The sequence below is a fragment of the Bufo gargarizans genome, chromosome 5 (genome assembly GCF_014858855.1).
Source record: "Bufo gargarizans isolate SCDJY-AF-19 chromosome 5, ASM1485885v1, whole genome shotgun sequence".
NCBI classification, from domain to species: Eukaryota; Metazoa; Chordata; class Amphibia; order Anura; family Bufonidae; genus Bufo; species Bufo gargarizans.
In genome coordinates, this window is record NC_058084.1 from 259,184,733 (window position 1) to 259,256,821 (window position 72,089).

At 44.1% G+C, this 72,089-nt stretch overlaps 1 protein-coding gene and 1 long non-coding RNA gene across 2 annotated transcripts; both read right to left on the reverse strand.

Annotated features, from left to right (window-relative positions):
• Window positions 1-21,836: 21,836 nt before the first annotated feature.
• LOC122939605 lies at window positions 21,837-35,969 on the reverse strand. Its single transcript, XM_044295714.1, has 4 exons — window positions 35,589-35,969; window positions 33,457-33,649; window positions 32,253-32,525; window positions 21,837-21,973 (listed from the first exon to the last, which is right to left on the reverse strand). Exons 1-4 carry the CDS (start codon window positions 35,634-35,636, stop codon window positions 21,885-21,887), a joined length of 603 nt encoding a protein of 200 aa, XP_044151649.1. The 5' UTR covers window positions 35,637-35,969; the 3' UTR covers window positions 21,837-21,884.
• Window positions 35,970-38,557: 2,588 nt separating this feature from the next.
• LOC122938444 lies at window positions 38,558-44,784 on the reverse strand. The gene is made up of 4 exons (XR_006390024.1): window positions 44,724-44,784; window positions 43,708-43,798; window positions 40,754-41,586; window positions 38,558-39,005 (listed from the first exon to the last, which is right to left on the reverse strand). It is a non-coding gene; the product is annotated as an uncharacterized LOC122938444 (long non-coding RNA).
• Between the last annotated feature and the right edge of the window lie 27,305 nt (window positions 44,785-72,089).

Here is a 72,089-nt window from a genome sequence, read left to right on the forward strand (position 1 = left end):
CGCTCCTGCTCTCAGCAGAAATCCAGCCCGTGCATAGCAACCAATGTGCTCCTGCTCTCAGCAGAAATCCAGCCTGTGGTTCCACGGACCGCTCACGGCTGTGAAAAACGGCCGTGTGCATTCCGCCTAAGGCTACTTTCACACCTGCGTTAGGTGCGGATCCATCTGGTATCTGCACAGACGGATCTGCACCTATAATGCAAACGCTTGTATCCGTTCAGAACGGATCCATTTGCATTATTCTTTTTTTTTTTTAAGTCTAACTCAAAACGGATCCGCCCTGACTTACATTGAAAGTCAATGGGGGACGGATCCGTTTTCAACTGCACCATATGGTGTCAGTGAAAATGGATCCGTCCCCATTGACTTACATTGTAAGTCAGGACAGATCTGTTTGGCTCCGCGTCGCCAGGTGGACACCAAAATGCTACAAGCAGGTTTTGGTGTCCGCATCCAGAGTGGAATGGAGGCGGAACGGAGCCAAACTGATGCATTCTGAACGGATCCATTCAGAATACATTGGGGCTGAACTCAGGGCCGGCCTTTGGGGTGTGCGGGCTGTGCGGCCGCACAGGGCGCCATAGCAACAGGGGCGCCGGGCGGCTGACAGCTCGCAGTGTAATATGCGGCAGGCGAGCGAGCTGGCGGCAGCGGCTGGGCACAGAGAGATGAGCGCTTCCATTGTGCAAGCACTCATCTCCAGTCATCTGTATCGCCGTCCTCAGGACAGCAATACAGATGCCTGCCTCTGCTGCGGTAGGGGAGGGAGAGGCGTGTCCCTTTCCCTTCCTCTGATAGGCTGCCGGCCTAGTAGCCTAAACAAACAAGTGCAATTTTATTATGTGCTGCGCTACAGTAAGATATTGTTTATTTATTTTTAGTGCACAAAGGTATACATAGTCTTTAAATGATGAATGACCCCCGTATTGTACATACTGCTACACCAGACCTTTATAAACTATTTTACATACTCTAGGGAATTAGAGAAGCATTGGAACTGGATATGAAGCAATACTGTTTATGCTGCTTCAATAGACATGTATTCTACACAGATTAAGGAAAATACCGTATATTCCGGCGTATAAGACAACTGGGCGTATAAGACGACCCCCAACTTTTCCAGTTGAAATATAGGGTTTGGGCTATACTCGCCGTATAAGACTACCCCTCCAACAACATTTACTTTGGCATCAAGATCTATAGGTAATTGTTGTGCAATTTTCGTCTTTTGCCTCAGTACCATACTATGCCTTTCCAAGAATCTAGTACACCAGGATGCAGTGGCCTTAAATCTGTTGCTGTGATCTGGGTTAGATTTGGCTCACTGAAGTGCAAACAAACGTATTTTATTTTGTGTCACTACATAACCGTTTTGGCTATGCTCATTCACCATGTCTGCTACATGTTTTTCGAGTTCTGGCCAATGTGGGGTGCCTCTCCTTAATGCACACTTACCCCTTGGCATACTCTTTAATGCTTTTAATTTGCTTTCCAGTCGCAAACCATCTTTTCTGTTACTCCATATTGTCTTGCAGCAGCGCAGTTTTTATGTTCCATGGCTAAGTTTACAACTTTAAATTTGAAACTGGCTTCATATTTCTTTCTTCTTGCTGGTAGAGCCATGATGGGGTCTTGAATGTTAGCCATTTGTATACTGTACTGTATGTACTGGTGCTATACTGTATGGACCGATGCAGATACTGGTGCTGTATTGTATGTACAGGTACAGATACTGGTGTTGTACTGTATTCACCACCACATGTATCTGCTCCCCAGATAGACTCTGTTTTTTCACCACAGATAAGATGCACACCAAACTTCATTAGAGATCCGCCAACATTACAATTGGCTGAAGTGCAGATGCTCCTGCTCCCCCCCTGCCTTCCCTCAGAATCGCCAATTCAACCCAGTATACAACAACCAGCCAATCACAGCAAGCGATGTACCAGTATTTTCTGTGCACACTGCATACAAAGCCTGCTTGGATTGGGTGGGTCAGCTCTCCCTGCCTGCCCAGCCCTCCCTGTCTTCAAGACAATCTGAGCGGTAGTACGCAATGTGATACTGCCGGCATGAGAAAACCACTGAGAGCAGGAAGAGGGGGCTGCTTCAGGAGCGGCTGGCTGGGATGCAGCACACGGTGGCTCAGCTAGAGGGTGCCTGTCCCTGAAGCTGGAGAAGGACAGCTTCTCCAGTCTTGCTAGGAAGTAAGTTTCAGCACGCTGTATACCGGCATGTGAGACGACACCTGGCGTATAAGACGACTTTTGAGAAGATTTTCATGTGTTAAAAAATAGTCTTATACACAGGAATATACAGTACTTGCAAAGCACACCAGACTATTTTGGATTACATATGATTAGATTACCAAAGTGTCTCTTATCAGCTTGGATGTATCAGAAAAAAAGCAGCATGTGTAGTGTCCCACTAGGTAAATGTGGGCACTAAACAAGGGTCAATTGGGCCACATTGTCCTCCTAAGGGACAGTGGCAGTGTATTTTACAGTCCATTTTAATGTATTTTCATATGTATTTATGTGTATTCTCCCCTGTTAGCTGTGCAGCAGGCCTATTAGGGTGCAGTTATTCATCCTAGACACTAGAGGGACATAGGGAGCCCCTAGTATATATATTCAGGCCCAGACAGGGAGGAGTTAGTCTGTGTAGCCAGGAGTCTGTGGAGAGACAGAAATGAGAGGTCACCAGCCAGAGACAAGCTGAGGGCCTCCTCCTGACATGCAGCTAGACAGCCCAGGCTTCTAGTTGCCACCAGGAGGCTAGTGGAAGAATCATAGCCTCCCTGCAGTTCCTGAGCCTCAGTTAGCTCAGATTCACCCCAAGAGAAGAGTTTGCCTCCTGGGAGAAACCTGCAGATCCTACAAGCAGAGCAGAGCCAGTGTTCCAGCTAGTCAAGTAAGCTGAAGGGCAGAAGTACTAATAACCTAAAACAAGGGATATATACCTGAGGAAGATTGTTACCAAGGATAAAAGCCAGCATAAGGGTGTCCGGGCCTTGGGATAAGAACAGACAGGAGTTCTTAGGAACAGTGCACAGTATTTCCGAGGAGAAGGTACAACCTGATCTGTGAGTGTTGTTGTTACCCTCTGAGTATCTTGCAAAGAACATTATACCTGACGTTGATGTGAAAGCCTGCTTGTAATGTGAACCTGCTATATGGATCTGAACTTACAAAGAACTGTATAAAGTTTAACGGTTTCCAGTAAAGAAAAGTTTGGTTCACCACAACCTGTGTTCCTCACTTATTACAACTATAAATCGGTGTGCCACCGTCACAGGCACTGGTGTCACGAATCTTAAAGGGACCTTGCCCTAGGCACATTAAACATCTACAACATCCAGGGCACCTCACCCAACATCAGGCCTGGTCCCTACATATAGAGAGTGCCCCAGAGGACTTCTGTGCCAGCCTCTCCATCACTGCTCTACGCCTGCCCAGGTCTCCCTACAAACTGTGAGTAACCCTCGTTTGCCCATTAACCGTGACTTCAAATTGCAATACTCTGCAGGTTGGCGTACTGCACATGCCTTCAGTGTCTCCAGCCCTCTCTTCACCACGGCAGCAATGTTGGACAGGAGTTCCAGTCCGAAATTCATTTTGGTGGGCCACTGTACAGCTACATGCAAATGCCAACTGTTTTCACAGTGGCTGAGTGCAGCATTATGCTCAAAATGATTGATTATGGGTGTCCCTACAGCAATTTTGAGAAGCTGGACATGGAGAAAAAGTATTCTGGCTGGCATGCCTTTGTGCCTACAAGTCATCAAAGCCAGCTGATGTATCTTTAACCAGCTCAGCTCCCCTAGTTTAAACCCCCTTAATGACCAGACCACTTTTTACAATTCTGCACTACACTACTTTCACGGTTTATTGCTCGGTCATACAACATACCACCCAAATGAATTTTACCTCCTTTTCTTCTCACTAATAGAGCTTTCATTTGGTGGTATTTCATTGCTGCTGACATTTTTAATTTTTGATATTAATCAAAATTGACTGACATTTTTGCAAAAAAAACTTTTTTACTTTCTGTTGCAAAATTTTTCAATTAAAACTACATTTCAATATAAATTTTTCTCTAAATTTATTGTTCTACATGTCTTTGATAAAAAAAAAAATGCAATAAGTGTATATTTATTGGTTTGGGTAAAAGTTATAGCGTTTACAAACTATGGTGCAAAAATGTGAATTTATGCACTTTGACTTTCTGAGCACCTGTCATGTTTCTTGAGGTTCTACAATGCCCAGACAGTAGAAATACCCCACAAATGAACCTATTTCGGAAAGTAGACATCCTAAGGTATTCGCTGATGGGCATAGTGAGTTTATTGAAGTTTATATTTTTTGGCACAAGCGGAAAATGATATATTTTTTTTCTTACAAAGTCTCATATTCCACTAACTTGTGACAAAAAATTAAATTTTACATGAACTCACCATACCCCTCACAGAATACCTTGGGGTGTCTTCTTTCCAAAATAGGGTCACTTGTGGGGTATTTATACTGCCCTGGCATTTTAGGGGACCTAAAGCGTGAGAAGTAGTTTGGAATCCAAATGCGTAAAAAATGCCCTGTGAAATCCTAAAGGTGCTCTTAAGAATTTGGGCCCCTTGGCACACCTAGGCTGCAAAAAAGTGTCACACATGTGGTATCACCATACTCAGAAGAAGTAGGGCAATGTGTTTTGGGGTGTATTCTTACATATACCCATGCTGGTTGAGAGAAATATCTCTCTAAAAGACAACTTTTCCAATTTTTTTATTTTATACAAAGTTGTCATCTTACAGAGATATTTATCTCACCCAGCATGGGTATATGTAAAAATACACCCCAAAACACATTGCCCTACTTCTCCTGAGTATGGCAATAGCACATGTGTGACACTTTTGCAGCCTAGGTGCGCAAAGAGGCCCAAATTCCAATGAGTATCTTTTAGGAGGGCATTTTTAGGCATTTGGATTCTAGACTTCTTCTCACGCTTTAGGGCCCCTAAAATGCCAGGGCAGTATAAGTACCCCACAAGTGACCCCATTTTGGAAAGAAGACACCCCAAGGTATTCCGTGAGGGGCATGGCAAGTTCCTAGGTTATATATTTTTTTTGCACTAGTTAACGGAAATTTTTTATTTTATTTTTTTCTCTTACAAAAACATTTTCCGCTAACTTGTGCCGAAAAAAAATAATAATTCTAGGAACTCACCATGCCCCTCACGGAATAACTTGGGGTGTCTTCTTTCCAAAATGGGGTCACTTATGGGGTATTTATACTGCCCTGGCATTTTAGGGGCCCTAAAGAGTGAGAAGAAGTCTGTAATATAAATGTCTAAAAAATGTTACGCATTTGGATTCCGTGAGGGGTATGGTGAGTTCATGTGAGATTTTATTTTTTGTTACAAGTTAGTGGAATATGAGACTTTGTAAGAAAAAACTAAGAAATAATAATAATAATTTCCGCTAACTTGTGCCCAAAAAAAATATTATTCTATGAACTCGCCATGCCTCTCAAAAGTGATCTTTATAGTGGCTTATGGTGTTTTTGCAGTGATCAGAAAAAAAAATGCAGGTGTCCGTGTTTTGCGGATCCGTGGAACCACGGATCCGCAAAACACATACGGATGTCTCTTACAGGGGGGTGATCAGGGGTTAATAAGCAGTTAATAAGTGATGGAGGGGGTGTAGTGTAGTGTGGCGCTTGGTGCTACTTATTACAGAGCTGCCTGTGTCCTCTGGTGGTCTATCTAAGCAAAAGGGACCACCAGAGGACCAGGTAGCAGGTATATCAGACGTTGTTAACAAAACGGCGTCTGATATACCTTTCAAGGGTTAAAATAAAATGCATCTACAGCCTGCCAGCGGATGACATCTGTTCACCTGTGCCGGATATAAAAGATTGCTGAGGGTCTCTGTGCCCCAGTAGAGCTCACCACAAGATTTAGCTGCTGCCTTGAGAAGGAGAAAAATGATAGGTGAGATTTATCAAAGCTGGTCTACAGGAAAACTAGCTTAGTTGCCCATATGAACCAATCAGATTCCACCTTTCATTTTCCAAAGGAGCTCTGAAAAATGAAAGGTGGAATCTGATTGGTTGCTATGAGTAACTAAGCCAGTTTTCCTTTATGCAAGTTTTGATAAATGTCCCCTGATCTGTTTTTTAGCACATTAAGGGAAGAGAGGGGTGGTGCCTGCACTCCCTATTCAGTCAGACAGCAATCTAGTCCTGCAAACAGTCTTAGTGTGCACACAGCATGGCCAGGTTAAGCAGACACTTTTCTGGAGAACAGTATGCTCCATTTATGAGGGCAGAGCTACAAGAGGATTGAGTCACATACAGGGGCGGACTGACCGGTCGGGCACTTCGGACATCGTCTGAGGGCCCGGCCGGGATGGGGGCCCGCCGCAGAATAACATAACACCGGGGCCCCGCTCACTGTAATACTAATATTCATATGTGAACAACTTGAAATCCTCTGTGATCCTCTCCCTCTGAGCTCTCTGTACTCACAAACTCAGTAGCAGGCCGGGCGGCAGCGCATCAGTAGCAGGCCAGGCGGCAGCGCAACTCACTGATGTCACGTGCCTGCTCCTCCTACTTCATTCATAAAGTGGGAGGAGCAGGCGCATGATGTCAGTGAGTTGTGCTGCCGCCCGGCCTGCTACTGAGTTTGTGAGTACAGAGAGCTCAGAGGGAGAGGATCATAGAGGATTTCAAGTTGTTCACATATGAATATTAGTATTGCAGTGAGCAGGGCCCGGTGTAATAGAATACAGTGACTGCACCGAGCCCCGCTGCCATTACAACACCAGATGCCGGCCTCCAGTCCCTGTATAGGGATCATTTACTCACAGGGACACTGTTATGGGGGGGATCTGTGGATGACACATATATAGCATAAGGTGCTATATAGGTGTCACCCACATATCCCCCCACAACAGTGTCACCCACATATCCCCCCACAACAGTGTCACCCACATATCCCCCCACAACAGTGCCATCCACAGATCTCCCCCATAACAGTGCCATCCACAGATCCCCCCTTAACAGTGCCATCCACAGATCCCCCCACAACAGTGCCATCCACAGATCCCCCCACAACAGTGCCATCCACAGATCCCCCCCACAACAGTGCCATCCACAGATCCCCCCCACAACAGTGTCATCCACAGAGCCCCCATAACAGTGCCATCCACAGAGCCCCCATAACAGTGCCATCCACAGAGCCCCCATAACACCTTTTGGTTCAAAATATTTTTTAATTTGACCATTCCCCACCCCTCTTGTAAGTGTTCCGCTACTTGTGGGCTGCGCGGGAATGAGTTCAGTCACTTCGGTGGGCAATCCCGTCCTGCAGCGCGTGATCCCGCAAGACCTGCCGCTGTAGGTCACGGGTCTCGCGGGATCACGCGCCACAGGATGGAATTGCGCACCGAAGTGACTGAATTCATGCCCATGTAGCCCGCAAGTAGTGGATCAGTGGAACAAGTACAAGGTGGGTGGGGGGGATGATCTGTGGGGTTTCCCAGACGGCTAGGCCCTTTACAGTAGTTATTAACCCCTTTCAGCAGTCCCCCATTCACTGAAGGGGGGACTGCTGAAAGGGATTAATAACTACTGTGAAGGGCCTCCCCCCCCCTTCACAGTAGTTATGCCCAGATATGTGCCCCCTTCACAGTAGTTATGCCCAGATATGTGCCCCCTTCACAGTGTCCCTTGCAATTTGACCCTGGAGGTCATCATGCAGGGTGTGAGGACGTCCAGCGTCAGATACCAGACCAAAGGTCTGTTTTAATCCAGGAAGCCCTCAGGTGGCTGCCAGCCACTTGAGGCTGACTTATTGCTGGAACGTAAGTAAATATAACATTACAGCTCGATTTGCAAAAGGGACACTGTACCCAGACCACTTCAATGAGCTGAAGTGGTCTGGGTGACTTTTGTGTCACTTTAACTTTGAAATCTTATTAAAGATTGTGTAGGGTGTGGCTAGAGGCGGGGCACGGAGGCGGTACAAGGGTGGGGCTTGTAGCAGAACATGGGTGGGGCCTGTAAGGGGGCCCTTGATTTATTTTGCCCGGGGGCGCTGAGGGTTCTCAGTCCGCCCCTGGTCACATGATAAACAGGCGAGAGTTATGCTGCATCACTGAATGGTTAGGAGGTCAGTGCCACGTGACTGCAGGATGAAGGAGGACAAGGAGCCCAAACCTGAAACAAGTTATTATTAAGCAACTTGTTTTATGCAGATATATTCATAGTTATGTATTTTACCAGACTGCACAAATCCTTTAAGATGCATTTGCATATTTGTAAAAATAATGTGTTACATTAACAATTCTGTCGGTCTTTTTTTTTTTTTTTTTGGTTGAGTTGTGCAGCTATATAAAACTACATAGACAATTATATTTCCCAATTTATTTACTAATAATAAAGTAGTTCCTGTTTGGGCTCTAACTCCCCTTTTTCACCCCCAGTTACGTTACCATAGTGATCCAGAGTACACACATGCAGCATGACACTGGGTCTGCCAATCATGTGACTTCCTCCACTTGTAGCCACACCCTGTTAGATGGAGCGTGCCTATCCTTTGAGGTCAGCTAAGCACCTATTAGGTGCAGTGCACAGACAGTAGCATGCAACATCCTAGAAGCCTCACCCTCGTAGATTTATCATATCATCACTAGATGCCCCGCACTGCTTTTAACATGTCTCAAGTGGTTCTGTCCCAATCACTTGAGACATGCTGATAGTAATGCAGCAGCACTCAATGACCTCTGTGTGCCTACACTGCTAAAACTAGCAGGCACTTGCTGCAAACAATGATACAAATCATCTCATAGGGGAACATTCTGGCAATGATATTGTAGCATACCAAACCACAAGGGGAAACATGTGAGGCTCACGGTGGGCCGATGGGTGCAATAGTTCATGTACTCACGGTTAGCAGATGCCTCCCTGGGCCGGCTTACAGTGGTTGGGAAGACAGCACAAAATCCTCTGGGGCACTCTTGTTTGCAATGAACATCAGCCAGATGTTGATTCAGGTGCCCTTGATGGTAATTAGTGATAGGTGCTTTTGCGGCTGGGCCCCTGGTTCGTGACGCCAGCACCATAAGGTGCAAATGCTGAGAGTAGCAGTAGTAAGGAGTTGTTTGTTATAAACCAGTTGAATATTTATTTAAGAATCAATAGTCTCTGGACAGTTGGTACAATTCATCAATGGAAAGAGTTTTGTATAGCAGAAATAATAATAAGTTCACTGGTAATCCTATTATCAGGTAGTGGCAGTTGTCAATGGAGGGATTCTTCTAATGCTGATACTTTACAGGCAAACTGAAGATTTACTTTAAATTAGTGTTGAGCGCGAATATTCGAAAAGCGAATTTTTTTCGCGAATATCGCAACTTCGCGATTTCGCAAATATTTCGAATACAGTGCTATATATTCGTAAAAACTAATTATTATTTTTTTTTTTTCACAAAATTACAGTACACATATAATTGATTGTTTCCCAAAGGTCCAAAAGCTCAGATGTTACTCACATTGCCTAGAAAGTGATTGAGGCGCGAATCTTCGTAAGGCGATTTTATTAGCACACATGCGAATATCTACACTTGTCCCAGAACAGAGGCAAAGGGCTTTGCATTCATACATTAGTGATTGAATTGAGTTGCAAATCTTCGTAAGGCGATTTTATTAACGCAAATGCGAATATCTACACTTGTCCCCAGAACAGAGAGGCAAAGGCCTGTGCATTCATATAGTATAGCACCATATTCGCGAATACTTAGAACTTCATAAAATTCGATTTACGAATATTCATATTTTTTATTTTACTTTCCACCTTACAGATTACATTGATCTGTACTCTGTCAACTACTGTCATCACCCCCCACTGTATCTCGATTGATTCCCAAAAGTCTCACATTGCCTAGAAAGTGATTGAGGCGCGAATCTTCGGAAGGCGATTTTATTAGCGCACATGCGAATATCGGCACTTGTCCCAGAACAGAGGCAAAGGGCTTTGCATTCATACATTAGTGATTGTATTGAGTTGCAAATCTTCGTAAGGCGATTTTATTAACGCAAATGCGAATATCTACACTTGTCCCCAGAACAGAGAGGCAAAGGTCTGTGCATTCATATAGTATAGCACCATATTCGCGAATACTTAGAACTTCGTAAAATTCGATTTACGAATATTCGTATTTTTTATTTTACTTTCCACCTTACAGATTACATTGATCTGTACTCTGTCAACTACTGTCATCACCCCCCACTGTGTCTCGATTGATTCCCAAAAGTCCAAAAGCTCAGATCTTACTCACATTGCCTAGAAAGTGATTGAGGCGCGAATCTTCGTAAGGCGATTTTATTAGCGCACATGCGAATAGCGGCACTTTGTGAGGACACTAATCCCTCCCTCATTTTAGATTGTGGGCCAATGAGAAGGAGTCCAACAGGTTAGCAACATCCCTAGCAACCAATCTGAAAGTTGCCCACCCCATTACTATATAAGATTTTGTCACGGCAGCCATTTTGTGCAGTTTCATGTGGTGGTGATTGAGAGAGGATCTTGGAACTGTGCAGTGCTTTGCTTTTTTAAAAGCAAATTGTAAATCGAATTAATCTGATAGTTTTAGATAGGGTAGGTTAGTGTAGCTGATAGGATAAAGATTAGGGTACAGAGTTAGGAGAAAAATAATCATTTATATAGATTAGTGTAGCCGATAGTTTCTAGTGCAGGGTGCAGTGTAGGGCCTAGTTAGAGAAAAATAATCATTTATTTAAGTTAGGTAATAGTGTAGCTGTTTGGGCTTACTTCACCCTGGCAGTAGATGATGCCACAATTGGCATTTGTAATCTGTGCCATGCCAGGGTGAGGAGAGGGAGGTCTGCGGCTTGGCTGGGTACCACTGCCCTCACCCAGCACTTACGAGTCAACCACTGGCGGGAGTGGGAACAGATGCGGGGTGGTCATAGCAGTGGCGCCACCAGCAGTGTGCAGGGGACAGCAGCTCCTGCCACTGTTCTGCAGCCACCCCAACCACTTCCAACAAGGCGTTCCCACTCCCCCGCTCCCTCTCCTAGAGGTACTGGTACCGGCAGCCAGACCTCTGCCTCCACCGCACCCTCCTCTATGTCCTCCACTGCCGTCCGGCGCCAGCCCACGGATGCTGACCTTTTCGAACGCACCGCACCCTATGCCCCCGGGGACCGACAAGTGCGTTCACTCAATGGGCTCCTGGCAAGGGTTATCGCCCAACATCTGCTGCCCTTCAATCTTGTAGACAGCAATCCATTCCGGCAGATGTTGGAGCAGGCACAACCCAGATGGCGTGTCCCCAGCCGCCATTTCTTTGCCAGGACTGGCGTCCCTGCCCTACACCAGCACATTGTGCAGAAGGTATCCCTGTCGCTGGATCATGCTGTCAGTGACAGGGTGCATCTGACAATGGATGCTTGGACCAGCAGGCATGGGCAGGGACGCTATATCAGTTTTACTGCCCATTGGGTTTCCCTCCGAGGCGCCGGGGAGGGAACGGCGGCATCTGAGTTTGTGGTGCCACCCCGGGGTGTCCAGGGGAGAACTGCTGCTCTCCCCCCACAAGCCACTGTCTCCACCGCTGCTGAGCCCCCCAGCAAGCGTCCCCGTAGCTACGAGAGTGTGGTGCACGTCCGCTGCCAGGCCGTGCTCCAGCTTGTGAGCTTAGGGGAACGGAGACACACTGGACCTGACATTCTGGCCGCACTACAGGATCAGGTCCAGAAGTGGCTGACACCCCGAAGGCTCCAGGCAGGTATGGTTGTCTGTGACAACGGCAGCAACCTCCTCGCCGCCCTCCAAGCTGGCAGTCTGACACACGTGCCCTGCATGGCACATGTCCTCAACCTAGTTGTGCAGAAATTCCTCCGAACATACGAAGGGTTGAGTGACATTGTGCCAAGGGTACGGAGGATTGCCAGCAACTTTAGACGCTCCCCAACTGCTGCCGCGTCCCTGTCCAAACTACAGCAGGACAACAGCCTGCCACCTCACAGGCTGATTGTGGACAGTGTGACGCGGTGGAACTTCACCCTCCACATGCTGGAGAGGTTGTGGGAGCAGCGAAGGGCGGTGAGGGAATACCTGCTGGACCAAGGCACTCCAGGGCCAGCACAACCACTCCCATACATCACTAATGCGGAGTGGGGGCAGATACAGCAGGTCTGCCACGTGTTGGCCCCATTCGAGCAGGCGACCAAGATGGTCAGCGGGGAGCATGTCGGCCTCAACAACGTGCTCCCCTTAGTGTTCCTGCTGGACAGGACACTAGATCGCCTGCTCGAGGCTGGGGAGAGTGCCTTGTTGGAGCAAGAGGAGGCAGCAATGCTCCAACAAGACCAGGCCCAAGACGAGGAGGAGGAGGAAGAATTTGTAGACGTCCAGCAGTCTGGGCCTGGTCAGGAGGGAGAGACGGTGTTGGGGGCACCGTTAGTCCGGGGGTGGGGCAGCTCCGAACGGGAGCAGCAGCAACAGCAGCAGGAGGACCAAGAAGTCATGGTCCTGGGCAGCCATGAACAGTCACAGCGGGCTGTCCTCTTCCCTATGGCTGCCCACATGCTGCGATGCCTCCAGAGGGACCCCCGGATCAAGAGAATCAAGGAGAGGGAAGATTATTGGTTGGCCACCCTTTTAGACCCTTGCTGCAAGGGGAAACTGGAGCAGTTCATCCCAGCCAGCCGTAGACTGGCCCGGATGGATCAACTGTGGGCCTGTCTGATCAAGCGTCTGGAGCAGGCCAACCCTCGGCCTCACGCTCTAGTTCTCCCCGCCCATCTCACCCAGCAGGTGGCTGGCCCCAGCAGCACCAGCCGAGCAGGTGACCTTATGGGTGAGATGCGGTCGTTCTACCAGTCTGCGCGACCCAGTAGCAGCAGCAGCAGCAGCAGTCACCACCAGCGGCTGGCCCGCATGGTGGCAGACTACATGGGGTCCGTTGGTGCTTCCGACAGCATGAGCACCGACGACCCCATGGAGTACTGGGTTGCCAGGCTGGACACCTGCCGCAAGCTCGCTCAGTATGCGCTGGAGTTACTATCTTGCCCCCCCTCCAGCGTACTGTCTGAGCGGACATTTAGCGCGGCAGGTGGGGTGGTCACGGACAAGCGGACCCGTCTGTCCACAGACTCAGTGGACAGACTTACATTCATTAAAATGAACGAGTCCTGGATCGGCAGTGACTTCTTGGCCCCCGCTGTCGGTTCAGGCCGTTGAAGGGTCCCTTGTCCATCCCTCTCCTTGTCTCTCCCTCCAAAACTACGTTGGTTTTTAATTTTTTTTTTTATATTTATTTATATATTTACTTATTTATATATTATAAATTTTTATTTATGAAGCAAAATCTTAATATAATCAAAATAATCATTCTAGAATGCCAAATTTTTAAATTATCATGCATGTCATCAAATTTCCGCAGCACACTGAATTCCTGCTGCTGTCAGAGTTGCATTTTTTTTAAATTATGGGCTAACCATGGCCTGTTGGTTTCCCATTCAGCAGTACACATTGCTGCTGCCAACTTTGAACGTGCTGCTGACTGACATGTCATATTTCATTTATGGACTTCCCATGGCCTGTTGGTTTGCCATTCGGCATTACACATTGCTGCTGCCAACTTTGATCGTGCTGCTGACTGACATGTCATATTTAATTTATGGGCTTCCCATGGCCTGTTGGTTTCCCATTCAGCAGTACTCATTGCTGCTGCCAACTTTGAACGTGCTGCTGACTGTCCTGATATGTTATTCGGAGCTATGTTTAGGCCTTTTACTAGACATTTTCCATCTTCCATCCTGTTGATGCTGCTATTGAATTTGCTGATCAGGCTGATTTTTGTTTAGTCCTTACACTACATCATTATATTTAAATGTTGATTATGCATTTCCTACTGAGTTGTGCCAAGTTATGTGTAGACCTTATGCTCAACCATTTCAAAATTCCATCTAGTTGATGCTGCATCTGTCTGTCCTGAACATGTATTTCTAATTACTCTTTATTCTCCAATTTTAACATTAAATTATGATGCTGCCTATCCTGCAGGGTTAGGCGAACTTGGTGTAGACCTTTTACTATGGTGTTTACATTTACCTGCTTTTGTCTGCCCTGTTCCTGCAGAGTTTAGTTTAGCTATGTGTGGCCTTTAGATAACAGATTTTTCTGTTTTAATGGTAGTTTCAGTAGTTATCCTTAATTGTTTGGCCCTTTGATTTGTATAACTTCTACTGTTGCGTTACTATTTTACTGCTACTGTCGCGCCTAATGCTGCCAAGTAATGTGTCTGAAATATACTAAATTATTAAAATCTAACTGTGGAATTTTTTTTTTTCAAGATCATGCAAAGGAGAACCAGCATGGACCACTTATTAGCCCTTGTAATATGACAAGTATTGAGTATTATTATTTTCATAAAATGGTGTTCATGTTTAATATTTGCGAATGTGCACTATTCATCGTATATTGTCAAGAATTTGATTGGAATATAGATAGAATAAAAATGTTTTCGTTTAATACATTCATGCGGTTTTACGCTTCATTCACCAAAATAATTTATTTTGTTTTATTTTATTTTAAAAATTTTAATTTTGCTTTAATTGGGTTGTTGGCGTCCATGTTGTGGTTCTTACTTTAGCAAGGTGGGAACCGCATGTGGCCTTCCATTTTCAAAAGGTTTTGTGCACTTAACATTGTACAAGACTGATTGATAAACCTAATGAAAGTTTTTTGTTTTATTTATTATTTTAATACGGACTTAGGTTCTAACATGGTGTTGTCGGTTGTCCTGGAAAGGATGCCTGGCTTCCGTGTTGACCTCTCTACATGGTTGGGTGTTACTGGCATTATACTCATCCGTGTGGTAATCCGGTTTTGGTAATGGAGCGTTATTGCCACATGTACAGACGTGGACAAAATTGTTGGTACCCTTTGGTCAATGAAAGAAAAAGTCACAATGGTCACAGAAATAACTTTAATCTGACAAAAGTAATAATAAATTAAAATTCTATAAATGTTAACCAATGAAAGTCAGACATTGTTTTTCAACCATGCTTCAACAGAATTATGTAAAAAAATAAACTCATGAAACAGGCATGGACAAAAATGATGGTACCCCTAACTTAATATTTTGTTGCGCAACCTTTTGAGGCAATCACTGCAATCAAACGCTTCCTGTAACTGTCAATGAGACATCTGCACCTCTCAGCAGGTATTTTGGCCCACTCCTCATGAGCAAACTGCTCCAGTTGTGTCCGGTTTGAAGGGTGCCTTTTCCAGACTGCATGTTTCAGCTCCTTCCAAAGATGCTCAATAGGATTGAGGTCAGGGCTCATAGAAGGCCACTTTAGAATAGTCCAATTTTTTCCTCTTAGCCATTCTTGGGTGTTTTTAGCGGTGTGTTTTGGGTCATTGTCCTGTTGCAAGACCCATGACCTGCGACTGAGACCAAGCTTTCTGACACTGGCTAGTACATTTCTCTCTAGAATTCCTTGATAGTCTTGAGATTTCATTGTACCCTGCACAGATTCAAGACACCCTGTGCCAGACGCAGCAAAGCAGCCCCAGAACATAACAGAGCCTCCTCCATGTTTCACAGTAGGGACAGTGTTCTTTTCTTGATATGCTTCATTTTTTCGTCTGTGAACATACAGCTGATGTGCCTTGGCAAAAACTTCGATTTTTGTCTCATCTGTCCACAGGACATTCTCCCAGAAGCTTTGTGGCTTGTCAACATGTAGTTTGGCATATTCCAGTCTTGCTTTTTTATGATTCGTTTTCAACAATGGTGTCCTCCTTGGTCGTCTCCCATGTAGTCCACTTTGGCTCAAACAACGACGGATGGTGCGATCTGACACTGATGTTCCTTGAGCATGAAGTTCACCTTGAATCTCTTTAGAAGTCTTTCTAGGCTCTTTTGTTACCATTCGGATTATCCGTCTCTTAGATTTGTCATCAATTTTCCTCCTGCGGCCACGTCCAGGGAGGTTGGCTACAGTCCCATGGATCTTAAACTTATGAATAATATGTGCAACTGTACTCACAGGAACATCTAGTTGCTTGGAGATGGTCTTATAGCCTTTACCTTTAACATGCTTGTCTATAATTTTCTTTCTGATCTCTTGAGACAGCTCTTTCCTTTGCTTCCTCTGGTCCATGTCGAGTGTGGTACACACCATATCACCAAACAACACAGTGATTACCTGGAGCCATATATATAGGCCCAATGGCTGATTACAAGGTTGTAGACACCTGTGATGCTAATTAGTGGACACACCTTGAATTAACATGTCCCTTTGGTCACATTATGTTCTGTGTTTTCTAGGGGTACCATCATTTTTGTCCATGCCTGTTTCATGAGTTTATTTTTTTACATAATTCTGTTGAAGCATGGTTGAAAAACAATGTCTGACTTTCATTGGTTAACATTTATAGAATTTTAATTTATTATTACTTTTGTCAGATTAAAGTTATTTCTGTGACCATTGTGACTTTTTCTTTCATTGACCAAAGGGTACCAACAATTTTGTCCACGTCTGTATATATAGATATATGCATTTAAATGTAATCCTACTTCTTGACAATTATATAATGATTATTTTCACATGCTAGTGTAATATAATAATAGACTTTAATCTTTCAAAATTACCTGCTGACAGAATAATAATCTTGAAGCCATGTCACCATTTTGTGAGTGATTCTACTCATTGCATCACATGTTGATGTCTTTTTTGAGGAAGCTATGCTCCAACATGTCCAGTTTAACAAACAGACACTATATCAGAATCATGCTAGATATTTCTTTGCTGACTCATCAATTTTTTATTTTTTATTTTTTTTTCAGACACATTTGATGTTTCAATTTTTTTTTAAATAATGGAACTAATATAACTGAAGACAATTTTACTATGCAATATTGTATTATTGAGGTTGAAATTTGGATCACAGTATGGATAATTTGATACTTTTTTTAATATAAAGATACTTTTTCAAAAGTATAAATTTATTTTTTGTTAAAATTTGGTTGATACTCTATATATATTTATTATACATTTTGAATGTAGATTTGTATTTTGTAATCTAAAGTTTTGTTCAATAATACATTTGAAAGGTAATAGTGTGTTCACACAAAGGTTAATTAATGTGCGTTAAACAATAATTTTCTATTATAAATTACGGTCTTTTTTTTTTCGAAGTAAAGAAAACTTTAATTTAGTGCTCTAAAGTTTTCAGAGCAGCCATTTACAATGAACCAAAATAAGTAAATTTCCTAACGGCAAATTACTACCTTAAATACTGGAGTGCGATAAACAAAATTCTCATTTTTACAAACATACAACATATTGTTTCATGTAAAACTGAATCTGTAAGAATGTCTCATCTGCTTAACCACGTCCGACTAGCCCCAATCTTCGTCCTCCTCCGCTGCCGCCCGCGCTGCAGGTTGTGAAATGCCAGCATTGCTGTAACCGTTGTCCTCCTGGAAGTCACCTCTCTTCCTGCTATCCACTGAAGCAAATTTGCTTGGCTGTGAACTAAAGGTTGGCATGCCATGAGCACTGAACGCCATCTTTTCAAGCCAAGCAGGTACTGTCACGAACTATGGATCCGATTGCTCCGGGTCCCAGAGCTGTGACCTAGTGGTCTGTGACGGAGTCTGCACACACACACAGAGACCTCACGTGACCGGGGTATATCTTAAAGGACAGGATGAGCTGGGCCTGGTATAGCCTTTATGACCTTTTATAGCCGGCATCACAGAGTAGTGGTAATAAAAGTGTCCATCTATATCATAGGTGACCCAGGCTTCAGGAAGATGAGAGTTCACTGTTTTTTTATATATGCCAGAAGCATATAAGATGGCTTCCCAGAGGAATTATGTATGTATGCCGGCACAAGGTACCTCCTGGTGAGCATCGGTTAAAACTTTCACTAGTCCACGGACAATTTTTTGCTCGTCATCACCAATCTTATTAAAAAAAGAAATGGCTTTTCCAGTGTTGCCACAGCGTCCGGTTCGGCCGATCCTGTGAACATATTCGTCAACATCGCCAGGGATGTCAAAATTTATCACATGAAGGACGTTCTCGATATCTAATCCTCTGGCAGCAACAGACGTGGCAACAATCACAGGACACTGTCCAGAGCGGAAGTCGCCCAGAGCTTTCTCCCGCTCTCTTTGCTCTCTGTCCCCGTGAATGCTTGTGCAGGGGATTTTTTCTTGACAAAGAAATGTTGCAATTAAATCCGCCATCTTTTTGGTTTTCACAAAAACCATTGTATGAGTTGTAAAAGTTCCAGCAGTTTAGCCTGTGACGAGCTGCGACCACCGCGGCCACAATACGTCACAAAACCGTAACAGATTCTAGGTCTTGGTTATACGCAGAGGGTAAATTCACAATGCACTCAGAAACAGGTTGTACCTTTCCTCAGAAATAGCGTACACTGTTCTTTTAGAACTCCTGTCTGGCTTTCTATCCCAAGGCCCGGATGCCTAAATGGTGGCTTAAATCCTTGGTAAAATATATCTTCCTCAGGTATTAGATTCTTGCTTTATGTTCTAATGCATCTGCCCATCAGGGTTACTTATCTTTCCCTGGGATTTCCTTACTTGTCTGTTGAAGGACTGTGGGTTTCTCCCAGGAGGTTCTGTCCTGCTACTGGGGTGACTTCAGAGCATTCCTTGACTTGACAACAATTTTCTTACATCTTCCATAAAACCCATGTCCAGCATACGATCAGCTTCATACAGAACAAGGTATTTCACTTGGCTCAACCCAATCTTCTCCTTGTTAATAACGTACAGTAACCTCCCAGGTGCCGCACAAAGGATGTTGCAGCCTTAAAATATCTGGCGCAGTGAATTAGACGTTTGTGTTCCTCCATAGATTACAACTGGACGAACGACAGTTCCGTATGCAAATTTCCAAGCATCTAGGTAAATCTGATTGATCAGCTCTCTGGTAGGAGCAACAATTATGGCTTCTGGTTCCTGAAGATCTTTAAACTGACTCTGTCGGAATATTTATGCTGTCTCCGATTGACAGTCTATGCCTTCTTATAATAATACCCCTCAATTATATTTAAAATCAATTTAGTACTTGATTTCTCTCAGCCGACAAATGTTTGTTTAAACCCAAATCTGGTTTATCTTTTATCTATATAAAGATATATATATATATATATATATATATATATATATATATATTATCAACCATACTGGTCTAGAACTGAATTCAGTTCCTTGGAGATAATACCGTGCTTTCACTAGTATATTTTCAATATCCCTGTATTGGATTAATTTTTAGGATGATGCTGAAGGTACACCTCAATCTTATTCCAAAACAGATACTATACACAAAGTATGGTTAATTGAATATATATATATATATATATATATATATAGATAGATATAGATATATGGATAGATATGTATTATATTAATTAATTATCCTATAAAATATAGGTAAGGTTATACTATACCAAAATGTCAGCTAGCAAAAATCAGTTTCAATGGTTCTAAGATGGCTGCCTCTAATGACTGAAAAGGTGGTCAGGGCTGGATCTGGTCTTTTGATGATGTTCAGGGAGCTCTAGAGATCGATCCTTTCTGTCAGCCCATACCATCTTTTTATCCTATCTTAGAAAGGGCTTGGCCAAGTTTTATCATTAACTAGTGACCTCACTTTATAATCAATATAACCTCCCTCTAGTATTTTACCCTAACACTAGATGGCACTAGTATTCCATACAAAAATCGAACCACTCACTTCTTTCTCTTATCTAATATACTAGCAATAAATGTTATCTAAGGTTTCAGACAAAACCTTGAGAAGATCTTGAATAGACAATGGCTTTTTTACTTCGTCAACCACCTGGTTTATCCTTAAATCTTTTGACCAGACCTAATTAAATCAAGATAAACAGGGCTATCTCAATTCATTGTTCTTGAAAGCGACAGGGTTTGTTCATGATCACCTGTGTCCACATTTCTCCATTCAAGAAAACCTCAAGGAAAGAAATAATTAATTTGTGTGTTACACTGAGAGAGATTCTAAAAATGACAGATGAATATGTACCTCGTTTCTACTCTTAATACTGAATATAGCTATAAGGACCATACTCTTATATATATATATATACTATATATTCAGCACACCTATTAAAATTGATAATATAAAATCAATCTACTCATAAATTGATTCATATAAAACCACAAAGAAAGATTAGAGTCTTTCTATTCACTAAAAATCATCAGAACTCAAATACATTGTCTTAGCTAGGCAACTACATTTCATTAGACCTTGGGACATCTTCTCACAAAAACAGACTTATGTAAACACTTTGGTACATATCGTAAACCTTAGGTTAGCAATTTCAGAGTAAAAAAAAAAATCACTCTGCCTTTTAATATAAGACAAAAATGGTTGTCCCTTAGGCTCATGTCCATACTCTTATAATTATGGACTTTATTCATACCCAATAGTTCTGACAACTCGCTGCAACCCCACTTTTCATCATACGAGCCAAGATGGGCAACGGTCTTTTTTTTTTTGATAAATGATTTATTGTACAATGTTATATTGGCCTTTTCAATAAAATATAATAATAATGAACTGTTATAATTTTTTGATCTAGATAGTTTATTTTATTAGGACAACATTGTATATGTAAGCGATGAATACGCATGCTGTACTTGGGGGTTCAATCTGTTTTTTTATACTTTTATAATCGGTCTTCCACATCCCCATCTGTTAAAAAATTTTGTCTGCTGAAATATAATAACTTGACACTCTCTAGTACTGCTTAGTTATGCCAAACTTTGTGTAGTAATTAGAATACTACTTTAACTTACCTACTGCATGCTGATCTTGGCCTGATACTTCAGAATTCTGTGTAGTCATTATACTCCACCATTAGCATTGACTTCTTCTATTGTCCTGATCATTGAGAGTTATGTGTAGGCCGTATAATTCACTGTTAATATCTAGCTACTGTGGATTCTGCTGCTGTCTGTTCTGATCATGGCGAGTTAGCATTCAGCCTTTTGAGAATACACATTACCCACTGCAGCATGTCCTGCTGAGTTAGGATGAGATTATACTCGACCGTTAATATCTACCAGCTGCAGATGCTGTCTGTCATGATCATACAGAGTTATGTCAAGCTAGTTGTTTGTCCTTTGTATCTATGTGAAGTCCTTATACAACACCATCAGCTGTCCTGATAAAGTTGATTTTTCAATTTACAAATCAACCTACAATGTTAACTTTACCAACGGCTGCTGTCCAGATGAAGCTGACTTGTATGCCTCAGAATATAGCGTTAGCTATAACTGCTGCTGCTGTCCTGATCAAGTTGATTTGTTATGTATATACCTCATAATAAAACACTATAAATACCTGCTGCTGTACATTTAAAGGTGACTTGTAGCCCTTAGAATACTATAGCTCTACCTGCTGCTGCTGCTGTCTTGATCAAGTTGATTTGTTATGTATATGCCTCATAATACAACACTACCTGCTGCTGCTGTCATGAAAAAACTTATTTATGTGTAGGCCTTATACTACACTATTAAGATGTACCTACTGCTGTTGTCTGTCCGAACCCTGCTGACTTTCAACGTGGACTAAAGGCTCCTTTACTGATAAGTCTGCAGTTAAAATTATACAAAAACATAACCTTATAGAAAAAAAAAGTATGGAATCAATATAACTTAAGAAAACTTTTTTAATAACAAAAAAATTAGAATAAAATTAAGGGAACTTTTGCAGTTCTTCCTGCAGGCTTGCGAGCTCCTTCAGGTCCTCCCGATATTGGCATTCAAATTCCTGCAGCATTCTTTAGGATTTTTGAATGAGGGCTCTTAATTGCCTGATTTTCCCATGCCTCTTTTGCATTAGAGCAATTTTAGCAGAAATTTTCTTGATTACTGTTATGAAAACACAAGAGATAAATATATCAATTAACAATAAGTCATTTATTGAATTTTGTGTAGTACGTAGTTGAGTGCAGATAATTTGAGTGTCATTTTTAAAGTATACCATAATAAATGTAGTTATATATTAGATTATTTAGTGACATTTTAGTAGTTTTAAATTAAATTTGTTGTGTTATATAATATTAGTTTATGTAGATTAAAGAGTTATTGTGCATGTCTGTTGTTTGATATTACTGTGGTTTTTGTTGTCCCATTATTATTGTTACTTTTATGATCTTCATCGCCTGCTATATAATTGTAGGGTGCAGTGTTTCATGACTTTCAAAATTGCTCCGTACTATTTTTGTGCCAAATATAAAATATTTGCCCTGGGGACAAAATGGCTCATTAACCGTGGTCTAATAGCTGATCTACTAGTCCAGAGCAGCTAGCCAATTATATAAAATAAGGCCTTTTCAGGTATTTGTCAAACACCTGCTGTCTAGATCTCTCCTATTGGACGTATTTTAAAGACATAAGCATTGCTGCTACGTAGCTGAAGGGGGGGGGGGGGTAAGTAGGTGTCATGTGGAGGTGACAAATGCTAAAAAAGACTGTACGACAGCACCTGTTGCCTTAGAGGTGAAGCAGGGGACACCAGTGTTTTGTTCCCCTGCAAGCGCTGATATTGGCTGTTACACCTCTACAGCCAATTAAATAAATTAACATATGTGGTGGTGTTCAGGTGAATTATATGCTAAAAGTGGAACTAAATGTGGGTTGCATTTAGTCCTAATTCATAAATGGTTAAGGAGGTCAGATCGAGATGTATCTGCCTTCTAGATTATCCGGGATATAGTTGTCACTCTGGAGGAATAATCTTAAAACATAACATTTAATGTCTTTGCTATTTAAAAATCCTTGATACTATGTGCGAAAAAGAAAATTAAATATAATGAGATGAACACGGTATAGGACCATTAATGGCTAAGGCCCATGGTCATCTCAGTATATTGATAATAAATTGAAGTGCGCGGCGGCACTGAGAGGGTAACCAGTGTGTCCTACCGGTACCCAGGGAAGGTTGTCGGCTGCTTCAGCACACGATATTCCGGTAGTCGTTCTTCCTGTATGGATGGTCGGATGAATCAATAGGGAGATAGCAACCGGCTGACAGTCTAACACATGTGTGTAGGGTCCCTAGGGAAATCCTATGGCTGTCTAACCAATACCCTAAAAACTAGATGTGTGGTAGCGACCTGACCACAGGGCACTCGTCCTTGAAAGGACGACCCTGTCTGGAACCTTTCCCTGACTCTAATAACTATATGTCCCTAAATATGCATGAGCATTGTCCCTACACGCATGTTTCACTGCCAGGACATTAGGCAGTTCATCAGGGGAGATGATATAATAGTAAAGCAGGTCAATCCCAGATAAAGTGGTAAAACCTGATGACCAGAAATGACACAGTCAGTCAAAGTGGTCAGTAGGTGCACGAGGATGATCGGCTCCTATGTGGGCTACCCCATAGATAGGGGGTTAGGAATAATGCAGTAAACCGATGTGTGTAGCTGCATATGGGACGCCAACTAACCTGGCGTTCACTCCTTATTTAAATAGCCCAGTTCCCGCTGCTGATGACGTCAGTAACAGACGTCAGGTGGCGCAGCGCTCGCCCGCACGTAAGCGTCGCGCATGCGCACAACACAGAGTTGAAACGAGGCTTGGGGCGCAGGACAAGTGCCTGATGCGAAATGCACTTCTGCGCATGCGCGAACTCGCATCAGATATCGCGAGATCGCGGAAGCTAATGCCAACAACGAGAGAAGTTGGAGGCGACTCAGGTATTTGATGCTTCACAGTCTGCATATGATGTACCTACGATCGGACAATCATAGGTACAACTAAGCATATTAACCACTACAGGACCGCCGTACGCAGGATTGCGTCCTGCCGGCGGCCCTGCTCTTCTGGGTGGACGCATATACGCGTCCTCCCGCGAGAGCCGAGATTTCCTGTGAACGCGCGCACACAGGCGCGCGCGCTCACAGGAACGGAAGGTAAGCGAGTGGATCTCCAGCCTGCCAGCGGCGATCGCTCGCTGGCAGGCTGGAGATCCGAATTTTTTAACCCCTAACAGGTATATTAGACGCTGTTTTCATAACAGCGTCTAATATACCTCCTACCTGGTCCTCTGGTGGTCCCTTTTGTTAGGATCGACCACCAGAGGACTCAGGTAGGTCAGTACAGTCCCACCAAACACCACACTACACTACACTACACCCCCCCCCCACCCCCCCGTCACTTATTAACCCCTTATAAACCCCTGATCACCCCATATAAACTCCCTGATCACCCCCCTGTCATTGATCACCGCCCTGTCATTGATCACCCCCCTGTCAGGCTCCGTTCAGACGTCCGCATGATTTTTACGGATCCGATCCATGTATCCATGGATCCGTAAAAATCATGCGGACGTCTGAATGGAGCCTTACAGGGGGGTGATCAATGACAGGCGGGTGATCACCCATATACACTCCCTGATCACCCCCTGTCATTGATCACCCCCCCCCTGTCATTGATCACCCCCCTGTAAGGCTCCATTCAGACGTCCGCATGATTTTTACGGATCCGATCCATGTATCCATGGATCCGTAAAAATCATGCGGACGTCTGAATGGAGCCTTACAGGGGGGTGATCAATGACAGGCGGGTGATCACCCATATACACTCCCTGATCACCCCCTGTCATTGATCACCCCCCTGTAAGGCTCCATTCAGACGTCCGCATGATTTTTACGGATCCGATCCATGGATCCGTAAAAATCATGCGGACGTCTGAATGGAGCCTTACAGGGGGGTGATCAATGACAGGTGGGTGATCACCCATATACACTCCCTGATCACCCCCTGTCATTGATCACCCCCCTGTCATTGATCACCCCCCTGTCATTGATCACCCCCCTGTCAGGCTCCATTCAGACGTCCGCATGATTTTTACGGATCCGATCCATGTATCCATGGATCCGTAAAAATCATGCGGACGTCTGAATGGAGCCTTACAGGGGGGGTGATCAGTGACAGGGGGGTGATCACCCTGATTACCTTGATCACCCCCTGTCATTGATAACCCCTCCTGTAAGGCTCCATTCAGACGTCCGCATGCGTTCTGTGGATCCGATCCATGTATCCATGGATCCGTAAAAAATCATGCGGATGTCTGAATGGAGCCTTACAGGGGGGGGTGATCAGTGACAGGGGGGTGATCACCCTGATCACCCCCTGTCATTGATAACCCCCCTGTAAGGCTCCATTCAGACGTCCGCATGCGTTTTGTGGATCCGATCCATGTATCCATGGATCCGTAAAAAATCATGCGGACGTCTGAATGGAGCCTTACAGGGGGGGTGATCAGTGACAGGGGGGTGATCACCCTGATTACCCTGATCACCCCCTGTCATTGATAACCCCCCTGTAAGGCTCCATTCAGACGTCCGCATGCGTTCTGTGGATCCGATCCATGTATCCATGGATCCGTAAAAAATCATGCGGATGTCTGAATGGAGCCTTACAGGGGGGGTGATCAATGACAGGGGGGTGATCAGGGAGTCTATATGGGTGATCACCCCCCTGTCATTGATCACCCCCCTGTCATTGATCACTCCCCCCCCTGGTAAGGCTCCATTCAGCCATTTTTTTGGGCACAAGTTAGCGGACATTTTTTGTTTGTTTTTGTTTTTTCTTACAAAGTCTCATATTCCACTAACTTGTGCCAAAAAATAAAATCTCACATGGACGCACCATACCCCTCACGGAATCCAAATGCGTAAACATTTTTAGACATTTATATTCCAGACTTCTTCTCACGCTTTAGGGCCCCTAAAAAGCCAGGGCAGTATAAATACCCCACATGTGACCCCATTTCGGAAAGAAGACACCCCAAGGTATTCCGTGAGGGGCATATTGAGTCCATGAAAGATTGAAATTTTTGTCCTAAGTTAGCGGAAAGTGAGACTTTGTGAGAAAAAAATCAAAAAAAATCAATATCCGCTAACTTATGCAAAAAAATAAAAAATTCTAGGAACTCGCCATGCCCCTCATTGAATACCTTGGGGTGTCTTCTTTCCAAAGTGGGGTCACATGTGGGGTATTTATACTGCCCTGGCTTTTTAGGGGCCCGAAAGTGTGAGAAGAAGTCTGGGATCCAAATGTCTAAAAATGCCCTCCTAAAAGGAATTTGGGCCCCTTTGCGCATCTAGGCTGCAAAAAAGTGTCACACATGTGGTATCGCCGTACTCAGGAGAAGTTGGGGAATGTGTTTTGGGGTGTCATTTTACATATACCCATGCTGGGTGAGAAAAATATCTTGGTCAAATGCCAACTTTGTATAAAAAAATGGGAAAAGTTGTCTTTTGCCAAGATATTTCTCTCACCCGGCATGGGTATATGTAAAATGACCCCCCAAAACACATTCCCCAACTTCTCCTGAGTACGGCGATACCAGATGTGTCACACTTTTTTGCAGCCAAGGTGGGCAAAGGGGCACCTTTCGGATTTCGCAGGCCATTTTTTACACATTTTGATTTCAAGGTACTTCTTACACATTTGGGCCCCTAAATTGCCAGGGCAGTATAACTACGCCACAAGTGACCCCATTTTGGAAAGAAGACACTCCAAGGTATTCCGTGGGGGGCACGGCGAGTTCCTAGAATTTTTTATTTTTTGTCACAATTTAGCGGAAAATGATGATTTTTCTTTTTTTTTCTTTTTCCTTACAAAGTCTCATATTCCACTAACTTGCGACAAAAAATAAAAAATTCTAGGAACTCGCCATGCCCCTCACGGAATACCTTGGGGTGTCTTCTTTCCAAAATGGGGTCACTTGTGGGGTAGTTATACTGCCCTGGCAATTTAGGGGCCCAAATGTGTGAGAAGAACTTTGCAATCAAAATGTGTAAAAAATGCCCTGCAAAATCCGAAAGGTGCACTTTGGAATATGTGCCCCTTTGCCCACCTTGGCAGCAAAAAAGTGTGACACATCTGGTATCGCCGTACTCAGGAGAAGTTGGGCAATGTGTTTTGGGGTGTCATTTTACATATACCCATGCTGGGTGAGAAAAATATCTTGGTCAAATGCCAACTTTGTATAAAAAAATGGGAAAAGTTGTCTTTTGCCAAGATATTTCTCTCACCCAGCATGGGTATATGTAAAATGACAGCCCAAAACACATTCCCCAACTTCTCCTGAGTACGGCGATACCAGATGTGTGACACTTTTTTAATGCCAAGGTGGGCAAAGGGGCACATATTCCAAAGTGCACCTTTCGGATTTCACCGGTCATTTTTTACACATTTTGATTGCAAAGTTCTTCTCACACATTTGGGCCCCTAAATTGCCAGGGCAGTATAACTACGCCACAAGTGACCCCATTTTGGAAAGAAGACACCCCAAGGTATTCCGTGAGGGGCATGGCGAGTTCCTAGAATTTTTTATTTTTTGACGCAAGTTAGTGGAATATGAGACTTTGTAAGGAAAAAAGAGAAAAAAAAAAAATCATCATTTTCCGCTAACTTGTGACAAAAAATAAAAAATTCGAGGAACTCGCCATGCCCCTCACGGAATACCTTAGGGTGTCTTCTTTCCAAAATGGGGTCACTTGTGGCGTAGTTATACTGCCCTGGCAATTTAGGGGCCCAAATGTGTGAGAAGTACCTTGCAATCAAAATGTGTAAAAAATGCCCTGCAAAATCCGAAAGGTGCACTTTGGAATATGTGCCCCTTTGCCCACCTTGGCAGCAAAAAAGTGTGACACATCTGGTATCGCCGTACTCAGGAGAAGTTGGGGAATGTGTTTTGGGGTGTCATTTTACATATACCCATGCTGGGTGAGAAAAATATCTTGGTCAAATGCCAACTTTGTATAAAAAAATGGGAAAAGTTGTCTTTTGCCAAGATATTTCTCTCACCCAGCATGGGTATATGTAAAATGACACCCCAAAACACATTCCCCAACTTCTCCTGAGTACGGCGATACCACATGTGTGACACTTTTTTGCTGCCAAGGTGGGCAAAGGGGCGCATATTCCAAAGTGCACCTTTCGGATTTCACCGGTCATTTCTTACACATTTTGATTGCAAAGTTCTTCTCACACATTTGGGCCCCTAAATTGCCAGGGCAGTATAACTACCCCACAAGTGACCCCATTTTGGAAAGAAGACACCCCAAGGTATTCCGTGAGGGGCATGGTGAGTTCCTAGAATTTTTTATTTTTTGTCGCAAGTTAGTGGAATATGAGACTTTGTAAGAAAAAAAAGAAAAAATAAAATCATCATCATTTTCCGCTAACTTGTGACAAAAAATAAAAAGTTCTATGAACTCACTATGCCCATCAGCGAATACCTTAGGGTGTCTACTTTCCGAAATGGGGTCATTTGTGGGGTTTTTCTACTGTTTGGGCATTGTAGAACCTCAGGAAACATGACAGGTGCTCAGAAAATCAGAGCCGTTTCAAAAAGCGGAAATTCACATTTTTGTACCATAGTTTGTAAATGCTATAACTTTTACCCAAACCATTTTTTTTTTTGCCCAAACATTTTTTTTTTATCAAAGACATGTAGAACTATAAATTTAGCGAAAAATTTATATATGGATGTCGTTTTTTTTTGCAAAATTTCACAGCTGAAAGTGAAAAATGTCATTTTTTTGCAAAAAAATCGTTACATTTTGATTAATAACAAAAAAAGTAAAAATTTCAGCAGCAATAAAATACCACCAAATGAAAGCTCCATTAGTGAGAAGAAAAGGAGGTAAAATTCATTTGGGTGGTAAGTTGCATGACCGAGCGATAAACGGTGAAAGGAGTGTAGTGCCGAAGTGTAAAAAGTGGCCTGGTCATGAAGGGGGTTTCACCTAGCGGGGCTGAAGTGGTTAAACCACAATCGGCTCTAATTTATAGATATTTGGGGCTATTCTTCCCATGTGGGATCGGAACAGCTGACGGATAGTAAAAAAAGCACAGTAACTGGTCATAGAAGATGGTCACAGGAGATAAGATAATATCTCATATAGGCTCTTGGTCAATATAAGTAAATGACCTATAACCTGATATTGCAAAATTGTGGTACAATTGATTGTTATCGAATGGGTGTTCAAACTACACACATAAGTTAGAAAGGGGTGTCTCAGGTATTTCTAAGATAACAGAAAGTGGCAAGAATAAGTGGATAATGGCTAGTACATTATAGCTGCTGTCAAAGAGGCGGTGGTAACAGTGGCATAGACCCTCAAAAAATGTCAGTCTACAAAAAACAGCTGTAATTCAACTGTTCATTGAGACCGTTAGGTGTGACAGTTTTTAAGAGAAATATCCACCGTGTCTCACGCTGTAGAAGGATTTTATCCCAATCGCCGCCTCTTTTGGGGGGGCTGACGGTCTCTATGCCCATAACCTTAATGACCTTGGGATTGCCTTGGTGTAGGTCACAGACATGTCGTGCCACTGGAGTATCGCGACGCTTATCAATATCTAGGAGATGCTCACCAATGCGTCTACGCAACTCGCGCTTTGTTTTTCCAATATACTCCATGTGGCAAACACAAGTGATTTTATATATCACCCCAACAGTTCTGCATGAGATGAAGTCTTTAATCTCAAAGTTACGTTTAAGGTTTGTACTGTAAAAAGTTTTTCCTGGGCTGATATTACCACAGGCCACACACCCACTGCATCTGAAACAGCCCACAGGCCGACGTCCAAGCCACATATTGGGCTTTACCGGTGGTGCAAGATGGCTATGCACCAATAAATCTTTGAGACTTTGTCCCTTTCTAAAAGTCACCTGTGGGTGTTCATGCAGGACTTCCCGGACATCTGGGTCCATAAGTAAAATGGGCCAGTGTCGTTTTAAAATCTCTTTTGATTCCTTTGCGGAACCGTCAAAAGTTGTAATAAACCTCACTTTTCTGTCACTTTCTTGTTTAGTCTTTGGGGTAAGTAGTGTCTCTCTTGGGGTATTTTTCGCCCTCTGAAATGCTCCTCTCAGTACCTTATCAGGGTAACCCCTGGCCCTAAATCTTTGCCGGAGGTCTGCTGCCTGTCGTAAGAACTCTTGTTTTACTATCCGTCAGCTGTTCCGATCCCACATGGGAAGAATAGCCCCAAATATCTATAAATTAGAGCCGATTGTGGTTTAATATACTTAGTTGTACCTATGATTGTCCGATCGTAGGTACATCATATGCAGACTGTGAAGCATCAAATACCTGAGTCGCCTCCAACTTCTCTCGTTGTTGGCATTAGCTTCCGCGATCTCGCGATATCTGATGCGAGTTCGCGCATGCGCAGAAGTGCATTTCGCATCAGGCACTTGTCCTGCGCCCCAAGCCTCGTTTCAACTCTGTGTTGTGCGCATGCGCGACGCTTACGTGCGGGCGAGCGCTGCGCCACCTGACATCTGTTACTGACGTCATCAGCAGCGGGAACTGGGCTATTTAAATAAGGAGTGAACGCCAGGTTAGTTGGCGTCCCATATGCAGCTACACACATCGGTTTACTGCATTATTCCTAACCCCCTATCTATGGGGTAGCCCACATAGGAGCCGATCATCCTCGTGCACCTACTGACCACTTTGACTGACTGTGTCATTTCTGGTCATCAGGTTTTACCACTTTATCTGGGATTGACCTGCTTTACTATTATATCATCTCCCCTGATGAACTGCCTAATGTCCTGGCAGTGAAACATGCGTGTAGGGACAATGCTCATGGATATTTAGGGACATATAGTTATTAGAGTCAGGGAAAGGTTCCAGACAGGGTCGTCCTTTCAAGGACGAGTGCCCTGTGGTCAGGTCGCTACCACACATCTAGTTTTTAGGGTATTGGTTAGACAGCCATAGGATTTCCCTAGGGACCCTACACACATGTGTTAGACTGTCAGCCGGTTGCTATCTCCCTATTGATTCATCCGACCATCCATACAGGAAGAACGACTACCGGAATATCGTGTGCTGAAGCAGCCGACAACCTTCCCTGGGTACCGGTAGGACACACTGGTTACCCTCTCAGTGCCGCCGCGCACTTCAATTTATTATCAATATACTGAGATGACCATGGGCCTTAGCCATTAATGGTCCTATACCGTGTTCATCTCATTATATTTAATTTTCTTTTTCGCACATAGTATCAAGGATTTTTAAATAGCAAAGACATTAAATGTTATGTTTTAAGATTATTCCTCCAGGTTGCATTTAGTCCTGTAACCACTTATTTAATAAAAAAAAGTGTGTAAATTCATTATTTTTTTTTGTCAATTTGAATGTTTTTTTCTAGAAGACAATCGTTGGCTCATTATGTAAAATTGCGGATTGATCTAATTGCTTAGCATATTCATTGAGGGGTGTAGTTTGCCTAATTGAATAACTTTGTTTTGTTTTCAACTCTAGGGTCACATAAGGGTGTCTTCTCTTAACATGTGACATAGCTCCCAATTACCATTAATTTAAATCCTTTAGCCTAAAGCCATATTCTGCTCCTTGCAGTCTGAAGCCTGCTGTGCGACCAAAGTTAAGGGTTTTGTGCACAACTGTTTGTAAATATACATATTGTTTGTAATACGTTTAAGATTTTTTTATGATTTAAACACTACAATGTTTTCAAATAAAATAGTTCGTAATTTATAATTTGTTCAAATTATTTTAATTTTTTAAACATTTTAATAGATTACCGTTGGACAATTAAATCGTTAACAGACTTTATAGGATAAATTTGGATTAAATAGAGGGTGTGTGGTTTCTGAAATGGGGTTATTTATTTGTCGCTGACACTATGTAGGCCTCAAAAAGTGACTGCATAACCAAACTGTTATTGAATTATATTTCTGTTAATAAATTATATAAACATGATATATGCATATGGCGATTGTAAATTTATACATTTATTTAATCTCTATTAATCTATATTGTAGCATCAATTGAAATTTTTATTTTGATTATATAATTTTATTTCTAATATTTTTTTTGATTAGTTACTTCTTTAACAAAGATGCCACTAAAATTTTTACTAAATTTTACCACTGTCATGAAGTACAATGTGTAACGATAAGATAGAACTATGCCCGTGAACAGTAAACTCGTTTTAAAGTTATTAGCACAAACATAGATACCGTTTAATATTTAAGAAAAATGTTTAATTAGCGTTAAAGTAGAAATGGGCATGGGGTACTGAGGGTTAATGTTTCTAAATATGTGATGTATACATAATTACAATGATGTGTGCACATATTTACCCTCCTGGTGTGGGGTGGTAACCAACGCCTCATCCTCTTCTTCAGGAGCTGGGGTGGCGATCTCCTCCTTAGCAGGAGCTGGGCCAGATGTTTTTGGCCCTTGAGAGGGTCCGGGCTCGTCTGACACCTCCACAACAATCCCCACATCAGGTGGGTTGGTGGCACCTCGAGGACTGTGGGAGGGGCCCGCCTGCTCATCCTCCTCTGTGGAGACCTCCACTACATCCAAATCTGCCGTGGTTAGACGGCGGCGGACCGTTGGCGCTGGAAGCCCTGAAATAACACAACATTTGGATTTAGGCTCAATTTAAACGTCCGTAATGTCTTTTTCATATCCACCCACACACAAAAAAAAAAAAAGGACACCGGCAATGTGCGTGACGCATTTTGAAGACCGCACGTCAATGTCAATAATATAATATGACTATTCTTGGCCTCAATTGAGGACAATAATACAAAGATTATTAATAAATATCATCAGAAATACAGCAAAAAGTATTTGTTAGAAGGTGTAAATATTATATTTAATGTTCACGTTATAAGATCGGATTGTATTGCGATTGTGTGTGGGGTCTGATCAATCGGACATTGGCCAGCTGGGCTGATATGTACCTGTCTAGGGTACTTATTACAACAATGATGAATATCTAATCAGACATCATAAAAGACAAAGTTATATTTAGTGCAAAAATATATTCATTCTTTTTTTTTTTTTTTTAAGAACTGAAATGTGGACCCAGAAGTGCGGGTCCGCTTTTCTGGAGACGGGACGCACATCGTGCGGCCCCCTTAGAGATGAATGGGTCCTCAAGTCAGTTCAGAAAAATAAATTATGAAATTGAGCACTTGTGAATCGGGTCTTGGCTGTCATTCACGTAGCGGATGTCACGCACGGCATCTGCTCGTGTGAAACAGCCCTAATACAGATTGATGATTGCTGTTTATCTAGATATAAACACACACACACACATATATTTATTATTATGTGTGTGTGTGTGTGTGTGTGTGTGTGTGTGTGCAAAGTACAAAATCAGCCGGTTACATCATACATCACTACCGCACTGTGTGGATATATATATATATATATATATATACACTCACAGCGAGATAGAGATATATGAGGTAAAGGGATGATTTGCTATGTTTCACAACAGGTAAAAATAAGTAATAATTTGTAACGGGTGATAAAAAAAAAAAAAAGTACCTGGGCAGACTCTCTCACTGAGCTCTTTGACCCAGTCCGGGTGTCTCCTTTTCAGGTCTGACCATTTTTTTACAATTTGAATTTTGTCGTGGGTCCGCCCAAATTTTTTTTGTAAGGCCTTGACGACCCCCACGACAATCGCCCTCTTCTCGGCCTGCTTCCGGGTCCGGTCATAACCCTTCTTCAACATGCGCTGCAGGATAAAGATGCAAACATGTATTACAAAATTTAGGAAATACAAGGATTATTAATAAATATCATCCAAAACACAGCAAAAAGTATTTGTTAGAAGGTGGAAATATTATATTTAATGTTCACGTTATAAGATCGGATTGTATTGCGATTGTATGTGGCTGGGGTCTGAGCAATCGGATATTGGCCAGCTGAGCTGATATGTACCTGTCTAGTGAAGCGACGGTACGATATGGGGTGCACCCTGGGTAACGCTAAATGAACCAGCAAATAATGGCAGGAAGACATTTTTATATTTTCTCCAGACCAATAAGACATGGGGCCAGATTTATCATTAGCTCAAGTCAGAATAATGGAGTGAAAAAGTCGCAAGAAAATGAACAAACGCTAAAACAGCGCACAAATTTGCGAGTTTCTCCTGCTCTGCACTATGCTCGCCAGTTTTATGAAAGTGGACGTGTTTTCTTATGTAGATGAATCTCTAGACACATTTACTATTGGAACAATTTAAAAAGTTGCAAAAAAAAAATGCGCTAGTTCACTCCAGTGAGGACCATGCTTATCTTATGAGAGTTTTTAATAGAACATGCAACTTTTTCGTAAGGACGTGCGAATTTTGTAAAGCTGCTTACTGACGGATAAACTGCTACCGTAAAAAGGGATGATCATAAATCTGAATTGGCTAAAGCTGACTTTAGACATTTGTGAAAGTGGAGTGAGCTGTCGGAGTAATGATAAATCTGGCACTATGTGTTTGTGTGTGGTATGCAGTGTGTGGTATGCAGTGTGTGGTATGCAGTGTGTGGCAGGAAAATGTATATGCAATGTGCATGATATTTCTTTGCTGTCCATACATACATACATACATACTTCTTACAAAGTGCTGTGATGTCAAAACAATACTTATTACAACAATGATGATTATCTAATCAGACATGATTAAAAATAAAGTTATATTTAGTGCGCAGATATATGCGCATAATGTTCACATTATAAGATCGGATTGTATTGCGATTGTATGTGGGTGGGGTCTGAGCAATCGGATATTGGCCAGCTAAGCTGATATGTACCTGTCTAGTGAAGCGACGGTACGATATGGGGTGCACCCTGGGTAACGCTAAATGAACCAGCAAATAATGGCAGGAAGAAATTTTTAATTTTTCTCCAGACCAATAAGACATGGGGCCAGATTTATCATTAGCTCAAGTCAGAATAATGGAGTGAAAAAGTCGCAAGAAAATGAGCAAACGCTAAAACTGCGCACAAATTTGCGAGTTTGTCCTGCTCTGCACTATGCTCGCCAGTTTTATGAAAGTGGACGTGTTTTCTTATGTAGATGAATCTCTAGACACATTTACTATTGGAACAATTTAAAAAGTTGCAAAAAAAAATAAAATGCGCTAGTTCACTCCAGTGAGGACCATGCTTATCTTATGAGAGTTTTTAATAGAACATGCAACTTTTTCGTAAGGACGTGCAACTTTTGTAAAGCTGCTTACTGACGGATAAACTGCTACCGTAAAAAGGGATGATCATAAATCTGAATTGGCTAAAACTGACTTTAGACATTTGTGAAAGTGGAGTGAGCTGTCAGAGTAATGATAAATCTGGCACTATGTGTTTGTGTGTGGTATGCACTGTGTGGTATGCAGTGTGTGGCAGGAAAATGTATATGCAATGTGCATGATATTTCTTTGCTGTCCATACATACATACATACTTCTTACAAAGTGCTGTGATGTCAAAACAATACTTATTACAACAATGATGATTATCTAATCAGACATGATTAAAAATAAAGTTATATTTAGTGCGCATATATATGTGCATAACTGCACATGCGCGAATATGTAAACATACTATTGCTTAATAATTACTATACTATACAGATATGGTGCGAACATGCATTCAAAATGTTATGACATGAAGTGTTGTACTTACGGTTAGCAGGAGTTCATCCTCTTCGTCATGGAATCTTGTGCCCACCATTTTCTCTTGTCAGGAGTTGAAGATTCACTCTTAAAATGGAGTTGACGTACTCGCGATAAACCACGCCTATGATGCGCGCGCAGGTGCGCGTGCACAATCTCAACACACTGACTTAGGTGGTGTATGTAGCGAATAAACAAATAGAGAGAATAAGCGATTATATCGAATAGGCAAATTATCTAACAGGCAGCGGTTGGGCGAATATTTGAAAAATGCTATTGATTGACCCTGACGTACTCACGATAAACCACGCCTATAATGCACACGCACGTGCGCGCGAACAATCTCATCACACTTCATATTTTAGGTGGTTATGTAGCGAATAAACGAATATAGCGAATAGGCAAATTATCTAACAGCCAGCTAATAGGCAAATTTTTGAAAAATACTATTAACCCTAGTTAGTTAAAATATACCATCGGAACTGAGTTTTCACTAACGTACGGAAAACCTAGATCCGATGGTATATTTTGACAACACAGTGAAGTGATGCTTGTCGGGTTAGAGTGTTAAATGTATCGCATAATATGTATTATGTGATGCGAAAATTCGAATTATCGCATATGCGAAATAATAACGAATTCGAATATTCACGAATATTTTACGAATATTCTTTCGAATATTCTAGAAATTTCGCGAATTCGAATATGGGACATGCCGCTCAACACTACTTTAAATTATAACTCTAGCACTCTGGTACTGAATATGATATTTGCTTACTTTATATTTTTAGTTATCCAATAAGGGTGTCCCCCTTGCGGCAGGCAAACACCTCTGTTAGGGCAAAACCCCTACTTCTATGATCTTCTGGGGTCCAAATCAGATAAAAGTGTGAGTATACTCGGGAGAGATAAATGACACAGGCTCAAGGTTGCATCAGAATGATCTTTCTCATCTTTATTAGGTGGATACAAAATATTTATACCCTTTTTCTAGAACTCAAGCCAAACACAGATATCGTCATTTTATGTAAGCATCACATGATTACAAAAAAAGTATCTTATCCTTCAGTTATTCTTCCTTGAAAAGTATCTAGAACCAGTTGCACTCCCAGAACATCATGCACACATAGTTCTGAGAACTAATAAGCAATTAACTTTGTTCTCATTTCTCAATTTCACAATTCTCATTTCTGACCTAAAATAAACCAGCAAAGAAAAATGGAATCCAGGATAAGAAATGACGGTGCAATCCCTCACAATTCCCCCATTTTAAGATATTCACTCATTGCAGGCAACAGGTACACATACTTCAGCCGGACATTTCCCTTTTGCTGCTGGTTTCCCAGATTCTACATATACATACCTGCATGAGGGATAATCTCAATGCATTTTAATAATCTCTCCTACTACCGGTTTTGTTACACACTTTACTCAAGCACATTAATACTAGCTTAATCACAATGTAAATAAGTGCAATAATCAACTAGATCTGTTTTATCTCCTGCACTATGCCCACAAGCCAGCCACCAATATTTTTGAACCAATTTGCTGGGTTCAAGAAAGAGAAAGTGTCTGACCACCAAAAATCTTTATCTGCACTATGTTCATCCAACCACTTATCTCTTCAATACCTTCCCTTATCTGGAGGTTACCTTGTGGATCTATATAATGACAGCAGGTTGGTCATATCACTTGACACATTTCTCCTTCCCTGGCAGTGAGATAATCCAGAACTAAAATATGCTGGTTAGTGACAATGATTAACTGAGATTGTACATTGTTAGTTTGATTTACAAGGCCTAACACATCTCATATTTGGTCATCTAGATAATCTGTTGCTACTACTAGCTTATCCCACATCTGCATAATCATTGGGTAAATAAACAGAGTACTAAAGAACTTATTTGTAATACTCATCTCTACTACATAAGGCTTCCCATTTGGGCTGGGTTTGTTTTCTGCAGCTCTTTTATATAATGTATGTTTAGGCACAGCATTTATATTAAGCTTATCATGTGACAGTATAAATGTGGCTGGAGTCAGCCGGACAAGAGTACAGGTTCTGGAAGCTCTAGATGGAATCCACTTATATGCTGTCACTGCACAAGCAAAACATAGATCACCAGGAAGAGTATAATTACAGGTTACATGATAAAGGAGTATATAAGCAACTGCAGTAATGGTTACACTTTCATTCTCTGAACTTCAAATGGATAAAAAGTCTTTACAGTTTATGTTAGCAAGCTCTAACCACGGTACCGGGATCACTAAATAAGGGCTCTTTCACATCTGCGTTCTTTTCTTCCGGCATAGAGTTCCGTCGTCGGGGCTCTATGCCGGAAGAATACTGATCAGGATTATCCTAATGCATTCTGAATGGACGGTCCGTCCTTCAGGATGCATCAGGATGTCTTCCGTTCCGGAACGGAACGTTTTTTGGCCGCAGCAAATAGCGCAGCATGCTGCGCTTTTTGCTCCAGCCAAAAATCCGGAACACTTGCAGCAAGGCCGGATCCGGAATGAATGCCCATTGAAAGGCATTGATCCGGATCCGGCCTTAAGCTAAACATCGTTTCGGCGCATTGCCGGATGCGACGTTTAGCTTTTTCTCAATGGTTACCATGGCTGCCGGGACGCTAAAGTCCTGGCAGCCATGGTAAAGTGTAGCGGGGAGCGGGGGAGCGGTATACTTACCATCCGTGCGGCTCCCGGGGCGCTCCAGAGTGACGTCAGGGCGTCCCAAGCGCATAGATGACGTGATCGCATGGATCACATGATCCATGCGCATGGGGCGCTCTGACGTCACTCTGGAGCGCCCCGGGAGCCGCACGGACTGTAAGTATACTGCTCCTCCGCTCCCCACTACTACTATGGCAACCAGGACTTTAATAGCGTCCTGGGTGCCATAGTAACACTGAAAGCATTTTGAAGATGGATCCGTCTTCAAATGCTTTCAGTACACTTGCGTTTTTCCGGATCCGGTGTGTAATTCCGGCAAGTGGAGTACACGCCGGATCCGGACAACGCAAGTGTGAAAGAGGCCTTAGGCATAATCTTTGAACTCACAGGACTGTGAGTACAGATACAACAGTTTTTATAATTGTCTGCGTCTGTCATTCTTTAACATGACCTGATGATGCCTAATAAGGGCATTGTCCCAGTCACTTTTTAGGTTCACATATAGAGCTTAGATGCTCAGAGCCAGGAGTAGCAGTGCAAGGATCTCCATCCTTAGGGTTTGGCACTTTCTTGCAATGTGAGGAGTAAATCCAGTTAGGCTTTCCTTCCACCTTTATGGAGGTTGCACTTTTCAACAGGATTTGGAAGGGACCATCAAATCTGGGCTCAAAGGTTTTCCTCACGTGCCTCTTAATCATCACCCAATCTGCAGGCTCAAGACTGTGTGTACCTTCTACTAAGTCGGGATCTGGAATGGAAACAAACACTTGTTTATGAGTGTGATCAGGGCCGGTGCAAGGATTTCTGCCGCCCTAGGCAAGATAAAAATTGCCGCCCCCCTTATCATATGATCTGCCCATATCATGTTCCACCCCTTTCTCAGCATTTAAATTAAAAGAACTGCTATGTTTCCCTGAGGGTTAATCAAGCTTCTTGTAACTGCCTTCCTGACAACCGCTAGAGGTGCTTCCGCGATTCTCACAGAAAATTACAGTGGGAAGACGCGGAACATAGTTTTGATTTTCGCAGCAGAGAGGAGGATCGGGGAAAAGAGTTCCCACTGTCTGCGCACCCTCAGTGGGAGGGGGACATGAGGGTGCCCCACTCCTAACAACTATATAGTGCCAGGAAAATGAGTTTGCTTTCCTGGCACTATAGTGCTCCTTTAACACCAGTACTGCATAGTGTCTTTTCTCTGCAGGAACAGGCTATAGACACCAGTACCACTACATTAAACTGTAGTGGTTCTGGGACTATAGTGTCCTTTTAGGCTCCATTCACACATCCGTAATTTCTTTCTGCATTTTGCGGAACGGAATTGCGGACCCATTGATTCCTATGGGGCAGCATGATGACAAGGCAATTGCGGACAAGAACAGGCATATTCTATTAGTGCCGGCAATGTGCGGTCCGCAAAATGCGGAACGCACATTGCTGCTTTCCGTGTTTTGTGGATCCGCGGCTCCGTGTATCCCCAAAACACGTTGCGGATGTGTGAATGGAGCCTTAATGTGAGGTAAATTAGTTTCCAATGTAGTATTAATAACTAAACAATTACATAATAAACATATTGCATTGCCTACTTACCACCAGGACAATAAGATGATCTGGTCTCTGGTTGCAGCCTGGCTCTGGGGACTCCCTTGTCACTCTCACCCCCCCTCCGTCCCTTGTCACTCATTCCCCCCCCTCCGTCCCTTGTCACTCATTCCCCCCCCCTCCGTCCCTTGTCACTCATTCCCCCCTTCTCCCTTGTTACTCATTCCCCCCTCCGTCCCTTGTCACTCTCATTCCCCCCCTCTGTCCCTTGTCACTCTCATTCCATTTCCCCCCACCACGCTACATTAGAGGCGCTTTTCTCCTGTCAGCCACTCTCTCTGGGCAGTGCGACAGCCATCCGGTGCGGGGGAGGGCCCGCCGCCTGACATACTTAAAAAAACAAAAAAAACAAAAAAAACAAAGACGTACAGCAACGCTTTTTTTTTTAAACCGCACGGCTGCCTAGGTCGCATTACAGGTGGCGCCAGCCCTGAGTGTGATGTATCCTTTCAGTGAGGGCCTTCATGTAGCTGACCATACTGTCAGCCTGCAACTGCAGCTGTTGGGGGAAATACAATCTAGCCTTGGGGCACTACCAAACAATACCTCAAAGGGGGACAAGCCTGCCTTGTTTGGTGTGGTTCTTATTGCGTACAAGGCTAGAGGCAAACACTCTGTCCATGGTCTACCTGTTTCCTGCATGGCTTTCTAAATTTTGTGTTTTTATTGTGCCGTTCAAGCAATTAACACCTCAGCTAGCATAACCTCTCTCATCACTTCACCTGTAAAGTGGGGACCTCTATCTGATTCAATAACTTCAGGAACACCATACCTTCATATCAGTTCACTGACCAGTTTCTTTGCGGTGTTCTTAGCATTTGCCTTAGACATGGGATAAGCTTCAGGCCACCCTGAAAAGAGATCAACACACACGAGAACAAACTCATACACTCCTACCTTTGATAGTTATATGTAGTCTATCTGCAGTCTCTGAAACTGATAAAGGCCTAGGGGTGTGCTTGCTTGGAGTCTTCACCACTTGGCCATGGTTCTTCAATGCACAGATCATACATCCTTCCCCAAACGGCTGCAACTGTAGAGAACCCTGGAGCAATCCAGACAATGTTTATTACACCACTTACAATGGCACCTTTTAACAGATGTGTAGGCCCATGGGCCTCCTGAGCCATAAACGGGTACAGAGGGCGTGGCAGGCAGATTTCTGTATTTGTTTCTCCATAGTCCTTGGTCATCTGGTACATCCCCTTGTTTAGTCCATAGTTCTTTTTCTTCAGGTGGGGCCTGCTCAGACAATTTGATCAGAGTTTCTTTGGATATATTCACAGGTTTAAAGGCTCTTATCGGGGTGGCATCAGCATTCAGTAGCCAGAACACAGCTAGCTTGGCTGCCTTATCAGCTCTGTCATTGCCTTCTACCTCTGCCATGGTACCTTGTGTGAGCCTTTACTTTCACAATAGCAACTTTTTCTGGCAACAGTACAGAGTTAGTTCAAGCACACATTCTTTGTTTTTAATGGGCTGACCTGCAGAACTCAAAAAGTCTCTAGCCTGCCATATGTGTCCATAGTCATGTGCAATACCAAAATCATCCATGTAGATGTTCACCTTCTTCCCTTCGGCCATTTTACACACCTCCGTGAGTGCCTTCAGCTCTGCCTCCTATGCAGACATGTGTGGAGGGAGTGGTTCAGCAACGGCTACCTCATGCTGTGTGACCACTGCCTATCCAGTATTGACCCAGTCATCCTCTTCCATAAACCTGCTTCCATCTGCAAAATACTCAAAATCAAGATTCTCAAGAGGCTATTTATGCACATGAAAAATCTTGAAGTTTCTTGGTGCATCAACTGTATACAGTCATGAGGATCATTTTCAGCTAAATCAGGCAAAAGGCTACCTGTGCTACCCTCCCCCATTTCTGAATCTGTAATTGGTAACAAAGTAGCAGGATTCAGAGTAGTACACCTTTTGAAAGATATATTGTCTGGCATGAGGAGGGCACATTGGAGTCTGAGTTGTCTAGTCACAGAAATGTTTTGGTTGCACCCATGTGAGAATGCCCTGTATGTCATGGGGAGTTTGCACAATCACCAGGTAGTCCAACACTACTTCTGAGGCTTTTTCAATAATTACCTGCACTGCCACGACTGAGCTGACACAGGAGGGGGCGCTCGAGCAACAGGATCTAATCTAGCTGAGAAGTATGCCACTGGGCGTTGATGTTCACCATGCTTCTGTGTAAGCACAGCAGTACTGTGACCCTGTATTTCTGAACATAACAGGTAAAATTCCTCATTATGCTTTGGAATACCCAGGGCTAGAGAAAAGCATCAATTTGACTGGCCACTGCTCTCTCGTTGGGCATGACTGACTGATGGGGAGGGGATGTACAATGGGGGTACTGCTTCACTTGGGCTGACATCCTGACTTAAGAAACACAGTAACCGGAGACATAGTGAGTTTCTCTATGTCTGTTCATCATTGTTTTTGTTTTTTTAGTTTTTTTGAACTTATTAACAAATAAAATTTTCTGGAGCTCCATACACTCACACTAAGTACCGCACATATATTGCCTTCTTATTATCTCCTAAAATTGACAACAGTGTTCTTGCTATTTCACATTCCAATGCCGTGACGTAACTCCCCCATTGCAGCTACAGCCTCCTGTCTCTCCCCTCATACTCAGCTTTCCGTCTCCATATGTTCTCTATCTCAGTAAACGGAGATACATGGACAAGCAAAGGTTTCCACACTCAATTCTCCATTTGAATAACATCCTGTAATCGTCTGCAGTCCAGCTGCATACGTCTCTACTGTCTCTTTTCTACTCTCTCTCTCACAATTTGTCTGGCAGTTTTCCTCTTCAGGCTGTTTGTAGTACAACTTTCCTCTGAATACTTGTGGCTTTCAACCTTCATTTTCTATCTCTCTTGCTACCTTAATCCAGATGCTAACTACATCTTCACATGCATGATCCTTAATCCACCCACTGTGGGTGTGCATGAACCTTTCCCAAACCTCTAAATCGAAGTTCCTATGCTTCCTACCTGCTTTTTACAACACTTTGTCAACTTTCTTTAACCCATTTTTGACGCCTCTCTTTCTAACAGATGTTTAGCTGACTCGTAATCTTTGGGAACGCTGTTCTGGTTGCAAATTGTCTATTCCTGAATCTGTGCTTACTAGGGGGAACTTAGACTTAGACGTCTATTTTCTCCCACAGTGGCTTCCCCACCCTGTCCTTCCAGGTGTACCTACAGTGTTAAAGTCAAAGCCTCTTTGGGCTTTTGGACCCTTCCCCTAGGTTCCTGCCAGATTCTACACACACAATAAACAATGACAAATATGTAGACAGTTACTCCCAGAACAATCCCAAGCAATTCCTAGACTTTTCTAACACTTGCTCTGTCAGTTTGTAGCCCTCAGGGATTTTCATTTTACTTTCCAATCCCTTAACTGAATGCACTAATTATCTCCAGACGTCTGTATTTTTAATTTCCTGCTTGTCCCTTCCCCGTGGTGCTTCCTCACTAGACTTCAATCCTCTAGTGTACACTACGTAGGACAGCAGAATACCAACCCCTACCTGCTTTTAGCAGCGCCTTATGAGGTTCCAGGGCTCTTGATTGCCCTGTGCTGCATTCACTGTGATCTATACAAAATCCAGAGGACTACTAAGACATATATCACGATATCAAGTGCAAACCCAAAGGTGTTCCAAAAAAACTATATTATCCATACCCAGCGATCATAGGAATGATGTGGTTGGGGTTCTTTCCTCTCAAATATTGCTCGACCTTAAGTAGACCTTTTATACTTCCCCCACAGTTCCGATCCCAGGCAGAAAGGCAAAGGAGACACAGATAGATTTGTAAGAATAAGCTTCTTACCTTAACAAGGCTGTTTTTAGATCATCTGCGTGTCCTGGTCCCTCTCCTTAATCGGTCAGAGTTGTTGGGAAGGGTCCACTGATCAAGCACCCTGTTGATGGCCAAGAATTGTTAGGGCAAAACACCTACTTGTATGATCTGCTGGGGTCCAAATCAAATAAAAGTAAGAGTATACTCGGGAGAGATAAATGACACAGGCTCAAGGTTGTATCAGAATGATCTCTCTCATCTTTATTGGGCGGACCCAAAATATTTATACCCTTTTTCTAGAACTCAAGCCAAACACAGATATCATCATTTTACGTAAGCATCACATGATTAATAATAACTTTTTTTTTTATGCTTGCAAGTCAAGCACATTTAATTACAAAAAAAAAAAAAAAATCTTATCCTTCAGTTATTCATCCTTGAAAAGTATCTAGAACCACTTGCACTCACAAAACTTCAGGCACACATAGTTCTGAGAACTAATAAGCAATTAACTTTGTTTGTCTCAAGTAGAAACGGCTCAGCAATTCTCATTTCTGACCTAAAATAAACCAAAGTAAAATGGAACCCAGGATACAAAATGAAGGTGCAATCCCTCACACCTCTGCCACATAATTTGCAGGATACTCTTCTGAAAAGGTTTAGATTTTTCCACTATGACCCAGAAGGCTTGAGTAATGGATAAGGACAATTCTGCACACTAACTGTCCATTTGTGTCCTGGCACTCAGAAAGTTGCTCTCAGGCGATTGTAACATAGTAACATAGTACATAAGGCCGAAAAAAGACATTTGTCCATCCAGTTTGGCCTGTCATTATGCAAGTTGATCCAGAGGAAGGCAAAAAAACCCTGTGAGGTAGAAGCCAATTTTCCTCACTTTAGGGGAATAAAAATTCCTTCCCGACTCCAATCAGGCAATCAGAATAAATCCCTGGATCAACGATCTCTCTCTAGTAGCTATATCCTGTAATATTATTACACTCCAGAAATACATCCAGGCCCCTCTTGAATTCCTTTATTGTACTCACCATCACCACCTCCTCAGGCAGAGAGTTCCATAGTCTCACTGCTCTTACCGTAAAGAATCCTCTTCTATGTCTGTGTACAAACCTTCTTTCCTCCAGACGCAGAGGATGTCCCCTCGTCACAGTCACAGTCCTGGGAATGAATAGATGATGGGATAGATCTCTGTACTGTCCCCTGATATATTTATACATATTAATTAGATCTCCTCTCAGTTGTCTTTTTTCTAAAGTGAACAACCTCAATTTTGATAATCTTTCAGGGTACTGTAGTTGCCCCATTCCAGTTATTACTTTAGTTGCCCTCCTCTGGACCCTCTCCAGCTTTGCTATGTCTGCTTTGTTCACTGGAGCCCAGAACTGTACACAGTACTCCATGTGTGGTCTGACTAATGATTTGTAAAGTGGTAGGACTATGTTCTCATCACGGGCATCTATGCCCCTTTTGATGCAACCCATTATCTTATTGGCCTTGGCAGCAGCTGCCTGACTGTCACGGCTGAGGATGGGGAAAATCCTCAGCCATGTGATGCCAGGTGATGTTAGACTGCTCGGCCAGGAAAACAGGATTAGGGAGCAGGTCACCTCCTAACGGGTCCCTAACCTGACCCTAACTCCTAGCTGCATGGGCCAACCTTTAAAGGGGTTGTCCCACTTTGCTGTTTCAATCTTACCAGCAGTAAATGTCCTGATAACTTCCTGCTTCTCAGGCAGTTGAGTGAAGGCCACGCCTCCTCATGACTCGCCCTCAGAGCTCAGTCCGTGCTCGTTCATGTGGATGAGTCATCCACATGGAGCCTGCAGAGTATGTAAAGCCCATCCCCCTGCTGGGGAATCACTCAGTGACCACTGACCAATGCTAGTGAACTAATGGAGTAACTTGTGGCTGTCCTGCATTCTAATACACTTTTACACATAGAACCTGTGTTACAAACCCATTCTGTGCAGCAAAAACAATAAATCACTACAGCCCAAATGCATGTTAGCTAGTAGCCATATGATCTGTGCTAGATATAGATAGATATATTCACTGACTTATTACCCAGCTTTCCCGATGTCTGATATTATCACTGACTTATTACCCAGCTTTCCCGGTGTACAATATTATCACTGACTTATTACCCAGCTTTCCCGGTATCAGATATTATCACTGACTTATTACCCAGCTTTCCCGGTGTACAATATTATCACTGACGTATTACCCAGCTTTCCCGGTATCAGATATTATCACTGACTTATTACCCAGCTTTCCCGGTATCAGATATTATCACTGACTTATTACCCAGCTTTCCCGGTATCAGATATTATCACTGACTTATTACCCAGCTTTCCCGGTATCAGATATTATCACTGACTTATTACCCAGCTTTCCCGGTATCAGATATTATCACTGACTTATTACCCAGCTTTCCCGGTGTACAATATTATCACTGACTTATTACCCAGCTTTCCCGGTGTACAATATTATCACTGACTTATTACCCAGCTTTCCCGGTGAACAATATTATCACTGACTTATTACCCAGCTTTCCCGGTATCAGATATTATCACTGACTTATTACCCAGCTTTCCCGGTATCAGATATTATCACTGACTTATTACCCAGCTTTCCCGGTATCAGATATTATCACTGACTTATTACGCAGCTTTCCCGGTGAACACTATTATCACTGACTTATTACCCAGCTTTCCCGGTATCAGATATTATCACTGACTTATTACCCAGCTTTACCGGGAAAGCTGGGTAATAAGTCAGTGATAATATTGTTCACCGGGAAAGCTGGGTAATAAGTCAGTGATAATATCTGATACCGGGAAAGCTGGGTAATAAGTCAGTGATAATATTGTACACCGGGAAAGCTGGGTAATAAGTCAGTGATAATATTGTACACCGGGAAAGCTGGGTAATAAGTCAGTGATAATATTGTACACTGGGAAAGCTGGGTAATAAGTCAGTGATAATATTGTACACCGGGAAAGCTGGGTAATAAGTCAGTGATAATATCTGATACCGGGAAAGCTGGGTAATAAGTCAGTGATAATATTGTACACCGGGAAAGCTGGGTAATAAGTCAGTGATAATATTGTACACCGGGAAAGCTGGGTAATAAGTCAGTGATAATATTGTACACCGGGAAAGCTGGGTAATAAGTCTGTAATATTATTGTACACCGGGAAAGCTGGGTAATAAGTCTGTAATATTATTGTACACCGGGAAAGCTGGGTAATAAGTCTGTAATATTATTGTACACCGGGAAAGCTGGGTAATAAGTCAGTGATAATATTGTACTCCGGGAAAGCTGGGTAATAAGTCAGTGATAATATTGTTCACCGGGAAAGCTGGGTAATAAGTCAGTGATAATATTGTACACCGGGAAAGCTGGGTAATAAGTCAGTGATAATATCTGATACCGGGAAAGCTGGGTAATAAGTCTGTAATATTATTGTACACCGGGAAAGCTGGGTAATAAGTCTTATAGACTTATTACCCAGCTTTCCCGGTGTCTGATATTATCACTGACCTATTACCCAGCTTATATGGGGGGGGGGGGGTTATCTGTGGAGTGCACTTATGGGGTGGGGGGGGCATCTGTGGAGGGCACTTATGGGGTGGGGGGGGGCATCTGTGGAGGGCACTTATGGGGTGGGGGGGCATCTGTGGAGGGCACTTATGGGGTGGGGGGGGCATCTGTGGAGGGCACTTATGGGGTGGGGGGGCATCTGTGGAGGGCACTTATGGGGTGGGGGGGGGGCATCTGTGGAGTGCATTTATGGGGTGGGGGCATCTGTGGATGGCACTTATGGGGTGGGGGGGCATCTGTGGAGGGCACTTATGGGGTGGGGGGGGGCATCTGTGGATTGCTGCCTGGACTCCTTCTGGGCGCCGGAGCACACGGCGTCCTCGGTTGCTATGACGCCGTGCGCTCCCTCATGCTGCCGGAAAACAGTAATACACTGCTATGATCTATAAGATGTATCACTGTATTCCGGTGGCAGGATGGAGCGCACGGCGTCATAGCAACCGAGGACGCCGTGTGCTCCGGCGCCCAGAAGGAGTCGGCCCGTGACTAATAGGGCCCAGGGGAGCATATCAATCACTAACCTCTGCCCTGTGATCTTCCAGGGCCCTCCTCCCTCCTCTAGAATCTGTAGGACAGCAGCGTAGCAGGCAGACAGTCTCTCTCCCCGGCACTATCTCCAGCATGCAGGACACGCCTCCCCAGCTTGTAAAACAGCCATGTGTGCGCGTTCTCGAGCGGCCGGCTGGGGAGAAGGTAGGACATTGTGCGCAGGCGCGGCACATACAAGCCCCGCAAGTAGCTGGCCGTATCCATGGGATACAGGTAGACAACAGAGGCGCAGATGAAGGCATTTTTCAGGAGAACCGTGCAAGTTAGGAAATGAAAGTTATTTAGAAGATTATTCAAGGACACTTGGGGAAACTGATTAACAGCAATTAATGAAATGGGACAACCCCTTTAAGGTAGGAGGACCCATGCTCAGGAGTTAGGGTCAGGTTAGGGACGCGTTAGGAGGTGACCTGCTCCCTAATCCTGTTTTCCTGGCCGAGCAGTCTAACATCACCTGGCATCACACGGCTGAGGATTTTCCCCATCCTCAGCCGTGACAGTATGACCACAGGGGTGGCTCTCACTGGCGGGTAGAATAGACAGGAGGCTGCTCCAGCCAAGCATGACTGAAGCAACCCTCAGACCTGAACTAACAGTGAGGCTTTATAGGCCAAGAAGCCACACCCCACAGTCGGACACACCCAGTGACACAAAACACACACTGGGAAGGGAGTTAACCCTTCCAGCACCAGAGAAGGGAAAAACACCACTTAAAAGGGAAGTGCACACAGACAAACAACGGAGCATACATACACGCACACAGACTCCAAAGGGACCGCACACACACCTGTTGTCCGCGGCAACCGCACCTGAGACAAGAAACATCATGCCTCAAGCTGCGGTTGAAACAACAACCCAAACTGCGGGCAACAGTATGCGGCTCCCAAGGAGTCATGGCCAAAACCGTGGCCGTGACACTGACACTGTTTTTTGCAGCTTAGTTAGCTGTTTATTAAAATTCCTAGATCCTTTTCCATGTCAGTGTTACCAAGTGTTTTACCATTTAATAAGTACGGGTGACTTGCATTATTCCTTCCCATGTGCATAACTTTACATTTGTCAGTGTTAAACCTCATCTGCCACTTATCTGCCCAAGCCTCCAATCTATCCAGATCGCTCTGTAGTAGTATACTGTCCTCTTCAGTGTTAATTACTTTACACAGTTTAGTGTCATCTGTAAAGATTGATATTTTACTATGCAAGCCTTCTACAAGATCATTAATAAACATATTGAAGAGAATAGGGCCCAATACTGACCCCTGAGGTACCCCACTAGTGACGGTGACCCAATCTGAGTATGTACCATTAATAACCACCCTCTGTTTTCTATCATTGAGCCAGTTACTTACCCACATACAGACGTTTTCTCCCAGTCCGAGCATTCTCATTTTATATACTAACCTTTTATGTGGTACAGTGTCAAATGCTTTGGAGAAGTCCAGATACACGACATCCATTGATTCGCCGCTGTCAAGTCTAGAACTTACCTCCTCATAGAAACTGATTAAATTTGTTTGACATGACGATCCCTCACGAAGCCATGCTGATATGGCGTTATTTGCTTATTTCCGTTAAGATGCTCTAACATAGCATCTCTCAGAAAACCTTCAAACAGTTTACCCACAACAGATGTTAAACTTACCGGCCTAAAATACTAAATACTTTTTTTTAAATACTGGCTATGACATTACTTAATTCCCTTAGGATACGGGGGTGTGTAGTGTCCCACTAGGTAGGAGTGGGCACTACACAAGGGTCAATTGGGTGGCGTGTACTTCTACTCACAAGGGACAGTGATGTTACATTTTACTGTGCACTTTAATGCATTTCCTATGTGTTTTTACATGCAATGGGTACCCCTGTCATATGTTTATCAGGCCTAGTTGGGTGTAGTTTAGCATTCCAGACACTAGAGGGAGATAGGGAGCCCCTAGTATAAATGTCCAGGCCCTGACAGGGAGGGGTTAGGGTCATAGTCAGGAGTCTGTGGAGACAGAGGTGAGAAGGCACCAGCCCAGGATATGCTGAGGGCCTCCTCCTGACATGCAGCTGGACAGTCCTGGTTCCTAGCTGTACCAAGAGGCTAGAAGGATTACAGCCTGCTTGGAGACTGAGTGTATTCCAGGGGACTAGAGGAGTTACCTTGTCAGCCTGAAGCTCCTGAGGCTAAGCTTATCTCAGTTGAGATACCCCAGTAGTAGGAGAGGACCTCCTGGGAGCAACCTGCAGTTTCCCTACCAAGAGAGGAGAATACAACCAAGTACAGATAAGTAACCTGATGGGCAGAAACACTATAAAGTGAAGAGCAAGGGTCTATACTGGAGGAAGGAATTTATACCAAGGATTTAAGCCAGCACTTAGGCATCCGGGCCTTGGGATCCAGCCATCTAGAATAGCTGAGGGGATAGAGCAGCACTGCACTGCAAAGTATTAACTGTTTGCCCTCCAAGTATCTTGCATGATTTATACCTGCCATCATTGTGAAGTAAGCCTGCTTGGGACATTGTGTTCAAGGGACTGCATCATCATCTGTAACTTCTGTAATAGACTGTACAAAGTTGGACTGTTTACCATTTACCAAGTAATGCAACGTTTGGTTCACCATACAATCTGTGTACCTCAATTTCTATTCCTACCAACTGGTGTGCCACCGTTACAGGCACTGGCGTCACGATCCTTAAAGGGACCTTGCCTCAGGCACTCTAAACACCTGCAACAACCAGGGCACCTCACCAAACATCAGGCCAGGTCTCTACACCCAGAGTGTGCCCCAGAGGAACTAGTGTCTGCCTCTCATTCACTGCTGCATGCCTGCCCAGGGTCCTCCAAAAAGTGAGTAACCCTCGATTGCCCATACCGTGACCTCACTGTCGCTAATACCCTGCAGGTCTGGTGTGCTGCAGGTGTATGCCATCCGGTCCTGGCGATTTGTCTATTTTAATCTTTTTAAGTCGCTGTTGTACTTCTTCCTGGGTCAGACAGGACACTTTTAATGGGGAATTTATTTCAACATTCGGCATGTCATCTGACAGTTTATTTTCCTCAGTGAATACATTGGAGAAAAAAATATTTCACAACTTTGCTTTCTCCTCGTCGCTCTCTGCGACTCCCCCCTCATTACTCTTTAACGGGCCGACACCTTCAGATTTATACTTTTTAACATTTATATAATTGAAGAACATTTTAGGGTTAGTTTTACTCTCTTTGGCAATTAATCTCTCGGTCTCTAGTTTGGCCGCTTTTATTTGTTTTTTACATGTTCTATTTTTTTCCTTATAGTTTTTCAGTGCTTCCGTGCTATCTTCCTGTTTTAGTGTTTTATATGCTTTCTTTTTGTCATTTATTGCTTTCTTTACAGTTCTGTTTATCCACATTGGTTCCTTTTTGTTCCTTAACCTTTTATTCCCATACGGTATGTACCTCTCACAATGAGATTTTAGGGTGCTTTTAAAGATATCCCATTTTGTGGCTGTATTTTTATTTGTGAGGACTTTATCCCATTTAGTTAGGCCTATGGCCTCTCTTAGTTGGCTAAATTTAGCTTTTTTGACGTTTGGTATTTTTGTTCCTCCCTGTAGAAACGCTCTCTTGAATGATAATTGGAAGGTTATTACTTTGTGGTCACTATTTCCCAGGTGTCCCCCAACCTGCACACTGTTGTTCTGTCAGGCCTATTGGTTAATACTAAGTCCAGTATGGCCGTCCCTCTAGTCGGGTCCTGAACCAGTTGGGAGAGGTAATTGTCTTTGGTTATTGCCAAGAACCTGTTTCCTTTATGAGATATACAAGTTTCAGTTTCCCAGTCTATATCTGGGTAGTTGATGTCCCCCATAATAACCACCTCATTATGATTTGCCGCCTCGTCAATCTCATTTAGTAGTAGATTTTCTGTGGACTCTGGTATATTAGGTGGTTTATAGTAAACTCCTATTAGTAATTTATTATTGTTTTTAGCACCATGTATCTCTACCCACAGTGACTCCACATGTTCATGTCCCTCGTGCTAATGAGGTCCATAAGCTGAGTTTAGCCGTTACACTCATTAGTCTCTCCCCATATCAAGACATAGACTTACAGTCTTGTGCTTTGCTGCTTTAGATAAATGTTAGGTGTACTCCATAACTAAGGAGTGGAAATAGCACACTACATATTGGACAATACCTGAACTTCCTGTCTAGACAAACCCAAGCTAAATATATTATGTGTCCCATTTACACACATATGTGGATGCAGCAATATGATCAATCTAACTTAGGGGACATGGTTTCTAGTGATGATACAATCCATTTGAGAGACGGAACTTCTAGGATATTGTACGCTACTGACTGTGTAGCACCTAGCAGTCTGAGTCTCAGGTCATGCAGCAGTCTCTTCTGCTTTTGCTGACTCTGCTAGCAGGCTTTCCCAGGGCCATCCCTATAGCCCTGACCCAGAAGTGGAAGAGATTAAGTGCACCGATGCCCAACCACTTATGTTTCAAGATGAGTACATGGGAGGACCACCGCAGCACGTCTCGTAAGATAACGAAACACGGGTGCCAACTGCTGTGGCTTTCTGCAGTGTGCAGACCGACAAGGAGGGCAGGGGTAAAGACTGGGTTGAAGATGATGTGGAGGACGATGAGGTCCTCGACCCCACATGGAATCAAGGTCATGCAAGTGACCTGTGTAGTTCGGAGGAAGAGAAGGTGGTCGCACAAAGCCACCAGCACAGCAGAAGAGTCCTCTAGACAGCTGCTACTGCCCAACGCAGCAAGGGACCGAGCACACCAAAGCAAGTTCCAAGGAGTTCCCTGGCATGGCAGTTCTTCAGACAATGTGCTGACGACAAGACACGAGTGGTTTGCACGCTGTACATCAGAGCCTGAAGTGAGGCATAAACAGTCTCAACCTGAAAACAACCTGCATGACCAGGCATCTAAGTGCAAAGCACGAGCTGCAGTGGAGTAGACACCTCAAAAACCAAGAAAGGTCTTTGGCTCCTCCTGCTTCCTTTTCTGCTGCAGTCTTGGCCTCTTCATCCACCTCTGGAGTTACAGTGGCACCTGCCAACCCGCAAACAGAGGATCTCCTAGTAACACCACCACCTGGGTCGCCAAGCATATCCACAATGTCCCATGGAAGCTTTCAGCTCTCCATCTCCCACACACTGGAGCGGAAGAGGAAGTACCCCCCTACCCACCTACGATCCCTGACCCTGAATGACAGCATTTCAAAATTACTGGCCTTTGAAATACTGTCATTCCGTCTGGTGGAGACGGAGAGTTTTAAAAGCCTCATGGCGGTGGCTGTCCCACAGTACGTCGTGCCCAGCCGCCACTACTTTTCCAGGCCAGCCATCCCTTCCCTGCACAACCAAGTAGGGGGCAAAATCAGGTGTGCACTGTGCAACACATCTGTGGCAAGGTCCACCTTACTACGGATACGTGGACCAGTAAGCACGGTCAGAGACATTATATCTCCCTAACAGCACACTGGGTAAATGCAGTGGCGGCTGGGCCTGAGGCGAATAGCAGTTTGGTGCATGTCCTTCCACCACGAGGATTTTCTCATGTTGCTTCCTCCTCCCACTTCGCTTCCTCATCGTCTACCGTCTCCTCATCCTGTCAGCGTGACACCTTCACCACCAAATTCAGCACAGCCAGGGGTAAATGACAGAAGGCAGTTTTAAAACTTATCTGTTTGGGGGACAATTCCCACACCGCGCGGACGGGCATGGAACAGACCGATGAGTGGTTGGTGCCAGTGAGCCTAAAGCACAGCCTGGTGGTGTGCAATAATGGGCAAAATCTCGTAGCAGCTCTGAGCCTAGCCGATTTGACGCACATCCCTTGCCTGGTGCATGTGCTGAATTTGGTGGTTCCTTAAAAATTACCCCGATATGTCAGAGCTGCTGCAGAAAGTCTGGGCCGTTTGTGTACGCTTTCGGCGTTCTCACCCTGCTGCTGCTGCCTGTCAGCGCTGCAGCGTAACTTTGGCCTTCCCGCTTACCGCCTCATATGCGATGTGCCCACAAGGTGGAACTCCACGTTGCACATGCTGGCCAGACTGTGAGAGCAACAGCAGGCAATAGTGGAGTTTCAGCTGCAACACGCACGGGTGAGTTGGTCTGCGGAAGAGCACCACGTCACCACCAATGACTGGGCCTCCATGCGAGACCTGTGTTCCTTGTTGCACTGTTTCGAGTACTCTACCAACATGGCCAGTGCTGATAATGCCTTTCTCAGCGTTACTATCCTACTTCTTGAAAAATCGCTGCTGGCGATGATGGAAGAGGATGTGGCACAGGAGGAGGAAGAGGGATCATTTCATAGGGTTTCTGGCTAGTCATTCACAAGTGGCTCAGAGGGTAGGTTCCTGCACCCACAAACGCCAGGTATACAATTGTCCACCCCGGGCACAGTTCTGGAGGATGATGAGGTGGAGTATGAGGAGTAGGAGAAGGAACCGTGCTCACAGCAAGGTGGCACCCAAATCAGCTCATGGCCATTGAAAGGATTTGGACCTTTCTGGACCTCTACAGCAATCTTGGTTTGAGACACTGACGTCAGGAGAGATGTTTCTCAGTTGGCAATAATAGACACACACATCACTGAGAAACACTCTAACTTTATTTTTCTATAGCTTGGCCTTATATAGGCAGTAGAAAAGTTTGCATAACAGCGTTAAACCAATCATAAAGATAAACATTGGTGGTCACACAGATACCACCGTAACATCCTTTTATGGGTATGCAATATGTCACATATAAGAATGTACGCAGTTGTGCCGAATGACCCTGAATGAAACAGAACATTTGTTCTAGTTCCGGGAGATTCCCACAGACAGATAAGTGGGTGTCACGAGGGTGTCAAGAGCCACGTCTGACTCCGTTATACCCGGGGTCAGGAAGTCGCAGCGGGTGGCTGCGCGCTCTATGTCTAAAGATCACGGTGTTTCTTAGTGTTTGTTTTCTGTGTTTGCCTTGCTATCCTTTTTGTCTCACTCAGGGATCCGTAGCTTCTCCTCCTCAGCTGTTTCTTGTCTGCCACTCCCAAACTCCTTATATTCTCCTCTCACACTTCTCTTGTTGCCAGTTATAGAGCTTCCTGCCTGGACATCTATGCTGACCCACTGGAGCTGAGAATCTGGTTGTTGTTCCAGAGTGCTACTCTCCGGATCCCTGTTGGGCTTTTGTTGTCTCCTGTTGTTGCCCACCTGGGATTATATGTTTAGTTTGTATTGTCTGTCCTCCCCTTGGTGTTTTCCTTTAGAGCTAGTGGTGCGGACTAGTGTTCCCACCGCCCTGTTCACTATCTAGGGCTCATCCTAGGGAAAGCCAGGGTTTTAGGCACGTGATCGGCGTACGGGTGAGGAACCCTTCTAGGGACGACAGGGCAGCCAGGTGCCAGCCGCAAGGTGAGTCAGGGGTCACCACCTTCCCTCTCACTAGGGCAGGGCCTCCCTCTTTTCCTCCCTCCGTGTCACGTATGTGACAGTTACGCCGATCGTGATATTATAACTGGCCCTTATTTTTTTTTGGAGAAAAATAAAATAAAAATAAAAATATATATATATAATTTTTTTTTTTTTTTTTCTCTACTTAGAATCCAATATGGATCCTATTGCTGCTTTGGCAAAACAGCTTCAAGGCCTGTCTTTGGAGGTGGCAGGATTGAAGGCGTCTGTCCTCCAACAGCAGCAGCAAATGCAGCAGACCGTAAGCCCAGCGGTTGCTATGGGTAACCAGGTTGTTACAGAACCCAAGGTTGTTCTTCCTGACAGATTCTCTGGGGGAAGGGACAAATTTGTGTTGTTCCGTGAGGCCTGCAAATTATATTTTAAGCTGCGCCCTTACTCCTCAGGTAATGAAGAACAGCGGGTGGGGATTGTTATTTCCCTGCTTCAGGGGACCCGCAATCCTGGGCGTTCTCGTTACCCCCTGGTTCCCAGGCTCTCCGGTCAGTGGACGGATTTTTGGGGGCTTTGGGTCTCATATATGATGACCCTGACCGTGTCGCCCTGGCTGAGTCAAAGTTACGGAGACTCCTACAGGGAGATCGGCCAGCAGAGGAATATTGCTCAGAGTTCCGCAGGTGGGTTACGGATACTCAGTGGAACGACCCGGCTCTCAGGAGTCAGTTCTGCTCTGGGTTATCTGAAAGGGTTAAGGATGCGCTGGCGCTGTCTGAGACCCCCCTTTCCCTTGATGCTGTTATGTCCCTCTCTATCAGGATAGATAGACGTCTTAGGGAGAGATCGAAAATTCCTGAGCAATTGGTAACCTCTCCCAAGCAACAGTTAGTCTGTACTGACTTGGATGAGCCTATGCAGCTAGGAGGAACTTCTCGTCAGGTCCGTCCTCCTGAGGTTCGCCGTAGGTGGGGGGCTTGTTTTTTCTGTGGGGGGAAGGGTCATTTCATTAATGTCTGTCCCTCCTTTCCCAAAAACAAAAGACCGTCGGAAAACTACTAACCCCAGGCTGTGCGGAGGATGTCAGCCGGGGGGTATACGTTTCCTCCATACGAACATCTCAATTTGTGTTGCCAGCGGTTATTGTTTTTGGTGTTAAGACGGAGTCTATTTCTTTTTTTCTAGACAGTGGTGCAGGGGTAAATTTGATAGATGCCCATTTTGCCCGCACTATGGGTTTGTCTCTCTGTACGCTGCAGAGACCCATTCCCATATTCGCTATTGACTCTGCTCCTCTGTCTCAGAGAAACCTCACTCACGTTGTCCATAACTTACATCTTCGGGTAGGGGACCACCATAAGGAGCGTCTTTCATGTTACGTTCTGGAGGGCCTTCCCTCTCCTGTGGTATTGGGTCTTCCCTGGTTGGTAGCGCACAATCCAGTGGTGGATTGGCAGGCCAGGGAGATATTGGAGTGGAGTGAGCATTGCAGAGAGAATTGCTTAAATAACAATTGCTTAATCGCCTCCATAGCTTCCCTACCTACATTTATTTTGGACTTTGAGGACGTTTTTTCTGAAAAGGGTTGTCAGAAGCTACCACCTCATCGTCCTTATGATTGCCCGGTTAACCTGATTCCCGGTGCAAAATTACCCAAGTCCAGGTTGTATAATCTTTCGGGTCCCGAGAGACAAGCCATGAAAGATTATATCTCCGAGAGTCTGGCCAAGGGACACATCAGACCCTCTTCTTCACCCGTGGCTGCAGGGTTTTTCTTTGTTAAAAAGAAAGATGGGGGCCTGCGTCCTTGCCTAGATTTCCGTGAGCTAAACCGGATAACCGTCCGAGACCCATACCCTCTTCCTCTCATTCCTGACCTTTTTAATCAGATTGCGGGTGCTAGGTGGTTCTCCAAACTTGATCTTAGGGGGGCCTACAATCTGATTCGTATCAAGGAAGGGGATGAGTGGAAGACAGCTTTTAACACCCCTGAGGGGCATTACGAAAATTTAGTCATGCCTTTCGGTCTGACCAATGCCCCTGCTGTCTTCCAACATTTCGTTAATGATATTTTTAGTCATCTCATCGGCAGGTTTGTAGTCATATACCTAGATGATATCTTAATTTATTCGGCTGATCTGAAAACACATGAAGTACATGTCAGGCAAGTACTGCAGGTCCTACGGACGAATAAATTATATGTGAAAATTGAAAAATGTGTCTTCGCCGTTCAGGAAATACAATTCCTGGGATATCTATTATCTGCTTCAGGTTTCCGTATGGATCCTGGGAAGGTCCAGGCAATTTTAGATTGGGATCTTCCTGAGAACCTTAAAGCTCTACAATGGTTTTTGGGTTTCGCAAATTTCTACAGAAAGTTTATTAAAAATTATTCAGTGATCGTTAAACCCCTTACTGACATGACTAGGAAGGGGACTGATTTTTCTAAATGGTCTGACGCCGCTAAAATTGCATTTTCCTCTCTAAAAGAGAGATTTACCTCGGCACCTGTCCTAATTCAACCTGATGTCTCCCAGCCTTTTATTGTTGAAGTTGATGCGTCGGAGGTGGGAGTGGGGGCTGTATTGTCTCAGGGTCCGTCTCCTGGCAAATGGCGTCCTTGCGCTTTCTTTTCCCAAAAATTATCTGCAGCAGAAAAGAACTATGATATTGGAAATAGGGAACTGTTGGCGATTAAACTGGCGTTTGAAGAGTGGCGTCACTTCTTAGAGGGAGTAATCCACCCCGTCACGGTAATTACGGATCACAAAAACCTTCTGTACCTAGAATCGGCTAAGCGTCTCACCCCTAGACAAGCTAGGTGGTCGCTATTCTTTACCAGATTTAACTTTGTAATCACCTATCGTCCTGGGGCAAAAAATACCAAGGCAGACGCATTGTCTCGTAGTTTCCCTGGAGGGGGTAATGTTAGTGATCCGGTACCTATTTTACAAAGAGGAGTGGTTGTCTCTGCTGTACACTCTGTTCTAGAGGGAAAGGTGTTAGAGGCCCAGGGGGACGCCCCGGCCTCTTGCCCCTCAGAGAAATTGTTTGTACCGTTAAACCTGCGTCTTGAGTTATTGAAGGAACATCATAATTCGGCACTTGCTGGGCACCCGGGTAGTAAAGCAACCTTGGAGCTATTGTCTCGTCGTTTTTGGTGGCCAAGGTTGCGTCAGGATGTAATAGATTTCGTGTCTACTTGTTCTACTTGTGCACGCGCGAAAGTCTCTCATACACGTCCAGCAGGGTCTTTATTGCCACTTTTCATCCCCAATAGACCATGGACACATCTATCAATGGATTTCATCACTGACTTACCTTTGTCTGCGGGTAAAACAGTTATCTTGGTAGTAGTAGACAGGTTTAGCAAAATGGTACACTTTATTGCGCTACCCGCACTTCCTAATGCTAAGACTCTTGCTCAGGTGTTTATCAGTGAAATCGTGAAGCTTCACGGGGTCCCTTCCGATGTGGTTTTGGATCGGGGAACCCAGTTTATTTCTAAGTTTTGGAAAGCTTTTTGTACCCGTTTAGGGGTACACTTATCCTTTTCCTCAGCTTTCCATCCTCAGTCGAATGGACAGACTGAGCGTACCAACCAAAACCTAGAAACATATTTAAGGTGTTTTGCGTCTGAAAACCAAGAGGTGTGGTCATCATATTTACCGTTAGCCGAGTTTGCCATAAATAATCGCCGTCAGGAATCCACTGGCAAGTCACCATTTCTTGGTGCATACGGTTTTCATCCCCAATTTTGTACTTTCAAAGAGGGGGGGTCTTCTGGGGTTCCCGAAGAGGAACGGTTTTCTTCATCTCTTTCATCGGTATGGCAGAAGGTGCAAGCTAACTTGAAAAATATGAGTGGTAAATACAAATGCATGGCCGATAAGAAACGGTCGCCAGGTCCGGACCTAGGAGTGAATGACTATGTGTGGTTGTCTACTAGGAATATTAAGTTGAAGGTTCCCTCTTGGAAACTGGGTCCTAGGTTCATTGGTCCTTATAAAATTGTAGCCGTCATTAACCCTGTGGCTTTTCGCCTGGAGCTACCTCAGACTTTTAAGATCCATAACGTCTTCCATAAGTCGTTGCTCAAGAAGTATGTTCCACCTCTAGAACTATCACCGCTGCCACCTCCTCCTGTTGTTGTGGATGGTAATCTGGAGTTTCAAATATCCAGAATTGTTGATTCTCGTCGGGTCCGCCGCTCTCTTCAGTATCTGGTGCATTGGAGGGGTTACGGTCCCGAGGAAAGAATGTGGGTTCCAGCGTCAGAGGTAAACGCCAACAGGTTGATTCAGGCTTTCCATGTCTCTCATCCGGAGAGACCTGGTCCTGAGTGTCCGGAGGCCCCTCGTGAAAGGGGGGGTACTGTCACGAGGGTGTCAAGAGCCACGTCTGACTCCGTTATACCCGGGGTCAGGAAGTCGCAGCGGGTGGCTGCGCGCTCTATGTCTAAAGATCACGGTGTTTCTTAGTGTTTGTTTTCTGTGTTTGCCTTGCTATCCTTTTTGTCTCACTCAGGGATCCGTAGCTTCTCCTCCTCAGCTGTTTCTTGTCTGCCACTCCCAAACTCCTTATATTCTCCTCTCACACTTCTCTTGTTGCCAGTTATAGAGCTTCCTGCCTGGACATCTATGCTGACCCACTGGAGCTGAGAATCTGGTTGTTGTTCCAGAGTGCTACTCTCCGGATCCCTGTTGGGCTTTTGTTGTCTCCTGTTGTTGCCCACCTGGGATTATATGTTTAGTTTGTATTGTCTGTCCTCCCCTTGGTGTTTTCCTTTAGAGCTAGTGGTGCGGACTAGTGTTCCCACCGCCCTGTTCACTATCTAGGGCTCATCCTAGGGAAAGCCAGGGTTTTAGGCACGTGATCGGCGTACGGGTGAGGAACCCGTCTAGGGACGACAGGGCAGCCAGGTGCCAGCCGCAAGGTGAGTCAGGGGTCACCACCTTCCCTCTCACTAGGGCAGGGCCTCCCTCTTTTCCTCCCTCCGTGTCACGTATGTGACAGTTACGCCGATCGTGATAGTGGGTGAGATATTATAACAATTCTGTACATGTAAGAGAAGTCAAGATGGAGTCACATTTCCCTTCAATCATCACTGGTTCATGGCTGGGGGGATACAGAGGACACAGACGATACACCTCCCACAAAGGACAGCTTGTCATTGCCTCTGGGCAGCCTGGCCCACATGAGTAATAACATGCTGCAGTGTCTTTGCAATGACCGATGAGTTCCCCACATTCTAACTTGTGCTGATTACTGGGTGGCCACGCTGCTGGATCCCCGTTACAAGGACAACGTACCGTCCTTAATTCCGTCACTTGAGTGTGATCGGAAGAAGCGCAAGTACAAGCACACGCTGATAGGTGGGAATGCCTTCAGCAGCGCTGATATGGATCATCTTAGCAGGAGACAGCATTTGAGCAACATGGTGGATCAGTATATGTGCACACGCCTACAAATACTTAATGACGGGTTTTTCCCCCTTCAACTTCTGGGTCTACAAATAGGGCACATGGCCTGAACTTGCCCTTTACGCCTTGGAGGTGCTGACCTTCCCTGCAGCCAGTATATTGTGTGAACGTGTGTTTAGCAGGGCAGAGGGCGTTATCACAGACAAGCGCAGCCGCCTGTACACAACCAATGTGGACAAGCTCATGTTCATTAAAATGAACCAGGCATGGATCCCACAGGACTTGTCCGTACCTTGTGCAGAATACACATGCATACTGGCCTTATCCAGCCATTGTTATACTACAGCATACTACAGCACAATTGCTCATTGTTGTATTTTTGAAATTGCCCACTCTTTTGGGGTGTACCCCAATAAAAAAAAAAAAGTAAATTAAAATTTAAACTAAAACCAAAAACCAGTGTTGGCTACCTCGTCCTCCACCACCGCTTCCACCTACACCACTACGTCCCCCGCTGTCTCAGCCTCCTACTCCATATGGACCTCCACCTCATACACCAAGTTTATTTTTACGGATTTTATCTTATGTCATTTCACTAATTTGTCTGTTACATTTTCGGGTAACATTCACCAATTTTTGACTGTGATATACCCCTGCTCTACCTAGTTGACAGGTTAATAAATTTAACAATTTTTTCTGTTACATAGTTGGGTGACATTCACCAACGTTTGTTTAGCATGGCTGGAGGGGGCTATAACAGGTTATATTTCCCAATGTTTTGGGGTATACCCTAATTAAAATTATATTTTTATTTTTTTAAATAAAACCAAAAAGCAGTGTAGGCTACCTCCTCATCCTCCACCACAGCTTCCACCTACACCACCACATCCACCGCCTCCTCAACCTCCTACTCCATACGGACCTCGTCCTCCAAGATCAAGATTATTATTTTTATTTTTTTAACGTATTTTATGTCATTTGGAGTCATTTCCCTATCCACATTTGCTTGCAGAGCACTTGCCATGCTCTTAACCACATTTTGCTGGAATTTGCAGCCCTCTAGCCCATTCCATGACTTTTCTACAGCCATTTTAGTGCTCAAAAGTTCGGGTCCCCATTGACTTCAATAGGGTTTGGGTTCTGGGTCAAGTTCGGGTCCCGAAATCGAAGTTTGTTGTGAAGTTTAGCCGAACCCGTCGAACCTGAACATACAGGTGTCCGCTCAACTCTAGATCAGTGTTTCCCAACCAGTGTGCCTCCAGCTGTTGCAAAACTACAACTCCCAGCATGCCCGCACAACCAAAGGCTGTCCGGGCATTCTGGGAATTGTAGTTTTGCAACAGCTGGAGGCACACTGGTTGGGAAACACTGCTCTAGATCATTGTGGTCTTGTGACTGGGGGGGTCAAAAGGGAAGTTGGAGCCCAAACTTGAACTACTTTACTATTAGTAAGTGAATTGCTTTAGAGAAATAAAATATATCTAAGTAGTTTTATATGGCTGCACAACCCCTTTAACTCCTCAGGACCGCCACAGGCAGGGATGCGTCTTTGTGGCGGCCCTGTAACTCCTCCTGGACGCGCCGGCGCGAGACGCAAGATTTCGGTCAGAGCCGGCCCGCACATGCGCATGGCAGGCCGGCAAAAGTTAAAGGACAATTTCGTCATCAGCCTGCCAGCCAATGATCGTCGCTGGCAGGCTGATGATTTTCAAAAAATCGAATCAGAAGCCATCTAACACATTATATTTATAAATATAATGTGTTAAATAACTGCCATGCTCCTCTGCTGGTTCTTTTCGTCGGTTGGTTCCAGCAGAGGAGCACAGTTCACAGTGAGTACACAACAACAGTACACTTAGCCCCAGATCACCCCCCATCACCCCAAATTACCCCTTGATCACCCCTTGATCGCCCCTGAAAGGGAAAAAAAAGTGATCAGTGTAAACTGTCACTTTTGTTTTTCACTGGTATTGACTGATAGTTTTAGGATAGCTTAGGCCCCGTGGTTAGGTAGTTAGCGATCGTTTAGCGCCCAGCACTCCGCACCGCAGTCACTGATTCGCTGATTAGCGTATCGCTAATCAGCATTTGTACTGTTATAGTATCTGTAAGTGATCAGAACTGATCACAGTCAGATCTATAATAGTATTAGTGTCACCTTAGCTCGCCCTCCCCCCCCCCCCCCCCCAAACGCAGTGTTTGCCTGATCGTGCCTGATTGGTCGCCCACACGTGCGTTCACCCACACCCGCCCCGCCACAGTGACAATTTTTTTATTTTTTTTTATCACTGCACAATCACTTTACAAGCGCTGCGGCGATAAAAAAAAAATCAGTTTTGATATTTTTTATCAATCGCAGCGGCCTCCCGTACTTCGCTAGCCTCCCATTTGTAAGACAGGCTTGCTTTTTTTCTTGGGTAGTCTCAGGGAATACCCCCTAAATTTAGTAGTCCAAATGACAAATAAGGGGTATTCTTCTGAAGAGGGCTACAGGCTTCTGACCCAGTCGGATGAGGAATGGGAACCCTCATCTGACAAATCCAGCGGGTCAGAATATGAACCTGTAGAAAGCAGTAGCAGTCTGACCCAAAGTTCGGACGAGAAGGTTGAGGTCCCTGATACCACCAGGCATACCCGGCCCTGTGTTGCTAGACCACAGGTTGCGCAGGATCCGCTTCAAGGGCATCAGAGTGTGGCTGGCGCTGTCGGATTACGTGGTGAGGCATACACCAGCAGCGCAGCCCATCCTGGACCTAGTACCAGCACTGCTGTACAACATGGTGAAGTTGCGAGCACCAGAAGGGCAGTTGAAGCTGGTACAGTGGCACGTGCAGTAGTTCCCCCATCACAGCCACCGCACAGACAGGCCCGTAGAGCCCCTAGAGTCCCTGAGGTGTTGGCAAACCCTGATTGGCAGCCCCCAACTTCAGCAGCACCAGTAGTTCCCCCTTTCACCGCCCAGTCTGGAGTTCGGGTTGAGACAGCTCAGATCGGTTCGGCACTGGGGTTTTTTGAGCTGTTCTTGACTGCCGAGCTGTTGTACTTAGTTGTGGCAGAAACAAATCGATATGCCACTAATCTTATAGCCGCCAACCCGGGAAGCTTTTATGCCCAGTCTTTCTGGTGGAAACCCGTCCAAGTTTCTGAAATTAAAACTTTTCTGGGCCTTCTCTTCAACATGGGCCTAACAAAAAAGCATGACTTGCGGTCATATTGGTCCACAAAACCAATTCATCACATGCCCATGTTCTCTGCTGCCATGTCCAGGACACAATTTGAGACCATCCTGCGTTTCCTGCACTTTAGCGACAACAGCACCTCCCGTCCCAGAGGCCACCCAGCTTTTGACCGGCTCCACAAAATTCGGCCCCTCATAGACCACTTCAACACAAAATTTCCAGATTTGTATACCCCTGAGCAAAACATCTGCGTAGACGAGTCCCTTATACATTTTACCGGGTGCCTTGGCTTCAAACAATACATCCCAAGCAAGCGCGCCCGGTATGGGGTCAAATTGTATATGCTCTGTGAAAGGGCCACAGGCTATACCCACAAATTTCGGATCTATGAGGGTAAAGATCAGACCCTGGAGCCGGTCAGTTGCCCTGACTACCTGGGGAGCAGTGGGAAGACAGTCTGGGACTTGGTGTCACCCTTATTTGGCAAGGGGTACCATCTTTATGTGGACAATTTCTACACAAGTGTGCCCCTCTTCAGGCATTTGTTCCTAGAACAGATTGGCTGCTGTGGAACCACGCAACCTAGTCACCGGGGCTTCCCCCAATGACTCGTTACCACCCGTCTTGCAAGGGGGGAGAGGGCTGCCTTGTGTAACCAAGAACTGCTTGCGGTGAAATGGAGAGACAAGCGTGATGTTTACATGCTCTCCTCCATTCACGCAGACACGACAATAAAAATTGAACGAGCAACCAGTATCATTGAAAAGCCCCTCTGTGTCCACGACTATAATTCGCTCATGGTAGAGGTGGACTTCAATGACCAGATGTTGGCTCCCTATTTTATTTCCCGCAGAACCAGACGCTGGTATAAGAAGGTGTCTGTATATAATAGTTTTGTTCTCTACAGTAAGGCTGGGAGAACAAGATCCTTCCTCAAATTTCAGGAAGAGATCATCGAGAACCTCCTGTATCCAGGAGGTTTCGTGGCCCCATCCACCAGTGTAGTGATCTGTCTACACGAGCGAAATTTCCCCAGTGTCGTTGCCAGTACCTCAAACCAACAGCCACCCCGAAAAAAAAATTGTGTCTGTAGCAGGAGTGGAATAAGGCGTGACACCCGTTATTTCTGTGCTGACTGCCCTGACCACCTTGCCCTATGCGTAGGGGAGTGTTTCCGGAAGTACCACACACAGGTACACTATTAGCATAGGGATTGCATCTCACAGGACAGGCACACAGTGCTATTAGGGCCAATTCACACAGAGCTGCTGCAAACCTCTCCCTTCACCTGGGACAAAGTGCATAATGTACTTCGCCACATCTCTGGGCGATTTGCGATTTGCACATTGTCCCATGGGGAAGGAGAGGTTTGTCCTAAGGTTAAAAAATAAAAAATCACTGGTAAGCAAAAAAGTTAATGTTCTGTTTCCAAAGTTCATAAAAGTTAATGTTCTGTTCAAAAGTTATTATAAAGTTCATATTAATAAATTTATTGCGTTGCGGCCTGTTTTTTTTTTTTTTTTTTTACTTTCTAGGTGGACCAACCGATCGACCAGCTGCAGCACTGATGTGCATTCTGACAGAAGCATTGCGCTGCTGTCAGATTACACAAAAGTCGGTGTATGCGGCGCTGCAAGACGAGATTTCTCCTCTGCAGTAAAAAAAAGATATGTTTGCCAAGGCTTATGAGCTGAGGGGGCAGTGGTGTTCATATGCTTTGGCAAACACTTTGTATATATAACAAAAAAAAAAAAAAAAAAAAAGGCAATGATTTATTCATCCACATCGATTGATGTGAATGGAGAAATCGGGTTTGCCAGGGCATACAAGCTAAGTGGGTATGGATGTTGGGCGGAGCTCCTATATCCTGGCAGACGACTTTCTCCTCCTTTTTTTAATTTTTGGGGCAGAGATTTTTTTCATCCACATTGATCGATGCAAATGAAGAAATCTGTGCCGTTCAGTTTTTCAGACTAGAGGCTGAACGGAAAAAAAATAATCTCATTACCTGTATGCTCATTATAGGGAGAATGGCAGAAACGCCTAATGCTGGCCATACATGTAATGATTGCAGAGACCCTCAAATGCCAGGGCAGTACAAACACCCCACAAATGACCCCATTTTGGAAAGAAGACACCCTAAGGTCTTCGCTGATGGGCATAGTGAGTTCATAGAAGTTTTTATTTTTTGTCACAAGTTAGTGGAAAATGATGATTTTTTTTTTCTTACAAAGTCTCATATTCCACTGACTTGTGACAAAAAAGTGGGGTCAGCTGTGGGGTATTTATACTGCCCTGGCATTCTAGGGACCCTAAGGCGTGAGAAGAAGTCTGGAATCCAAATGTCTAAAAATGCCCTCTTAAAAGGAATTTGTGCCCCTTTGCGCCCCTAGGCTGCAAAAAAGTGTCACACATGTGGTATCGCCGCACTCAGGAAAAGTTGGGCAATGTGTTTTGGGGTGTCTTTTTACGTGAGATAAATATCTGTGTCAAATGACAACTTTGTATAAAAAAAAAATGGGAAAAGTTGACTTTTAGAGAGATATTTCTCTCACCCAGCATGGGTATATGTAAAAATACACCCCAAAACACGTTGCCCTACTTCTCCTGAGTACGGCGATACCACATGTGTGACACTTTTTTGCAGCCTAGGTGGGCAAAGGGGCACAAATTCTAAAAAGCACCTTTAGGATTTCACAGGGCATTTTTTACACATTTGGATTTCAAACTACTTCTCACGCATTAGGGCCCCTAAAATGCCAAGGCAGTATGAATACCCCACAAGTGACCTCATTTTGGAAAGAAGACACCCCAAGGTATTTCGTGATGGGCATAGTGAGTTCATGAAAGTTTTTATTTTTTGTCACAAGTTAGTGGAATATGAGACTTTATAAGAAAAAAAAAATCATCATTTTCCGATAACTTGTGACAAAAAATAAAAACTTCTATGAACTCACTATGCCTATCAGTGAATACCTTAGGGTGTCTTATTTCCCAAATGGGGTCACTTGTGGGGTAGTTATACTGCCCTGGCATTTTAGGGGCCCTAATGCGTGAGAAGTAGTTTGGAATCCAAATGTGTAGAAAATGCCGTGTGAAATCCTAAAGGTGCTCTTTAGAATTTGTGCCCCTTTGCCCACCTAGGCTGCAAAAAAGTGTCACACATGTGGTATCGCCGTACTCAGAAGAAGTAGGGCAACATGTTTTAGGGTGCATTTTTACATATACCCATGCTGGGAGAGAGAAATCTCTAAAAGTCAACTTTTCACTTTTTTTATGCAAAGTTGTCATTTTAGAGAGATATTTCTCTCACCCAGCATGGGTATATATAAAAAGACACCCCAAAACACATTGCCCAACTTCTCCTGAGTACGGCGATACCACGTGTGACACTTTTTTGCAGCCTAGGTGGGCAAAGGTGCACAAATTCTAAAGAGCACCTTTAGGATTTCACAGGACATTTTTTTACACATTTGAATTTCAAACTACTTCTCACGCATTAGGGCCCCTAAAATGCCCAAGGCAGTATAACTAACCCACAAATGACCCCATTTTGGAAAGAAGACACCCCAAGGTATTTCTTGATGGGCATAGTGAGTTCATGGAAGTTTTCATTTTTTGTCACAAGTTAGTGGAATATGAGACTTTGTAAAAAAATAAAATAAAATCATTTTCCACTAACTTGTGACAAAAAAATAAATCGTTCTATGAACTCACTATGCCCATCATTGAATACCTTAGGGTGTCTACTTTCCGAAATGGGGTCATTTGTGGGGGTTTTCTACTGTCTGGGCATTGTAGAACCTCAGGAAACATGATAGGTGCTCAGAAAGTCTGCTTCAAAATGCGGAAATTCACATTTTTGTACCATAGTTTGTAAACGCTATAACTTTTACCCAAACCATTTTTTTTACCTAAACTTTTTTTTTATCAAAGACATGTAGAATAAATTTAGAGAAAAATTTATATAGAAATGTATTTTTTGAAAAATTTTACAACTGAAAGTGAAAAATTGCATTTTTTTGCAAAAAAATAAAAATAAAATAAAAAATTGGTAAATTTTGATTAATAACAAAAAAAGTTTAAATGTCAGCAGCAATAAAATACCACCAAATGAAAGCTCTATTAGTGAGACGAAAAGGAGGTAAAATTCATTTGGATGGTAAGTTGTATGACCAAGCAATAAATGGTGAAAGTAGTGCAGAATTGTAAAAATTGGTCTGGTCATTAAAACGAAAATGTACATTTATTAAGGCAAGAACTCAGGCTTAAAAACTGATTGGGCAATTTAATCCTCACAGGGATGACTGGTTTCAAAAGCAGCTTTATAAAAGTGAACCTGCTTTGCATAATGTTTCAGACGTTTTTTTTTTTTTTTTGTCCTGATTCTCATACATAAGTTGTAGCTGTGGTGCTGTTCATATTTACATTTTTTATATATATTTTTTTTCTCTCTCCAGCTTATATCCTTTGAAATACTTCAATGAGCATATGCTATAATTCTCCTTCCCTTTCTTTATCTCCTTGTTCCTACATGCAAGCTTGAATAAAGAAGCCATTATCAGCAAGTCCACAATGGATCCAGGCAACCGCATTCAAGATGTTGTATAGATGATGTATTGATCAGCCCTCAATAAGTAATAGCATTCTAAGGAAACAAGCTTAGAAAAGTTAATGTATCCTCTCATAGAAACCGCAAATTAAGCATTCAGTAGCACAGAAAGGTCTAGGCTTGTGAGTTGTAATTACTCTCTACAACAATAAAAGTCAGGAGTATTTTTTCCTTATTTACTGCAATCAATGATAGGCTGTGAGATCTAAAATGGAGTTACACTTTCCGAACATGCACCTCAATTGTCTTTCAAATGCTCAGAGAAATATTAACACATTCAAACCTTTCAATATTGTATATTCATATGGTAGGATGTAAACATATTATTGTCTTCATATATATGCATTTGCTAAAACAAGCCATTTACTGTTTAAAATAAGTCAAAGTTTTCTGAGATAAAAAGCTATTATATTCAATACACTAGCTGAAGGAGCTGACTTCGCTCGGGTATATTTAATCTATTTAATTTAATGTTTGTGTGTGTCGTTAAAAGATATCAACACTATCCACTATAACAGTGATATCTATAGCACCCTGCCCCCTTAACAGTGGCCTCCACAGCCCCCCAACCCTTAACACTGACCCTTCCCCCCCATAGTGCCCCATCCCTTAAAATTGGACCAGCACAGCAGCCTTCTTCTTTAACAGTGAGTTTCACAGCACACTACCCCCTTGACAGTGACCGCCACAGGGCCCCTGCCTTTAACAGTGGCCTTTACAGCAATCTGCCCATTAACACTGACCTCCATGGCAGCCTGCCCCTAGGGTGGCCAGAGGTCCAATTTTAGGCTGGACAGTCTAGCTTTCAGACTCCCTGTCCTTTATCTGGCACAGGGGGGCGTGGCTTGGCCGCTGAGAGGAATGGCCGCTTGATTTCACTGCTCCTGCACCTCAGCGATTACAGAGAAGCTCCCCAGGGCTACGGTCACTACAGTCTCCACATCCCTACCGGTAGTAAGGCTGGACACCCTCCAAGACGAAATGGGGAAGTCTAAACGGCAGCTCCCTAGGTTACAGAGCGGGAACCTGGATGGCTTCTTTGAACGGGGCCCGGCTAAAGATGGCGCGTGCTCCCGGGCCGGAGCTCGTACCTCATCTCCTCACGGCAGCGCATCGCCTAAAAGCACCTCCAGATCCTCATCGCCTCCACTGGAGCCCAACATCTTCTCCCTGACTGAAGCGGAGTTCCCCTCGCTCCCACCGACTCCAAGCGACCCGGGGACTCCAGGGGCTATGGCTTCACAAAATGGTGCCACCACTAACCTTGCTGGGCTCTCACCTTCCTGCAGCCCCCAGAAGCAGTAACCGCGCCTGGACTCATCATGCTCTCCTGAGGTCAGTAAGGGGACGTGGGCACAAGCGGTGGAGACTCCCGCAGTAATCCCCATCAATGCATATCAGACCTCAGATAAGCCCCTGTGGGAGGACTCCATTAAGAACATGCTATTGGCTTTGCACCAGTCTCTGCACACAGATATGGCAGGATTAACCCTTTGGCGGCCAAAGTTAAAGAAACTGCAGATAAAATCTTGCATGTGGAGAATAGGATGGCAGACTTTGCCACTTCGCAAAATAACATCATAGATGCCCATAATGACATGGCAGATGAACTGGAGACTATGAAAAGCAAATTAGCAGATATGGAAGATCGCTCCAGAAGGAATAATGTGAAATTCCGGGGCATCCCAGAGGATATAGCACCCCGAGACCTACAGTCATATCTCAAGAGCCTCATTAAGGCGCTGCTACCAAGAATCCCTGTCCCTGACATGATCATTGACAGGGCTCATAGAATTCCAAAGCTGTCGCATCTCAGTGCTGATGTCCCAAGGGATACGCTAGCTCGGATTCATTTTTTCCACACTAAAGAGGCCTTAATGCTGGCAGCTAGAAACTGCGACAAATTACCTGCTCCGTTTCAAACAGTCAGGCTTTTTGCCGATCTTTCCATGGCAACATTGAGACAAAGGAGGGAACTGCAGCCGGTCACCCTTGCTCTCAGGGACAATGACATCCAATATAAATGGGGTTATCCGCAAAAGTTGCTGATCTGGAAAGATGGAAAAACCCATGTGGTGAAATCCGTTACAGACGGTCAAGAATTGCTACTATCCTGGGACATTCCTCTTCAGTTGGAAAAAAGTGGGAATCGCAGACGGGATGATCATATATCTGCGACTGGAACTCAGGACGGTTGATTTCCCTAACAAGACCAACATGGGTCCAGGTTAAAGGTGTTGTTCCTGGTATTCTGCCATGGATCCCCAGGGGTTCATTGGAGAGGAGACACTATTGCATTATTTGTATGGGGTCTGATGTCTAACCTTTTATGTTTAGGTGCGGACTTTATGCTTGCATAACCCGTATAGTTAAGGCTCCTCTCAGCCTCACCAGTGGACTTACGCCACCAATATTGTACAGACGGATCTGATCGTCTGGAGTTGTGTTACTTTTCTCCTTTCCCTGCTGTTTTTCCCTACCCATCTATATTCCTCACTGATTCGTTGCCTTAACTATCTTTCTGTGGCTAACTGTAAAATCTGCTCACTGTTAGGCAGTTGCCTACTGTTACTGACAGGGCCGTCTTTAATATTGATTGGACCCTGGGCAAAAATTTACTTGGGCCCCCTGGATCCCGCCTTCCCACACCTTAGCAGGCAATCACGCCCTCCACCACAACACACACACAAAAAATCCACAAACCTGGTAGAGTCCAGTGAATGACTGTAAATACTTCCAGTTCTGAAGACTCCAGTGGCTCAGGATCAGTGCTCTGGGCAGCTGGGCTCAGGATGGAAGTGGGCACCGCTCTGCAGGAAGGAGACCAGGGCTCGGCTCACCCTAGTGTTACAGTGCACCCCAGCACCCCACAGTATGCAGTATAGCACCCTATAGTATACAGCACTCCACACTATACAGTACCCCACAGTATATTGTAGAGCAGTATAGCAGCCCACAGTATACAGAACCCCACAGAATACAACACCTCACAGTATACAACACCCCAAACTATACACGATACAGCCCCCCCACAGTATACAGTACAGCAGTATAGCACTCCACACTAAATATAAAAAAGGTCAAAGATTTGAGCAGCTCTCACCTGCCGAGGATTCCACTGTGTAGCACGGAACAACTCCTTCACCCGAATCAGGAGAAATACGAAGTATGAAGAAAAAAGAGGGATTTTGTCCAGCTTGTAGTTGTGGTAATCCAAAGGCTTTTATTCAATAATCACGTGAGTATAAAATCCAGGTACAAGAAAGCAGGTCTACATGTTTCGGGCACAATTCAATTTTAGCCCTTACTCATGACCAAGTAAGGGCTAAAATTGAATTGTGCCCGAAACATGTAGACCTGCTTTCTTGTACCTGGATTTTTGAATAAAAACCTTTGGATTACCACAACTACAAGCTGGACAAAATCCCTCTTTTTTCTTCAGCACTCCACACTATACCGCACCCACAGTATACAGACCCCCACAGTATACAGTACAGCAGTATAGCACTCCACAATATACAGCCCCCCACACTATACAGGCCCCCCACTTTATACAGCCCCCCCCCCACACTATACAGGCCCTCCCACACTATACAGGCCCCCCCACACTATATAGGCCCCCCCCCACACTATACA

Coding starts and splice junctions, on each gene's coding strand:
- LOC122939605 (XM_044295714.1), bottom strand. CDS start 35,636: ATGGTGGGCACAAGATTCCATGACGAAGAGGATGAACTCCTGCTAACC. Junction 32,526..33,456: donor CAGTGAGAGAGTCTGCCCAG/GTACTTTTTTTT, acceptor GTGTTATTTCAG/GGCTTCCAGCGCCAACGGTC. Junction 21,974..32,252: donor TACCACCCCACACCAGGAGG/GTAAATATGTGC, acceptor TTTTCATAACAG/TAATCAAGAAAATTTCTGCT.